Source organism: Pholcus phalangioides, unplaced genomic scaffold, assembly GCF_987345545.1.
Source record: "Pholcus phalangioides strain wild (caught in Gottingen) unplaced genomic scaffold, Ppha-v1.0 ptg000008l_1, whole genome shotgun sequence".
In the NCBI taxonomy this organism is placed as follows: domain Eukaryota; kingdom Metazoa; phylum Arthropoda; class Arachnida; order Araneae; family Pholcidae; genus Pholcus; species Pholcus phalangioides.
In genome coordinates, this window is record NW_028301601.1 from 63,382,707 (window position 1) to 63,454,795 (window position 72,089).

Consider the following 72,089-nt stretch of genomic DNA (forward strand, 5'->3'; position numbering starts at 1 on the left):
CTGTTGTGGCGTTGTATTTGTATATTTTCAATGTGTTCTCTCTTATATAGATGCTCCAAGACGAGAATTCTTTGGTGAAGGTACTCTTTTGGGTATGCACCTATGCTTTCTTTGGATTTTTCGAGATGAGCGCGAGGTTGTAATGTGTCTCATTAGGAGAAACATCGAAAATTAAAGTTTTGTATAGGTATTTTATGTTTTTCCACACTTAAGATGGTTTTTGGTCCAGCGATTGATTACCTAGGAAGCCGTTAAGCATGCGAAGTATCCAAGCATCTTTATTGGTCTTTGACTTTTTAGGAACTTATTTGCATTGCACATTCTTTACTGCAATCATAGTATTCCACATTCTTTGAAAAATTCTCGGAAAGTTCAAAGAAAGCATGGGTGCTTACCCGAAAGAGCACCTTCACCAAAGAATTCTCGTCTTGGAGCATCTATACAAGGAAGAACGCATCGAAAATATCACAGGGATTACTTTTCGGAGCTGAAACGTGAAGATGAAGTGTGTATGGGAATAAAAACTGGGAAGAAATCCCATTATTTTTCAAATTTAGCACATTATTTCAACTCAAATTCTGTTTTCCGTTAAATGTCCAGATGCGTGTGACACATTCTAAAACTTATTTACCGTTTTTAAAATTATTATCAGTGCCGAAAGCTCTTTTTTTTTTTTGCCATTTTCAATATTTCAGTCACCCAATTAGCTAATGTTAAGGGAGCGGACCGATCACAAATGCCTATCCCCTTGCCACAAAACCGGAGTTGCATTACAATTGCTGAATTCCGTTTTTTTTTCAATGGCTGTAAACCATTGGGAAATGTGGTCTGCTAACCAAGGACAAAAATCTTGTTACGTAGTGGTATTAGGGTTCTGTATTAGAAAGGCATCAGGGAAATCATTAGAATTTTCAGTCTTCAAAGAATCAAAGAAATTCTTTTTTATATTAATTTCGACAATATTGAGAGAGGCTTCCGATTCCTAATTCAAAAATCGAAAAGAGCGCAGTCACGGATTAAAACGGGAGAAATTTTCCTTTCCCTTTGTGTTGAAATCCTCTTTCTAATGAGCTGACTTAGGAGGAAAAACATTGCAAGCAAGTTCTGAAACGGAATTAAAAGCAATTGTAACAATAATTTTTTTTGTATTTCCAATTAAATGTTTCGTTGAGTTCATCTTTAGTTACACAAAGTTAATTTAGTTATTTCTTTGAATATTCTGGACTTTGAAATGTAGTGAATTCTCGTGAAACAGACGGAATTCCTTTAAATGGTTTTAATTTTAGTTGGGTAATTTTATAGAAAACAAACGCGCGCGTAATTCTTGTTATAGTGCTTCTTCATATACTTTCTTTTGTTGAGGGTGTGTGTGTATATTGTTTGATTGTTTCTTCCCATTTGATTTGATTATTTTCCTTTTTTTAGTCATGAGGGACAAATGGAATCGTTTTCTTCCGACCAAAGAATTGATTTTTCAGATGGAACTGAAACTTATGGTTTAGGTGAGTTATCCATTTTCATTTCGTCAAATGTTTTCTTTAGTATTGAATTGAGTTTTCAATCGAGTTCAAATACACGGTGAGCAAAAAGTCCGTAGAAACTTGAAAAATTCATAAAAACTGGAAAAATAACAGAAATATAAAAATGGTTTGCAGGGTTAGCGTCGCTAGGTCACGGGGATTTTTTTGACAGGAAACCACCCCATCAAAACAGCCGATAGGTGGCACTGACGTAGGAGCGCAAGTCCTTATAACCGTTTCATTTGCATATTTCTACCGAAGTCGCTCATACCAGCACCATCTATCGGCTGTTCTTTTTTAGTTTTTTTTTTTTTCCTATCAAAAAAATCCTTGTGACTTAGCGATGCTAACCCTGCAAACCGTTTTTTTATTTCAATCATTTTTCCGGTTTTTATTCAGTTTTAAAATTTCTACTGACTTTTTGCCCATCCTGTATAATTCATTAATTTTTTTAAAATTCTGTAATGAAATGTGTATGTATGTGTTGTGAACCTAACGAAGTTTTTTTTTTCAGTGTAATTATAGTGTAAACAGCTTGTTATAGTGCTGCCATCTGTTTTTCAAACTCTGAGTGAAATGTAATGATTTAATATTTATTTGTACTATTGTAGGCCTGTTACTCTTTGTGGCAAGACTTTTTAATTTTAATGCAAACATTCACGGGCCGATCTGGGAAAAACACACAAAAAACCAACTTCTGCTGTTCAGCAAAGTTGGGAACCACAGAAAATCAACTTCGGCTGTTCAGCTGACCACCACTGTGGTGGAGATCGAACCCGGGTTATTGCGTTTCAAGTCTGTCACTATGACCACCCGGCCACCACACAGCGGCAGCCCACATTACTGTCTATAGAGTCCTACAAATTCATATTAGACTCAGAGAGAATCACTTTCTATGCATTTCTCTGCCAGAAATCTTCTAAGCCGTTTCATGTAAAGTAAATAATTAAGCAAAGTCATAAATACATTAGAAAAGGAGTCTAGACTTTACAGTTTTCATTGCACATGTTCTTTCAGTGCAAGACTCTTAGCATTCAACGGTCTGTACATTCTAGGAGATTACCTTTTCCATGGATCTCAAATGTTGTATCTTCCATTGAACTCTTTTTTTCATCCAATTATGAAGCTGTTCATTTTAGCCTTTGGCCAGTTTGTCTTTATTTTTTGGACCACCCGATAGATGTCGACTTCATTCCCAATCCTATACGTTAATGGCAGTGAATTGCAAAATAGTGGCCGGAGTTGGTGTGTGGTGAAGTAGTTTGTCTTTTTTCATAGTGTTTTAAAAATCTTATCTTCAAACTTCGGGCTGTATCCGGAATGAATTAAACAATTTTCCTTAGAAAACTGGGAATCAAAATTTCGGCTAATGAATGTAATTCCGGAATGAAATCATCTTTGTTAGTTAAGGTATGACTGTACTGTTACTGCGTTTGCGTTTTTATGCAATGCAATGCACTTCAACATTCCTATTTTGTGTTCAAAAAACTGCTTTGAGGTACGAATAAATTTTAGGAATGAATGAAACTTGTCACTCCAGGTATCACCCTGTATTGTCCCAATTTGATTATATGTAGTGCGGATGCTATTGTGCTCCAGATACCATCAGTGCCATCTTAATGCATGGGCCCACCCGGGTACCTCAACAGAAGAGGTCCCCCCCCCACAAAAATGAGATATAGTTGAAATTTTCGAGGAGTATGTATGTAAATTTACCTAGTAGGGCCTCAGAAAAATCACTTGGCCTGGGGAGCCCATGGTGCTCTTAAGACGGCCCTCGATACCATTGGAATTTAATTTTTTTGCCTATTCTAGAAAGTCAGCAAAAGGTATGTAATGTGTTTTGAGTGTGAATTCCCTGTTCGAACAAATAATACAATCGACTTGAATCAGTCATCAGTTATGCCTATGGTGTGGTAGAATGAAGTTTCATCTATACTTCGGGGCAATTTTATTTGCAAATGCATGTCAACCGAGTATTGATATTTAGAAAGAGGCTTTGGTTGCTTTCGGATGGATAACAAGAGGGGACGGGAAACAGCACACTAGCCATATCAAGGTAACATGGGGGAGGATCACTGGAACTCTGTGTAAACAAACAAGATGCTTGGCATTGAAAATAATTAGTAGTACGTAAGAGGACCGTACATTTTAACCGAAATTCTGTACAAAATTTTCTAGAAAAAAATCTTTTTAGTTTTACTTTTGCTCTCAACAATCTACTTTTAACTATACAACATTGTAGGTGGAAAGAACGAGATAACCATCAATCACTACGCTGTTCAATTCTCTGGACGAGGCAACCTTTCCAAAATGATGACGAAGGAACTTCATTGCTGTATATCTCTGATACGCAGATTCCTTTCAGAGTTCTCCCAACAGTACTCTTATGAATATGAACAGATGGTACGTACAGGCATTTGATGATATTTCTTTAGACTTGACATCAAGTCAGAATTTATTTGAACGAAAGTTGTTGTAGTGAATATTTACGCACGAATACCCCTATTAGCTATCAACTTTTCTTCATCTGTGGCTTAATTTGATGAATTGTTGCTCTGAATCCCTTCAATTCAGATTAAGTGCACAAAAGATAAATTAGATCCTCAACCCTTCAATTTTTTCAACCTTCGTCGCGTGCAATATTTTGATCGCTGAGTTCGGTCTCAATGTGCTTGATGGGCACACATTCAAAAACATAATAAACACCTAATTAAGTTCATTTTTACAACTTCCTAGTGATGAACATCATTATTAGGGGTGTCAATAGAAGAAAACGCGCAAAAATTTCTGCCAAATACTCTATATTTGATATAAAATCAGTTGAATAAATTTTAATTCGGCAGAGCGAGGTGAAAAAAAAATTGCAGCACACTGTGCCTGTTAGATGAAATATGCTTGGTGGAAAGAAATTAGCGGGACCTTAGAAAATATTTTTCCTCTCACCTGTTGGTAAATGAGAGAAATACACATGCGTGGGTCTCACAGAGCCAACCAAAATTTCAAAATGTTGCATAATCAAGTGCAATGACCCTGGTAGTAGATTACTTTGGTCACCACTCCGTTCAATAAAATTTTGAGTGAACTGACTGTTACGCACTCTCTCAAACAGGATTAGATTTTGAGACAGTTACTCAATAGTACTGATACCAGTAACATCTAGAAAAGAAGAGAGAAAAGAGTAAATGTGAAGGCTGTGCCTTATTAGATCAGTTACACCCATAGACTTAAGATATAAATAGACCGCGCACGCTATTCATAAAACTTGTCGAACGTGAAGAAAAGATGAGCAGTATTGTCGGGGAAAGAACAGGTTCTGCGCTATTACATTTGGCGCGTTTTCGCAGAAGCTAGGATGTTGCTGTAACGAAATTTGACTCAATTCGATCAAGTTGATGAAAACTTTCCTTCATTTTTTCAATGAATTTCACTCATTTTTATGTGAAATATTTAGGGAGTATCAGATTTGAAAAAATAAATTCTATAAAATAAACAAATATTGGAAAACGGAACAACGTATATGTTGTAAAGCCTAATTCATTTATATTTTTAAATATTCTCTTCATTCACTTTGTCGCTTTTAATTTCGAAAATTTATTTATACGAGGGGTTATTAAAACAAAAATATATCTTTCCAGAACATCACAATTACTCTATATACTCATAATTAATGTATAATTAATTATAATGCATCATATTATGTTATGTGATGTAACACATTCACACTCATACCATATTCAGTCATGAAATAATATTCAAACAATAAGAAAAAGTTTCATTTCTAACATTCCTGAAAAACCTTTTATAACCTCATCACACAAAACTGTAAACACTTTCATAATATTTCAGGATTAAAATAGATTTTACTCAAGAAAATTACAGAATCTCATCATCAATTTCTCTAAATTATAAGAATTAAAATTCCATGTAGAGTATATATGTAATAATTTAAAGTGTGTATATATATATATATATATATAATATTTTAGGATATAATATTTCATATATATAATATAATATTTACACATGTCACATATATATATATGACACATGTAATCTCTTCGCTCCAAAAGTATGCATATGTTAATCTTAATTTAAGGTATTAAATCGTTTTTAGAATGATTCTTTTTCAAGATAACATCTGAGGTACACAATATATGACTTCAGGTCTTAGTACAGATATTGACTCAAAAAATCAATTGAATAATTAATTTTCTTGTTTGAAGCGGCAATTTCACATACAACAAACATAAATTAATGAATAAAAAAATTTCTTTTCTGTAATAGTTTTATCTCAGGTGTGAAGAGGGGTAAAAATACTATTATTTTTAGAGGTTGTTATGCACTTTTATGCAAAACTGCAATTGTCTAGAGGGGGGGGGGGAGTTTTCCTCACATTCTATTTAAATAGAATATTTTTCATAAATTTCTCCTCCTGAAAAGCATATTTTCTTCCAAGTTGAGCAAAAGTCGAATGAACTCACTAGCTCGCCAAATCTCGCCAAATCTTGCGGAGACGTATATTTCAGTTAAAACTTCATAAAACTCACAATTTCAATCATTTATTGCCAAAAATTCTATTAAAACATTTAATAATGATTCATGACATTTGAATTTTACCAAAACTTGGAACTTTAATTGAATTAAATCCAAAATGGAGTCGTTAAAAACTGAGATTACGTCAGAAATCCATTGCATCGTCAATTTAGTATTCCAATTTTTAATTTATAAGAAGGGGAATAAGCAAAAAAGTATTCCCTTGTGAAAGGATACTGGTCCCCCTTTCCTAAACCGCTCAGAACATCCGAAAGCTGCGCAAGTGTTGGCCATTCTAATCAAAAATAAGACAGCGCGTGTAGATCGTCATACGAGTAGCCATAAGGAAAGCATTGCCAGCGAGATTCCCTGACCAGCCTTTCGACTGGAGTCACGTGACTCCAGATCTTTGCTTCACATTGTAACCCCTCGCGCGCACTCTATAGTATTATTACTCTGTGGTTACACCTGACGCAGAGTCAAGGGTAACACTAATTCAACAATTTTTTTGCAAAAGTGATAACAATACCTGAATTATAACATTATCTGCGTTCCAATAAACGGCTTCTTTAGGAAAGTGAAAAACATGTTACCGCACTATTTAAATAATTTATTCATCTTCCGAGTATGAATTTACAGTAGACTTTCTATAATCCGGCCTTTCACTAGTCTGGCCCATCCAGTAGTCCGACGTTTTTTATGCAGTTTGCTTTAAAATCAGGGGCGTAGCCAGAAATTTCGTTCGGGGGGGGGGGGAAACTAAACTTGTAGAACAATAGATTTGGCCATCTTTGCCCCTTTTTTCGGTCATTTTCTCACATTTCGAAGGGGGGAGGGAAGACCAGATCCCCAAGTCCTCCCCCCCTCGCTACGCCCTTGTTTAAAATCATTTCAGAGTAAAAAATGTCTGCACGCAGAAGTTTATATTATTTAAATAGGGTTTTCAATAAACTTCCAGTAATCCGGCACACCGTGGTATAGGGGATATGTGCCGGATTAGAGAGCGTCTACTGTATTAAAGAAGACTTAATTTGCTCTATTGGGCAATTTAGTAATGACGACATGTGATTTCATCCCTTACTGCGATTATGTATTACCTGCTTATAGCATTTTCCGAACTTCAGATGACTGATACTGAGGACACGGTAGCAGGGCAATCTTATGAGCATTACAGGCCCCCAGGCCAAGTGAATTTTCTGAGGCCCTTCCAGGTGAATTATCGGAAATTTTAACCACATCTCATTTTTGTGAGGGCCCATTCCTTAAGACGGCACTTCAACGGCGGCCCTACTGTATTTTTGTTTCGGCAGTTTTTCAGGAGGGGGGCATTATCATCATTACACACCACAATGGAATTTCAATTGATACATTTCAAGGGAAGTCGGTGCTGGTTTTAAAAAACAAAAGAGTTTAACCCTTTATAAGCGCCATTGACGAGAGATATCTTGCCTCCCCCCATTTAAAGCTTCTTACTTTAGCATTGACAAACACAGATATTTTCTAAAAAGGATTTCTCAATGATTTTCAGCAGATGCAAACTAATGGGGTATAGGGAAAAGTATTAGCTTTTCCCCTATACCCCATTAGTTTACATCTGCTGAAAATTTGAAGAAAGCCTACTTCATTAAAAAAAGCATCATATTTTGAGGGGGGTTAGTGATTCTGCTGTGCCCACAAAGGGTTAATACGAGTTTTACAACTTCCAACTATATCTTTCTATGCTATCTTGCTTATCATTGGGTCAATTAAAAACAAAGAAATTTGTTTTGCCATTATTCGATTTTTCTCAATATATCATTTTCCCCCCCTCAGACAAGGAATTACAGGACTGCAGATATTTTGGATAACATCAAGAAGCATCTCAAATTTGCAGAGACCCTGTCTCACAGATTCAGTTTCTTTCCATTGCAGAAGCAGGAAGTTTCCACTCTTCTACACGAGGTAAGATTTCTTTGAATGCAGTGAAATATGATAAACTGTATTTAAAAAAAATTGGAAAATATTTCTGAGAATTCTTTGCTTAAAAAACATCAGCTTTGATTCAGTTGATGAGCCCGGATTACATGCTTTAAAAAAGTGTCCAAAAATGTGAAAATATGCACTTAAAAATGCCAAAATGTGCATAAAAAACACAAAATATGTGCTTAAAATCCCGAAAAGGTAAAGAAATTCCAAAATAGGTATAAATATATTTATAAAATTGTAAATAAAATTAAAAACATATTTAAAAAAAAAGTGACCGAGCTTTAATAAAACTTAAAAAATATGCACTTATTCTGAAAATTCTTTGATTTTATGCATTTACATGCATTAATGCTGAAAAAGGACAAAGTATGCAGATGTGCATTTGCATATAATCCTATCTCTAATGATACGCGTCTGCCATTTGACATTTTCATTTTGCCAGCTCTCATACACGAATTTGTCATTATTAAAAAAGAAAAAAGAAATTATGTGAGAGTATCTAAATGTGCCGCAAATCATGATCAAACTGTGTGTGACATTTCAATAACTTTTTAAATGCCACAAATGAGAACTATTATTATTTTAGTAGAATTTGTGGAACCCCCTTAAGAGGCAATGACAAGATATCTTGCCCCCATAAAAGCCTCTTATTTCAGCACTGACAAGCCCAGATGGTTTGTAAAGTTGATTTCTCAAAGTAAACCTTTTCCTTTTACCCCTTACTTTGCGCCTGCTGAAAATCGGAAAAAAAGCCTACTTGGTTAAAGAAGATATGGCATTTTGAAAATGGGCGGGTTTAATGATTTCTAATTGCAACTTAAAGGTTGATTTTAGTGATTAGATACAGTAGAACCTCGATAACTTGACACCCCAAAAATATGGATAAACATGTTGAGATTCAAGTTTATATCAAGTTAGCGAGGTTTCAGTTGGCCTCACCCCCACAATTTTTTAATACAGTGGATCCCACTTATACCATTGCAATTTAGAACGGTTTCCTGCTCAGTATGACTTATTTTGGTGGTTGTAACTCTTACAAATACTCATCAAGATTTCGAGTTTGAAGCGTTTTCTTGCTTACAACGTTTTTCCAAATAATCTCAAATTAAAATGAAAATAAAGCATACAGTGTGTTGAAATATCTGTTAATTGTGAACGAGCCATGCAATTTTTGAAAATAAGGAAAACTTTCATTATTTTTAATTAGAAAGATTCGATCTGGTCTACTCAACCATGACTCACTCAAAAATTGCAGATATCATTCACACTTTATCTGTGTTTTTTGTAGTCCTCAGGTAGAGTTTTTCTAGTTCCAAACGGATATATAGGAAGTGACCTCTATCCTAAGGTGTGAGGAAGAATCTTCGACCAGCGGAAAAATGTTGAAATACACCTCCTACTGAACAATGTGGTGAAAATTTATTATTTGGCCAACACCTGAGCAGTTTCGAAAAATTAGTTGTGATAACACAGTACAAATTGTGGTAGACATAATTTCAGACCTACAAACAGTACAAATGTAATTCAATCATAACACATCACTCATTTCACTTCTGAAATATAGATGGCGGCATAGAAAAATCAAACATAACACTACATACGCACTCAGACTGGTAGGTACGCACACAGTTACACTTCCGGCACAACTCACTAGGTAGTAAATCACCCATAGATGGTGACAGACCTGAGTTGTGCTCGGTTTGAAAGAAAGAAAGTAGACGTAATTTGAGTTTAGCTATCTTGTGTCGAGTTCGAGAGAATTCTTCTCGCTGAATTTAGTAATGTGCCAACCATGAGAATAATAAATGTCAAGAGTTACTGAGGTAGTCAAGTTATCCTCGTGTTGACTTATCAAGCTTATACTCTACTATGTATGAGTAGGGTGACCATATTCCATCAGGAAAATACAGGGTTTTGAACATTAAATGTGAGGAAAGACTATACATTTGTCAATTGTTCCTGTTACTAAACCGGTGAAACTATTAAATTTGAAATAACGAAGAGAGAAAATCTAAATTTGTTCAGAATATATCTAATTAAAAAAAAAGATAAATGCAGTGTATTTCGATTTGCATTTTTATGCGAATTGCTTATATCGATGATTAAAATGAAGACGAAATTAAGTAAGTTTTGCTTAAAAATTGAACATTTTTATCACTCACAAGCAAATAAGGAAATCTCGTAAAATACCGGGCACCTGGTAACGCTATTGAATGGACACATGAGGTTTGTTAAAAAATATTCGACTACATAATTTTCTGTGCGTAAACCAACGAAACTAGGGAAGAGTTTAGATGCATGCATGTTAGGCGATTCTAGTGCGCATGACTAAAGTTTTTTCCTCCTTGCAGAAGCTGTCAGTCTCTGACAGACCGCTGATGAATGAGAAAGTGTGAGTGCCGAAACATTTTTTTTGACAAAATGTCGGGGAAAAAAAAACTTGAATAATGCTACTGCATTGAGTTTTGTGAGAAGCTTGGTGATTCCAGAGTGGAAACAATTTGCAAGACTCAAAAGAGCTTCAGAGATGAAGAAATAAGCACCACACCGATAAAGGAGTGATAGCTGCAAGTCAATGGAGAGTAAAGCATGTTCTGGTAGGCCCTCACATCCATAATTGGGTCGTCATTGACTAAGTGAGGACCCTGGTGATGCGGAGGTCAACGAATTATGATCAGAGAACTTGCAGACAAGGCGACCATCAGCATTACATCTGTTCACTCCATTTTGACTGGCGATTTGGGTCTCAGGAGATTTGCTTGCAATGCTGGCTGTCTTTTTTGACTCCAGCGGCATGATTCATCACGACCACGCACAAACATTACAAAGAGGTTTTGCTTCGTAATTGGTAGCTCCACCATGATTAATGCAGTAGCGTTGTTCAAGTTTTTCTTGCCATTTTGTCGAAAACAAAATGTGACAGCGCTCACTTATGCTTCCTCACTCATTGGCGGTCTACTGGCTTCTGCAGCCAAGAGAAAATTAAAGCATGCTCACTATGGTTGCCTACATAAGACTAAAATCTCCCCACAGCCAATGCTAAGCGCAAAATTTTAAAGCAACCTCGTTCATGCATTGCGCTGTAGGGAGAAACTACTGTACAATAAGTGCTCCAAAACCACGTCTCCCTAGATGCATTGGTTCATGCATAAAAAATTATAGTTGGATACTTTTTGAACAGACCTTGTATATCTGACGTGTGTGTGCTAAATATTTTCTATGAGATGCATGAAATTTGAATAATTCACATACACTACTACCTTTCTTTTAAATATTTTTCTGAGAAAATTTCTTCGATGGATTTCTAATTTTGTGCTTACTTCAGGCTGAAGAAGCGAACTACGGACTGAAGAAATGCTTGACCGCTGTCGACCGGCAGGAGGAGTTTTACAAGAAGAGAATGGAAAAACTGAGGGTAACAGTTACTTCAATTAATGAAACGAACTAGAAATTTTTACTTAAAATTATGTTTCATCGTACGACAGACAGGAATTTTCTTTCGAAACACGATCGAGTACAAGTTGAATATTGTTAGTATGCCTTTCATGGGATTACCTTAAAAAAGTACAAAAGTAAGACTAAGTAAAATGAAAACTACCTGTAGTATGGAGTATAATCTATGTATGAGGAGGACAGAGGAAAATTTATGGTTTTGCAGCTTGGGGAGGCCTCATAAATTTTGCCACGCTTTTCGCATTCTTGTCTAATTTTCTTGACCACTCATTCTTCGAATTTGTTGCCATAGGCTAAAGCCCACTTAGACTTCCGCTCCCAGTCTCTAAGTCATTCTTATGATCATTTGTGCCCTTGCGTACTTTCTGGGTCAATCTTTTGGTCGCTCACTGACTTGGCTCTCTTGATCACTCTTTTGATCATTCCCATACTTGCACTATGTTTTGGTCACTTGCCACTTGTATACTCTAAATCGATGTTTCTCAACCAACTGCCCTGTCATCAGTGAAACCGGGCTGTAATTCATCTCATTTTTCATTTTCCCATTTATTTCCCCTTACTTATGTTTATATCCGGGCCCTTTCCACTTAAAAAAGAATTCAATGAGACAGCAGGATTCTAAAGGTTGAAAAACACTGCTCTAAATTGCTTTTTTGGTCACTCTTTTGGTGCTCACTAACAGGCTCCTCGCTTTATAGGTCACTCCCATGCTCAAACACTCTCTAGGTTTTTATTTCGGTTACTCACATGCCCGCACACTCTATTGGTTGCTCTTTTGACTGCTCAGTGACTTTTTCCTTCACACTCTAAGTCACTCCTTTGGTCCCTCACATGCTCACGAACTCTCTGTCTTTCTTTTGGTCGCTCACTGACCTAGTCCTTCACTCTCTAACATCAGTCTTTCCGTCACTCACATGCTTGCAAACGCTGCAGGTCACTCATTTTGTCACTCGCTGATCAAGTTCCTCAACTGACAGGTATCAATGGTTTAACCGCCTGTAGGCTATTGTAGAAATTTTGCCACCACTTCTATTCTACTCTAACTTCTCTTGACCACCTCTTCCTCAAATTTTTTCTGAACTTGCCACCCTGAGCTATAGTTCACTAAGTCCCCCCCCCCAATAAATACACCTGTGGAGGACGGGCATCCATAAACAGCAGGAATAATTTTTTCCTCAGGACTTTGCAGTGAATCTTACAATCGTACACAATTTTTGTTTCCTCAAATTCTCCCCAATATCAACGTACTTCAGACAGCATTTGGACAATCGTCTATGGAACATGGAGTGAGATATAAATTGGAGTGGTGGGGCAATGTTTTGGTCTAATCAGAACTGTCATACATATGCATCTTTGTGGCAAAATTTCAATAAATGTAAGTTGCTAATAGAAATACTGTGTATACTCATGTATAAGCTGACTCCCCACTACTCAAGGACCACTAAAACGCGGGGCCAAGTTTTTTCTCCTCAAAAACTGAACCGTATATAAACTGACCACACACAGATTTTAGAACAAAAATAAACTTGGCTAATACACGAGTGCACATGGTAACAACCAAGGATGAACCACACTGCTGATGAAAAACACTGCTGCCGTTCATGATGAAGGAATTCTCAAGCTAACTATGACTAACAGCACTTTTGACTTGTAAAAACAATACACCCGTGTACAATATTTCCACCCCAGTTAAATTTTGGTGCCCTGGAATTTACTCATTTTAAAGAATAAAAATTTGAGTTATGAAAATCAAGCTAATGCATAAATGGTTGTATTGCATCTTTTCAGAATTTTGAAGAGAAGGAGCGTGCGATTCGAGAAGAATTTGCCGAATGTGAGTTTAATTTATCTTTGAATAGTTTTCTTTATTGAAGCATCTTTAGAATCTCTATTCCTTTAAGATAATAGTTCATAAGATGTCTATATGACACCATAGATATATACTACTACGTTCAATAAATTCAGAGACTTATTTTATTATATGGAAGAATGAATACAGACAGATGTTTATTCGGTATTTCCTTCAAAGTAACTACCCTGTGCAATAATGCATTTTTTTGCTATTTTTCACAGAAAGATGCAAATGCTAATTGCAAAATTTTTTTGTGACATCCCAGTGCCTTCGTCACTGCTCACTGCACTTCTTCAGAAGCAGAGAATCGTTGCCCCATAAGCGAATTTTTCATCTGAGGAAAAAAAGGAAAAGTCACGTGGGGCGAGATCAGGGAAATAAGCTGGTAGCGGCTTCAAAGTATCAAAATGCGATGTGATAGGTAATACGACACCAGCAGGGACCCGTGAGTCCTTAAACGTCCGCATGATTTGTTGAAACGGAAGCGATCAGACTTTTGAATGGCCAAGTCGTGGGTGCTTCATTGTAACAATGAGCCAGCTCACAGGTCCCTCGTAGTATAAGATTTACCTGTTAAAATATCACATTCCAACACTTCTACAACCAGCTTATTCCCAAGATTTTGTCCCATATGAATTTTCCCCTTTTCCTTGGATGGAGAATTGCTTAAGAGACAACGACTCTCATGTTTCGAAGAAGTGCAGAGAGCAACAACGAAGGCACTGGAGGATGTGACAAAAAATGCTTGCAATCCGCATTTACATTGTATGAATGATGGCAAAAATGCATAATTGCACGGGGCAGTTACTTCGAAGGGAACACCAAATAAACAAGTTCTATCTGTATTCACTCTTTCATTGTAAAATAAGTCTCGGAACGTAGTAGTGGATGTGTAGATTGATATTTTCCAAACAGTCTGTTTTACGCGTGCAGTCAAATTAGGATATAATGACACCTCAGCTATAACATCAATAACTGAGCGGCTCCGACTGATTTCCCTAGAGAATAATGCTAATAAATGACATGAATGTCGTTCTTCACTTGTTAATACAAGATATACGGAAGACTGGATGTTGTGAAGATATTTTTGTTATTTGAGATGTTAATTTTTTTAAGGAAGGAAAAACTCATCTCTGCCTCTACCGGGAGTCGAACCCGGGTCCCTCGATCGTCGGACGAGTGCTCTGACCACTAACCTACAGAGGAGATAGAGATTTTCCCCTGAGCTATTGGCTGATCGGTTCACCGTCTATTGCATGGTTCACATAATTTCATATATATTTTAACATAATTTCATATATATTTTAACATAATTTCATATATATTTTAACATAATTTCATATATATTTTTAACATAATTTAATATATATTTTAACATAATTTAATATATATTTTAACATAATTTCATGTATATTTTAACATAATTTAATATATATTTTAACATAATTTCATGTATATTTTAACATAATTTAATATATATTTTAACATAATTTAATATATATTTTAACATAATTTAATATATATTTTTAACATAATTTAATATATATTTATAAGACATATATGATAGACATTTTATCAACGTTTGTTTCATTTTTCATTGAGGTTACAATCAAGGTTAGTTAACATTATTCACTATGGCAGCGTTTATCAAACTTTCTGAACTCAAGACCAGTGAAATGTCTGAAACAACTTGAACGGACCACTCACATGTGTCCCGTATTTTTGGTTGTTTCAATTTTTTTTTCATACATTTATCCCATTTTTTTAAAGATGCTCATTCGAACTTGTGACACATATTTACTGAAATCGGGAATAAAGAAAGTTTTTCATAACTTATAAATACGAATTTATAATTAATATTTTTGCATCTCACATATTTGTCAGGTTCAGTGTTTTTTCAGCATTTCAATTCCAGTGTAGCCTTTCATTTCTCCCTCCATTCATGGAGGGAAGAATAATTTACGTGTATTCATAGCTCCGTACCTTCCATGGGTAATTTTTCAGCAATTTTAACAATTAATGATTTTGCCGACTTATTTCAACGTTTTTGGAGCGATGCCCCGTATTTAATATCCCAGTTTTTTGAATTTTTCTCAATGAAATATGATCACCTAGTGATTTGAATTTTATTTTCTCGGGAAGTTGATTGTGATTTGTGTATGCAATTTGTAGCAGCAGCTCTTTATTAACTCCACCCTTTGTCGTAAATTTCACATTTTAAATATTTTGCATTTAGCATCGCAATTCCCTGCATTATTCTCGATGAGGTATGGCGAACCTTAGTAATATGAAATTATTATCTTTATAGTTTTTATTTCAACCCAGATGGATATTACTAATATCAATTACAATAACCAAATAGTTTTTCGCTCAGAATCAAATAATCGATTTCGTTTGCGGACTAATTCCAATCCATTCTTTCAAACCGATCACGCTCCATGCTCTATCACCCTTGGGCGATTTCAGCCATAAATATGGTTCGCGGATCATAGATTGAGAAACGCTGCTCTATGGGAATCACTCCGAACTGCAAATAGTTGACGTTATAGCAGAGGTGTTGATTATAATTAAGTTGGATTGCATATGCTGCGGTAAATGTGATAAATCGGTTATTATGCATACTTGCCAATCGCCTTGGTAAGTTTGATAAATTTATCATGTTTACCCGCGAATGTGTATATCCCAAGCGTCGTTGGTAAATTTGATTAATATTGAAAATATCACTTTTACCGGTGATTATGCATAATAACCGAGTGTCGTTGGTAAATTCGATAAATACTTGAAATTTATTGCCTTTGTCTGTGATTATACTCAAGTGTAATTGGTGAATTTGATAAATATGAAAAAATTCTAATTCTGGTATATGTGATAAATATATTCAAACCCCGAATTAATGATAACAGATTTTATGGTCGTATCCCGATACAATGACACAATACATGTATGAATTATTATGTGCAGTATATCATATAAGTACGATTATTGTTCTATGTATAATTACCGGTAAACGTAATAAATTCAGGGAAATTTATCAAACTTACCAAAATGCTCTGCAATTATGCATAATAACCGCATTTATCACATTTACCATACAACGTTTCGGTAATTGTCACCGTCAATCAGACAGGTTCCCATATGTCTTTTCTTCTTCGCCAGGGCTTCGCCAAACATCAGAGAGGTGGCTGAAAAAGTGACCGAAGTTTTGAGCCGACAGCAAAATTAATGTCTATGCCTGGCAATAACTCAGGGGATTGTGTTACGGAGAACGTTGGTCGAAATTACTCAAGTTGATCCATACAGTTCTTCATCGAATCAAATTATGTCCATCCAGTGAACTTTTTTTATGCAGAGAAAAAAAGAAAAAGATTGTATTGATTTTTTTCCCGTCAATTTTGGCAACAAAAGATACAATTAAAAATTTCCTTTTGAATTTGGCTCTACTTTTTCCTTAGGTTTTGTGAAATTTTTCTTTTGTGGTGTCTTCCGGTACGTCTGACAGCGGTGGCTGTACATGTTGATGGCAGCTCGATCGGTAGCTGTCATGGGAGACAGCCAAGCTTCTTACACTGTTTTGTTCTTAAGCATTGTTCTATGCAAGTGCCGCCCTTACCAGATGTAGGGCCCGGTGCAAAAATAATAGTGAAGGGGCTTAGCTCCGATTTTTTCTTCCGTGAGAAAGGGGGAATCGAAAATTCAGAAAATGAAAATCATAATATTTCAGAATAAATGCAAGAACTAATTTCAGAATTGGTGGATATTCAGAATGAAAAAAAATAGTTTCACAATTGTTGATGAAAGTTAAGGATAAATGAAAAAAAAAGTTTCAGAATTGATGAAAATTGAGAATTCCAGAATTTATGAAAGTTCAGAATTCTAAAAATTATGAAAGTTCAGAATTCTAAAAATTATGAAAGTTCAGAATTCGAAAAATTATGAAAGTTCAGAATTCTAAAAATTATGAAAGTTCAGAATTCGAAAAATTATGAAAGTTCAGAATTCTAAAAATTATGAAAGTTCAGAATTCTAAAAATTATGAAAGTTCAGAATTCTAAAAATTATGAAAGTTCAGAATTCGAAAAATTATGAAAGTTCAGAATTATAAAAATTATGAAAGTTCAGAATTCTAAAAATTATGAAAGTTCAGAATTCTAAAAATTATGAAAGTTCAGAATTCTAAAAATTATGAAAGTTCAGAATTCCAGAATTGATGAAAGTTCAGAATTCCAGAATTGATGAAAGTTCAGAATTCCAGAATTGATGAAAGTTCAGAATTCCAGAATTGATGAAAGTTCAGAATTCTAAAAATTATGAAAGTTCAGAATTCTAAAAATTATGAAAGTTCAGAATTCTAAAAATTATGAAAGTTCAGAATTCTAAAAATTATGAAAGTTCAGAATTCCAGAATTGATGAAAGTTCAGAATTCCAGAATTGATGAAAGTTCAGAATTCCAGAATTGATGAAAGTTCAGAATTCTAAAAATTATGAAAGTTCAGAATTCTAAAAATTATGAAAGTTCAGAATTCTAAAAATTATGAAAGTTCAGAATTCTAAAAATTATGAAAGTTCAGAATTCCAGAATTGATGAAAGTTCAGAATTCCAGAATTGATGAAAGTTCAGAATTCCAGAATTGATGAAAGTTCAGAATTCTAAAAATTATGAAAGTTCAGAATTCCCGAATTTTTTGGAAATTCAGAATTCCCGAATTTATGAAAATTCAGAATTCCAGAATTTATGAAAATTTTGAATTCTAGAATTGATGGAAATTCAGAATTCCAGAATTTATGAAAATTTTGAATTCTAGAATTGATGGAAATTCAGAATTCCAGAATTGATGAAAGTTCAGAATCCTAGAATTGATGGAAATTCAGAATTCCAGAATTGATGAAAGTTCAGAATTCTAGAATTGATGGAAATTCAGAATTCCAGAATTGATGAAAGTCCAGAATTCCAGAATTGATGGAAATTCAGAATTCCAGAATTGATGAAAGTCCAGAATTCTAGAATTGATGAAAGTTCAGAATTCCACAATTTATGAAAATTTTGAATTCTAGAATTGATGGAAATTCAGAATTCCAGAATTGATGGAAATTCAGAATTCCAGAATTGATGAAAGTTCAGAATTCCAGAATTGATGAAAGTTCAGAATTCCAGAATTGATGAAAGTTCAGAATTCCAGAATTGATGAAAGTTCAGAATTCCAGAATTGATGAAAGTTCAGAATTCCAGAATTGAGGAAAATTCAAAAATTCAGAATTTATTTCAAAAAAATTCCAGAATTATTCCCTTCTAGATGAGAATGCGGTAAATTCCCGAATAATTTAGTTCTAGATGAAAATGCAGATTTCCAGAATTGATGGAAAATTCAGAATTTATGGTAGATATTATTATTACAGTAAATGCGGGGCCCAGTGCTACCGCACCTGTCGCGTACCCCTAAGGACAGCTCTGGCCCCATGAGAATTTTTTAATGCTACACAGATGCGGTCCACACATAACATCAACCAAAGTCCAACGTACAAAACACAACATTCGACTTTCGCAAAATGTGCAGTACACTTTTTTCTCCTACAGCCCTCATCACCTCTCATGAGCCCGGGGCCTCAAGAGAAGAGAGGCCTCACAAAAATGACATTTTGTTGAAATTTTCTAGAATTTACCGGGTAGGGCCTCAAAAAAAAAAGAAGAAAACACTTGGCCCGGAGCCCACGACGTTCTTAAGACGGCCCTGGGCAAGGCAGCCAAAAAATGGCAGCACTGCATGGTTTGCTTTTTTTTCAGCTACAGCACAGCAACATGGTCAGTCAGAATGTCCGTTGAGTAGAGGTAGATGGCCAAGCAACAGTGCGCGGTACATCTTAAGCGAATTTCTTTGGTTTTACTAGTGTTTCCATGTTCAAAGTGAATTTTTTGTGCTAATAGAATTGTTGGAGTGGCTATTGTTCAGCGCCAAAATCAATGCCGCCGCAACTACCCCCCTCCCGAAATGTGAGAAAATAACTGATATACAGGGTGTCCTATAAATTCGCTGGTAGTATCAAAATTGATAAAGACCGAAGGAATGGGTGTAATTGAATGCGGTTTGGAAAAAATTTATTCTCCCGAAGAGGGATTATTTTTAGTGCAGAAGAAGTAGTTCAAGTTGTTGTCGATAGAGGGCTCAGCACGGAAGCAAATGCACTGGAACTATGCTATCTACTATAACTGGTGTTGGCGGATCAAAGTGTTATAAAATGTAGTGTGTACGAGATACGGCCGACTCAATACATTGAATTAAGTCGGCCGTGGTACGATTAACAGCTCATTTCTGAATTTTCCTCTTACTGGTGCATATATACACAAGGTTTTCATTGTTGACCATCGGTGGCCAAAGCACTAATTGGTGACGTTTTACCTCAGCCACGAACTGCCAAAGTTTTACGAACGTTTCGGAACACAGAGGAGATTCAAAAAGGTCTGAAAGAGAATTTCAGGCCCAGCATTTCTCGTGATTTTTCGTACGACGCTCTCTATCGACAAAAATTTGAATTAATTTTTTCCGCGCTTGAAAAAAATCCCCTTTAGTGAGAATAACTTTTTCGCACGACGCATTCAAATTTTCCAATTACTTCAATTTTTATGAAGTTTTAAGCTATTCACGCATTTATGAGACATCCTGTATCTGAAACCACATGGTCCAGTCCATGGTTCCTCTCCGAAAGAAATTTCTGGCTGCGGCCCTGTAAAACTGGCACCTGAAATTGTCTTTGACAATTCGTTGGCTTTAATTTTCAGGTACAATTTCTTTTTCGGCTTTGATTGGCAAAGTACAATTTTTTTGGCCGTGATTGGCATGTAAAATTTTTTTCGACTGTGATTAGCTGCTCTACTTGAATTGCAAAAAAAAAAAAAAAAAAAAAAAATGTTTGGGGCTATAATTGGCAACTTTATTTGCAGTTGCAATATCTTTCCCTGTAATTTTCGATATTTCAATTTCCCGTATTTTAATGTAGAAAATATGGTCAGCATACCTTATTATCGTGCATTGATATTTTCCTACGGGAACATCTTAGCTAGCCGCATTTGGCTTGCAGGCCGGAGGTTGTGCACCCCCCCCCCTCTTCCGCTGTATGCTTTCTAAGGGCTTCATACACGTTCCGGAAGTCCTCCGAGGAAAAAGTGATCAGGCCGGCCTGTCGAGATTTCCGGATTTGTCTTTAATACCCCCTTCCGCCACACACGCTTCGGAATACCTTTCAGTTCGTTGATAGGTAATGGACGCGACAGTTTGGTTCTCTTGTCGGTTTTGTATTGGCAAGACAGTGCATTCTTGATAGAAATCGTAAGAAAATGGTGTCAGAAAAATGTGGTTCAAAAAGGAAAAGAGAACATTTTTCCTACATAAACATGCTTTACGAATTCAAGGTTGTGCCTAGAGATTGGCCGAATAACTAGCACTGGTTTGACCAGCCGTTAAAAACCAAGATACGCTCTTTCAAATGGCTATCTTACCTGACGAGAGGCTTGCGGTGACATTTTCTGCATCAACCCCACGTACTAGAGCAGTGCTCCCAAGGATACTATTACTTTACGACACACCAAATCCGGTCATATATGGCCATAAAAGCAATTTAATACCGATTGAATTGAGTCGAAAATGAAGGCCATCTACTGGTGGTCACAGGTTGAGAAAGGAAAAGAACTTGTTATCTATTCACTATCCCCAATGTCGAACCCGCGGACCCTTTATGGGGGTGAACGAGAATCTTACCACTGCACCACTGGGACACAGGGACCCTACGCTGGTATATTTTTCGGGTCCCCAAGCTAAACTTTTCACGGGCCCTTCCACAGTGAATTTATAGCATTAAAAAAAATGACGTCAATTGCCCCGGATCCAGGGCTGTCTCAAGTGTATCATGGGCCTCCGGACCAAGTGATTTTTCTGAAGACTTCCCAGACTCGAAAATTCCAATCTCATTTTTGAGAGGCGCTCCCTTCTCTTGAGGCCATTGGGCCATGCCCGGGTGGGACCATGCGTTAAGACGGCACCACCATGGATTTCTGGCAACTGACAGAAGCTACGGTCTCAAGTTTATAACTATAAACTTTTCCAGACATACCTGGCTCATGTTGACTGAACCGTGGCCTCAATCAACGCGGTGGTATGTGAGGCTCTGCGTCACCATTGTGACGAAGCGCTGTATAGTTCGAGACTGCGCAGTTATTCGGGACCGTTTTATGATCAGACTGCCTGAACAGTCTGCGCAGTTTTCTACCACACGTGTTCTCCGTAAATAACGGAGGCCAGGACTGCACGGTTTTTCCTCAGAGGATGTCCGGAACACCCTTTACTCGACTTCTGGAGGAGACATCAGTTCGGTGAGAAATTTTTGCAGCAACAAGGGAATGAAAATATATCTCTCATGTTTATTTATAACTGGTGCGACATGTAAATGTGCTACACCGATTGAATGAAATAGAAATCAATCTTTTTTTTTGTGATCTCTTGTGAAAATTTGTAAAAGAGAATAATCGACAATATCGTGTTGCGTGCGTTAAAGCACGAGCCCCTCGTTATTGGAGACAATTTTTAAGACAATTCGTTTTCTTTGAGAATTTCGAGGAATTTCTTGGCCGTGTCCAGAGCCATTTCGTTGCGTTCGTGATCAGTGGGTTCCCTGTGATTAATTTTATCGAATTCTCTCAGCTTATCCCATACGACGTGAGTGACGTCGGCGTGGATCTTGGCGATCTCGTCGCACACGATATTCGCGTCGCACACGAATTCCTCCTCCTCCTCCCGCTCCAGCTGCTGGGCGATGTGCGACGAGAGGTCCTGGAAAGTCTTTTCTTTAACAGTCGATTCGTATCTTGTGGAGATCGGTCTGCGTTTCGTGCCGCTCCTGATCTGCATAATTTTACGGGATATGATCTCCAACGTTTGCTCTCCGATCTCGATCGCTTTGAATTTCTCGTTCATTAATTTCTTGGTGATCTTTTCAATTTCCTCCTCTATTTCCGACACTTCTTCCCTGATGTCAGTGATATCCTCAATTGCTGATAGTTCTTCAGTGACGTCAGCCGTGTCCTCGAGATCCCTCACTTCTTCTGTGATGTCAGTCGTATCCTCGAGATCTCTCACCTCCTCTGTGACGTCAGTCGTGTCCTCGAGATCTCTCACCTCTTCTGTGACGTCAGTCATGTCCTCGAGATCCCTCATCTCTTCTGTGACGTCAGTCATGTCCTCGAGATCTCTCACCTCTTCTACGATGTCAGTCGTGTCCTCGAGGTTTTTAATTTCTCCTCTGACATCAGTCCTGAGCTGGTGATCTATCATAGCTTCTTTCAAATTGATGAGGCCCTTGAAGTCTTTCTCTGCATCTCTGACAACAGACCTGACTTCGAGATCTCTCATTTTCTCAATGCTGTCAATAGCATCCTCGAGTACCTTCATTTCTTCACTGACCCCAGTCATGTCTCCGAGTTCTGTCACTTCCTCCCTGATAACAGTCTGATCCTCGAGGTCTCGCAGTACTTCTCTGATGACGGCCTGGTCCTCCAAGTCTTCTTGTACAGATTTACGGCTCTCATAGGACGTACCGGTTTCTGTTGTATCTGACTCTCTTCCGATCAAGGCTATCTCCCCCTGGATTTCTGCCAAATCCTGAGACGTCATGACGTCGGCTCCACTTTCCACTGGTTGCGGCACGTAACTGGCTTCGCCACTGGATATTCCTTCAGTCGTCGTGGAAGCCGTGAGTTCCTCGGATTTCAATTCTCCTCGTTCGAGGTCTTCGATTTTCCTTTCCATCTCTGCTATCTCTTCTTGGATCTCGGCCCAACCCTCCGAAGTCATCAAAGCACCGTCGTCTTTGTCTAGTGATTTCTCGAAGCCGTAATTGTCTGGGCTGTCTGCTCTGGTGCTTGTTGTCTCCGATTGGATTTCGATTTGAAAGCACGCTCGCATGTATTCCTCTATGGAGTTGATTAAATTGCACAGGACGTCCACAGCGGCGGGATCAGCAGTCATCGGACTGGTCGATGACGAGCGCACAAATCGCTTGGCAGACATCGTTTTCTGGATCAACTCTGTCCTAGTTTCGTCCCGCGATTTGGCTGTGATGGTTGATCTCGAACTGGTGGACAGCGTGTCAACCTGAAAAAGGAGAATAGGAAACTTTGAACCAAGTTGAAATTTGCCCATGCATTGATGCCAGCAGATGGATATTTCGATGCCAATGTGTAAGCAATTTGATGCAATGGATGAAGAATTTGATACCAATGAACAGGGGCAAAATTAGACGATCTGCTGCAGGCGGGGTAAGCACGCATATCAGCGCCTTTTTGTATTGTTGAAGAAGAGGTTAAGGGTTGAAATTTTCACCTTCTCTGGTCTGATACCCAGGGCACCAAACCAACCTGCCCCCCCCCCCCAAGTTGCGGCTCTGCCAATGGGGAATGAATTTTATGCAAAAGGATGAGGAATTTGATGCCACAGAGCAATCTCATCAGGAATATTGTTCTAAAGAAGTGTTTCCGAAACTTTTTATGCTTCAAGTACCCTTGGAAATGAGTCCGAGGCTTGTGTGTACCCTTTGCAGGTTTATGCGTACTCCCAGGGCCACAGGTAGATGCATGATCACGCTGCCCAAGTGTACATTTCGGCGTCCCCTTGTAATCGTGGGGGGGGGGGAGATACGGGGGAGGGAGCATGGAGCGCATTGCTCCCCCTCCCCCCAACGTCAAAGATAAAGCCGATTGATCTAATGTATTTGCTTATACAGGGTGGGCAAGAAGTCTGTAGAGAAACTTAAAAATGAATAAAAACCGGAAAAATAACCGAAATAGAAAACCGTTTGCAGGGTTAGTATCGCTAGGTCAAGGGAATTTGTTTGAAAGGAAAAATGAAAAACTCAAAAAACAGCCGATAGGTTGCGCTGGTAAGGGCGACTTCGGTATAAATATGCAAATGAGACAGTTATAAGAACTTGAGCACCTAATCCACAACCAGTTCAACGTTGTAAACCGTGTATGTGAACCTGCTGCACTCTGCCGTTGATGAATTTGTGACTCGCCTGCAATGTGTTATACCCTGTGGTTGTGGTCATGTGGAACACATACTGCTGTAATAAACGATTTGGAGGCATTCTGTTCGTTATTTGCGTATCTTTTCTTTGACTTGTATACGTCAGCACCACCTATCGGCTGTTTTTGAATTTTTTTTCATCGTAAAAAATTCCCGTGACCTAGCGATGCTAACCCCGCAAACCGTTTTATATTTCGGTTATTTTTCCGGTTTTTAGGAATTTTTAAAGTTTCTACGGACTTTTTGGCCACCCTGCATACGAATTGACATCATCATCATCCTCATGCCCTTCTCTCCAGAATTTCAAGTCTATCTCCGCCTTTCCTTGCAATTTTGAAGTTAAAGGGTGAAATTTGCTTCCCACACTGGTCTACTGCAAGCGGCATCAGACCCACCTGCCCCCCACCAGCTGTGACTCTGCGTACCCCACTCAAAGGCTTATAAGGAGTCATGGGCGGAGATACGGGGGGGGGGCGTGGGGGACATTGCCCCTCCCCAGCATCAAAGGTGAAGTTGACTGATCTAATGTATATATGCATATATGAATTGACATCATCATCATCGTGTCCCCCCCAGACTTCCAAGTCTATCTCCGCCTATGTAAGGAGTGCGCACCTCTTGAAATGCTTAGGAAACTTACATGCACCCAGAACACTCTCCTCTTTTAATAATTTGCGCGGAATTCTCCTTTTCGTGACTGTTGGCGTTCTTCGACCAATGTGTGGCCAGACGGATTGGAAGATCAGGAAAGAAGAAGGCTCCTCTTTTTTTACTTGGGGAGAAGGGGGGGGGGCTGGAAGTTCTTGGTCGTTCCATTCAACCAGCCTCGCACATTTAAAGAAATCAAAAAACAAAAACAACTAAAGAAATCCCAGCTCAAGGCTCAACCGAGCTATGTAGAGCCCACCACCCAAGGACTGATTGACTGGCCTCAGGGCCGGCTGGCAAGGTAGCAAGGACTCAATCGAGTTTTGGGGCTTATCTAGGAACCTACCGGAATCCGGTACGTTTCGTTCCTGGTACATTTCACCCTTGACCGTAAGAGTGACCAAGTAAGTGACTGACTTTGTAAGCGACCAAGTGATTGGGTGAGTGACCGTATGAGTAACCATATAAGTAGATGAGTAACCATATAAGTAGATGAGTAACCATATAAGTAGATGAGTGATCATGAAAGTGACCATATCAGTGATCAAGTTAGTGACTAAATACTACACTCACTTGGTCTTCATATGGTCACTCAACCACACACTTGGTCACTCATACAGTCACTTAGTTAGTCACTCCCCCACTCACTTCGAAACGGTCAGGGCAGGCGAAATGAACCGAGGAAGAAAGGCCGCGGGCGAAATTTCCGTAAACCGAGCCTATCACCCAAAGACCCCTGGCAGGTTTCATGGCGGGCAGCCAACAATGGTAAGGCAACGAGGGCTCAACTGAATACTGGGGGGGGGGGGGGGCTCATTTAGGAGCTCATCATCCAAACACCCATTGGCTTCAAGAATTTTACTCTTGTGAAGGGAAGAGCTGCGCTGTATAGGCACTTGTCATTAGGCAGCGCCCTGAAAAAAGGCGCAAATTAGGCAACTTCTCACAAGGTGGTTGAACTTTAAAAGCTGGGCCACGGGGCAGCTGTGTGTATTTGCATATATTTTTTATGTGTCTATTTATATACTTTGTATTTAATCGTTTCCGTGGCCCCGCCCAGTGATTTCGGGTTCCGAGAGATCTGGGGGAACAAAAAGAATTCGGAGGGACTCACTTCCGGCACAACTCAAATGATAGTAAATTACCTATGGCGATAAACCAGAGTTGTGCTCGGTTTGAAGGAATGGAAATGAAGGAGCCTCGAACATATGACGATCATTGTCAATAGTGGAGCTACCACACTAGTCGCTCATGATCAAATTTGTGACGTATTGGACCCAGCTATGGCCTCGGCTAAAGAGTGCACATGCTCACCCCTGATTGGCCCTTTCGGGATCCAGTTTCAGTGATGGAAATCGAAGTGCTGTCCGGTCTCCATATTCCAGCTTCAGATCTGTAGGTTTCATGCTCGTCCGATTCGTCTCCCGAAGATTCTCCGCTGTCCCTCTTTTCTGCAGCTGCTTTGATCTCGTCCAATGAAAAATATTTCGACGGCGTCGAATCGATTTCCGATCCCCTTCTCCGTCTTCCTGTGGGGGAATTTATGGCAACATTATATTATCATTATGCATAACATTGTATATGTGCACAGTCAAGTCGAATTATTATGACCAAATTGTACTTTCGACACACCAAATGCGGGTTCACGGAAAATTCACCGGCAGCAATTCACCACCATGAAAATTCACAGATCATCAAAGAAGGATTATCTGTGGCGTCGGTGCGCCATTTTTGTTTTTCTTCGTTCTCCTGAGTTTTATTTAGCGTGTTTATTTTTTTTGGACCAAGCACTGCGGCGTTTTCTTTATTTGTTCTAGATTGTGAGTCTATTATCTTTAGTTTGATTTCGTCACTGGATTTTTTAGGACTTCCATTTGCTATGGCGTCGATAGCCATCGCTATCATATGAAGCGGGAGAGTTCCAATTTCCTGCCCAATATATAATAATAATAAGAGAAAAGGAAAAGGGGCCTTTACAGGGGCGTAGCCAGAAATTTCGTTCGGGGGGGGGGGGGACCAAAGTGACAGAACAATGGAGTTAGCCATCTTTTTCCCTTTTTTCGGTCATTTTCTCACATTTCGGGGTGGGGGGAACCAGACCCCCAAGTCCCCCCTCCCGCTACGCCCTTGGGCCTTTAGCCATTTAAATGTACAAAACATGCCCCTTTGCTTCCATCATCAACACTCCTTAATTTTATGGCCACCCCTTCAAAGATTGCGTAATAGCCGCTCCGTATTCTTCTTTTCTCTCTCTCCCCCTAACTAATATAACTACTCCCCCTAATACCGAAACCTATCTCTTGACCATTGTATTGCCACCTGCAGGCAATCGACTTTATGACTTTATTTCATCTATTTACGCATCCCTTCCATGGGAAAATGTGTTGCTTCCCGTCTCTTCTTTTTTTTCCTTCTCCTTTTTGTGCAACCCCCCCCCCCACAGAGAAAAACGTCTTTCTCCCATATGCTTCGAAAGGTCGTAGGGAGTGAACCTGACCAATGATGTTAATTTTAATACTAATTTGTACCTACGTAATCCTCATCACCCAATAGAAGGATCTTTCTTTGAAACCGGACTCCCAATGGGAGAAAGTGGTACCCTTCAAACTTTACTTTTTGGAATTTTTGAAAAATTGAAGACAGATTGATGCAAGTTAAGAAAAAGGTCAAACATGAGCTTTTGAGCGATTGTTTTTGCAGACATCGAATGTAACTACCATCGGACGATGAGGATGGAGAAAAAGGTAGGAAAGAAGTTCTTACCACATTTTAAATTGTAATATGGGGATATGGGAAACATAAAATTAGCAAACTATTTAGGGCGATAAGGTAATTTAGCATTTAATGAGATTTTTCTCCTCTTTAACGTCAATAAATTCTAGCATCAAATTTCGGATTTATTACACCTGAGATTTAAATTTATACAATATATAATATTGTTTCTCACTATACTACTTGAAATTTTCATCAATAATTATTTGAATAATTGGATATTTGTGTGTAATGGAAATTGTTTCATGATTTTTTTTTTGTTTGATTAAATAATATTTAAATTTAACAGTAACATGATTCTTTCTTTCGTGAGTCATCATTTTTTTCTAAATGTGTATTGGACTGCTAAGAACCTGGGTTAAATCCACATAATTGCATACATATATATTCTTCCAGTGGTCCGATATAACACTTTGCTGGATTTGCAAGATTTTTTCTTATTGCTCTCAACTTCGTCGTGTATCTTTGGTCGACTTAAAATTTCATTTTCTCGCTCTCATTTCATTTTCATTGTACTTTCGCCAGGTTTGTGACCGTTGTTTTTTTTGATAATCAATTCCTTTGCCCACGTGCTCGTATAACAGAGAATAATTGGCTCTTTGTTTCCCGCCATTTTTCGTGTTTTTCCTGTTTCTTTGATATTAATTTCGTGAGTCTTTTGGGCATTAGCGTTAGCGAACTTTTTCCCCGGGTATTCTGAGTTTTTTTTTTCCATTTTGGGTCCTATTGTTTTAGTGTTAGTGGATAGTTAGCCAATACTAGTAAGTATAAATTTTACTTTGTACCTTAATACTTTTTTAGGGGTGTGTTTTATTCTTTACATACATATATATTTCTTCCCCGTAAATTTAGTGTTGAGTATTTTATTTTACTTAATTCTTTCGTTCGTTTACGTATATTTTGCACCGTAATGTAATTTACGTTATTTTAATTTCCTGTTAACGTTTTCTATTTTCCTATTTTTTAAATGTTATTATCTAGTTTTTAGAATAGTGATAGTACCTCGATTAGTGCTGTGTAGGGCTTGCGACGGGAGCTTTCCCTGATCTTGGGGATAGTAGCTGATAGTTTCAACTGTAAAGGGTGTTCGGGTAGGGCAAGGTTGGAACTTGAGGTCGAAGCGTTACGAAAGAGAGTTAGGGTTTTAGAGGGCCCGGTTATTTCGGAGCTACCTGTCGATGAAGAAGCAATCTCTACGAACAACGACAGTTTAGAGGGTGAATGGGTGGTCGTAGATGAGGTAGAGGTGGGGGGGGGGAATAGAGATAGGAGTTTAATCATCGGCGATTCTATGGTTAGGGAACTAGGGAGCAGAGTGTGTAGAGATTTTCGGGGTTTCGAGCGCTGTTGTCTTCCTGGGGGTGGGGGGGGGGGATTAGCAAACTAGTGAGTGAGCGAGTGAGAGAATAACCGGCGTAGCGATAGAGTAAGTCACCTAGTGAATGAGTGTGATAGTGAGCGACCCAGTGGTATACTGAGTGATTTAGTGCGTGACACAGAGTGGGCGACCTAGTCAGTAAGTAAACGACCTGGTGATTGAGTGTGTGTGACAGAGGGAGTGACTTGGTGAGTAAGTGAGTAAAGGAGTGAGCGACCTGGTGAGTAAGTGAGTAAAGGAGTGAGCGACCTGGTGAGAAAGTGATAAAATGAGTGTGATTTGGTTAAGGCCAGAAATATAGGGGGAATTAAAAATGGCGAATACCAAGGGCAGCAATCTTGGAGGGAAAATGACAAATTTTAGGAACAAAAATTGGAAACATGATTCTAATTCTAATTAATAATAAAGAAAACACTGTTATAGAGAGCTCATTCGATCATTCACTGACTTATTTGTTCAATCAACAACTCATCAGCTCACTTACTGGCTCATCAGCTCACTTACTGGCTCATCAGCTCACTTACTGGCTCATCAGCTCACTCACTGACTTATTTGCTCACTCATTTGTTCATTCGCTTGCGGACTGACACATTAGCTCACTCGCTGACTCGTTTTTCACTCAGTGACTCAATTACTTTTTCATTCACTCACTCGTTCACTTGCGCACCTATGTCGAACTGTTGCCGGTGAATCTTCCATTCGGTGAATTTTCCTAGCGGCTGAATTGCATGGAGGTGAATTGTTCTCAGTGAATTTTTCGGACGCGGGATAGATGAGGGTAATATTTGCTGGATTTGCTAATTTTAGACTAATTTTAGTCCCAGGGAAGGTCAGGTATGAAGGTGAGTAAGTTCACTGATGGGTTGTGTTCTGTTGCAATGGGCAGGTATTAATAGCCTCTCCTATAGGTCACCAAAATACTCAGCATTACTTACAGACACAAGAGGATAATTAATTACTAGTTGGTGAACTCCTAGCTGTTCCCGGTGGGAGTGGAGTTTCGGCAAGATGAAGCATCCTTACACGCGGCATGTCATAGTAATGGTGGTAGCCTTACATGCGGCAGATCAAACAAAAGCCTGATTTAATGCATAAAATACAGAAGTTCTTCATTGGCCAGTACACAGCCCCGATCTCAACCTTACTATCAATCTTTAGGGTATTGCGTTGAGAAGTTTATACAAATAATCGGCGATATTCTTCGGTAGAAGGTCCTTAGAGCTTCCATTGGGAGTTTTTGGTAAAATTTTGAGCCGCGGACAATGCAACACTCAATTTTTTCAGTGAAAACTGAACCAATAACGACCTTATTAGCAAAAATGAGCACAACTGACTAGCTTTCAAATATTAATTTGATGCAAATTTGACTTTGCCTAAACTTTTGCGTTGTATTTTTTTAATGCTATTTTTGTACATTTTGTCGTTATGTTGTCTATAAAGTGCATACAGTAGAACCTATCGATAACGGATACACATGGGACCAAAAATTTTGTCCGCTAACAGGGAGGTACTATATACAGCGGAACCTCGTTTATAAGAATTTCGGATTTATACGTTGTTTGTATTTGGTCGCAATTGGTTCCTATAAATTTTGATGTTAAAATGTGCGTATATGCTACTGTAAAGGTGGTACTCTGGCGGTTAAGCATAATCATTAATCGTCTCGATAAATATAAATTTGATTAAATTTATGTACATTCATCATTTTCACCGTCGATTTTGCATAATTCCCAAATAAAGTTGGAAAATCCGATTAATATGGAAAATTTTACAATCCTTTTCTTCTGTCTTCATTAAACCAATTCATTGTGTTTACCTGCCCATGATACTACCGGCATGTTTTGCAATAAAGATTAAATCAAATTAAAATAATGTGAAGGGGAGATAACATTCATAACAACATTATCAGTCTTGTAATGTTGGCTTTCTTCACACGTATTAACAAACAAAACCAACTTTGCCCTTTGAATTCCTAGACCATAGTTATGTTCAGTCAGATAAGTGATTAATCGACGATTCGTCATATTCACCAACATTTGTTTGGGATTAAACTTGATTTTAGTTGAATATGATAAATTCTCGATTAATGAATAAAAATTAATAAATTAATTTGGAAAAAAAAATTAGAGTATGCATGATTTTACTGTCCGCTATCGAAAGTGCCCGTTAACGGGGAGTGAAATACATTAAATTCCTATTTCATTTGACCGGGGATCAGAAAAGTGTCAGTTAACGAAAGCCGCCCGTTGGTAGCACACACTGAATAAACACTTTTCTTTTCAGGCATAATTGCATGTGACTCTCCAGAATTACACAGCTTTTGCCAAAAGTGCTCCATCCAATCTTGATCCTTCTGTTTATTTCATTAATGATTCCGTTGTCCATGGTAATTTCTTGCTCCAGGTATACATAGCTTGCTACTTCTGGTTGTGTGAGCAAGATTGTCCTCTTCAACGCAAAGGAGTTGAACATAACTTTAATCTTCTGAAAATTCATTTTCAAGCCCAATTTTCAATATATAAATTCAAAATATACTGACGTAAATCCTGGTAAATCTTACTTAAGTTCCCGATTGGCGGAAAAAAAAAAATGTGCTCTCCTCAGAAAGAATTCCAACTTCATAGATTAATAAATTATTCATATACAATCAACTCTCAAACTTTCGAACAATCGACACATTTTTCGAGTTAACATAACCGGCCAAGCTCTGTCGCTTACGCGGGTTACGAGCAGAAACATTCAGCGCTATTTGCTGAATGCTAGGTCAACTTTGGCAAAATTCGGCAAAAATGTTTTGAGCAAATTCTTCTTGCTCTCACCATCTTAGTTCTAGAATTATACGTGTTCAAGGAATGTACACTGCATGGAATTTACTCATGCACCATTATCAATAATGGTTCTTAACCTGGAGATCTGAGATACTTTGAGGTAAAAGCCAAGTGAAAGAAAAATCCAAGGAATTAAATCCATTTAATTAGTAGGAAAAGAGTTGTTCTTGTGGATGGGACAAATTGAGGGTCTTTAGACCAAAATCTTTAGTGGGCTCTCCCTCTCTCAATGCATGAAAGTTATTTGCAAATAGAAAATACTCAAAAACTACAAAACGATTTTAATGGCGTTTGTGGAAGACAGAAAATATCGATGGAAAACTCGCGAAACCAGTGAACTCATCGCCAAATTGGCGAACTTTAAATAAGCCCGAGTTAAGGATGATGATAGGAACGGAACCTGTTTTTAAGTCGGGGTATGACTGCATACAATGGAGCGACTTTTTTTTTTGTATCGTTTGCAATTAGGGGAAAAAACAGATATAAGGAAAAAAATCATAATGTAACCCGGAAGTAAGAGGGGAAAAAATATTCCCCCACACGGGCGTAAGCCCCGTTTACATGGGAAATGAAAAATCCAGTTTCCTTCCATCCGAAATAAGGAAAAATTGCAAAGGATTATGGGAAAGGTGGTATGCCTCCTCATGTGGTAAAGGTGGTCATGTACAAAAGGTGGTAAAATCCTCATAAGCCCCGTTCACATGTGCAAGATTAGGGGTCGCTTTGGTGATAATTACCGGCATGACATTTTTTCCCCCTCGTAGAAAAAGCCCATCTTTCTTGTGGTGGATTGGAGGTCGCCACCATCCTTCTTTCCCATAATCCTTTGCGCCGCGAAAACTACTATAAGCTCCATCGTCAGCCATCTTGAATCAATCACTTCCGTTCAACCTACGTAACCAGTGACAACTTCCTGAAAGAAGAGGAGGATTACCTTCATAAACTAAACGTCATGCGAATGGTTTGTAGCGAAAATCCCCGTTACCGGGAACTTCCCGGGATGTTTTATTGCACATGTGAACGGGGCTATAGATGTGACGGTGTAAATACTATTTCCTCCTTCTCTTTCCCTACGAGGGATAAAAGTCTCCAAACGGGTGCCAGGACTTCCAGTTTCTTGGTCCGCAATTCCCTGTGACCGAAGAGAAAAACTTTCCCTGTCCCTTCTCATGATGTGAGCAAGGCTACCATATTTTGGCGACTTCTGAATTCTTTTTGTTCCGTATTCGGGCTGATGCACGTATTTCCTAAGTAAACGGGTTGCGACCCTGGATTCCGTTAGAGAAATTGTTTGTCTTGAGGTGTACTATCACCCTTGTCATTTTAGAGATGAAGCGGCAACCTGCATAATTCTTACAGAAGAACAACGAGTGGGGTAATACAGCTAAAGCCCCTAGTCGTTAGTTTGAAATCAAGACTGGCGAGTACCAAATTCCAAAGACAATAGATTGATTACTTTTGAGCATCGATGCAATGTTCCGGATTGTATCCTTGATGTCCCAGTGGCTTTCGACGTTCCCGAAGGGTATGTCTTCTTCCAAATCTTCCACTAATAAGGAAAATAAAAAATAGATAAGATCGACTCGATTAACAAACACATCGCATAAATGTGATAAATCGCTTATTATACATACTAACTGGTTATTATGTATACTTACCACTCATCTTGGTAAATACCATAAATTTATCACTTTTACTGGTGAATATGCATAATACCCAATTATAGTTGGTAAATTTGATAAACATTAAAAAATTATTACTTTTACCAGTGATTATGCACAATACCCAAGCGTCGTTGGTAAATTTGATAAATACGATAAACATTATCACTGTTTTACCGGTGATTATTCATAACAACCAAGTGTTGTTGGTAAATTTGATAAGTACTTAAAATTTATCATCTTTATCTGTGATTTTGCGTAATAACCTAGTGTAATTCATGAGTTTAATGAATATGAAAACAATCCCAAACGAGTCTAGTATGTGTGATGAATATGATTGGACCCCGATATAATGACAACAGGTTTCAAGATAGTACCCCTATATAATGATAAAATACATGTATGAATTATCATGCACGTATAATATTTCGGTATCATATAAGTGCGATTTATCACTTTTACCAACGACGCAACGCTTGGGCACTGCATAATCGTTGGTAAAAGTGATTAATTTAGCACATTTTCTGGACCACTCATTTCTCAAACTCGCCACCCTGAGCAAAACTCTTCTCTTTCCCGCTTAGCCTCTACCCTTGTCTTCAAGTCACTCACCTGCTTGTAGATGTTCTTGAAGACGCTTTGGACCCCCCCCCCCCCGACCTGGTCCATCCTCTAGGCCACTCTGTTGATTAATCAATCCCATGCTTGCCCATTGTTTCGATCACTCACATGCTCTAGGTCACTCTTTCGGTCGCTCCCATGTTTGCAAACACTCTATGTCATTCTTTTGGTGCTGCATTGACCTGGTCCGTCGTTCTCTAGGTCACGCTTTTGCTCATCCACGCACTTGCACACTGTTTTGATCACACATTCACATTATTACACACGCTCTAGGTCGCTGTTTAGGGTTAGGTCACTCACATGCCTGCAAACTCTCTAGGTCACTTTCAATCACTCACATGCTTGCAAATGCGCGAATTCTAACTCAATTGACAAGTTGAAAAAATACGATAAACATATTGGAATTAATTCATCGAGAAGGTATCTATCCATACTTAGATGAGGCAACTATAATTTCTTTTATGGGCAGTGTATTTAGTGCTCTTCTTGGGTTGCCGTATTGTTGATATAGTTTGGATTAGTGGTTCCTAAACGGGAAAGGACGGGTGCATGGAGCCCCAGGGATCCACGGCATTTTTACTGGGAGTCCAAGGCCGAATTGTAGAATTATAAAATAAATTAGTGCTAAGTTGAAAAAAAAATAATTTAAATAAATTACTTAAAAAGAAAAATTTTAATTAAATTTAATCGCAAAAGCACAGCTGTATCGTTGGTAGACTGCAGAGTAGTGATGTTGTTGCGATTTGACGAAAATTGTACTTGTGGCGACACCTCTCGGTAGGGGGTATGAAACGCTCCTTCAGTTCTTTTGCAGATAAAATGCCCTCCATTTGTCGAGGATATTCTCGCTGAAGATGGCTGTAGTTTTTGCTGCTATAATGGGGGGGGGGGGGCATGACAGGCACCAAGATTTCTGGGGTCCACGACTAAATGTATTTGGAAACCATTGGTTTGGATGTATTTGACATCCATATCTCTTATCGGCTACCCCGTTGGACTCACTGCCCTTTCCTCTCCAGGTCAATCACAGACTTGAAAACTCTCTGGACCACTCCTTTGGTTACTCACTGAGCTGCTCCCTCGCTCTCTAGATCACTAACTGGCGTGGTCTCCTCTACCTACGAATTTTGCCACCGTGCTCCCGTTCTACTGATTGGCCAATAATTCCTCAAATTTGCCGCCCTGGGACACAGCCCGTTAAGCCCCCCCCCTTTTAAATACACTTCTGGACACCACTTGAAGCTACATGTAGCTCGATCTAACTGCCGAAATTGCAAGAAACCCCTTATGTGAACTGATTAACAAATCTTGGATTCTAACGCATAAGCTGAAAGCAAAACTTTTGCGATCACTTAAGTGACGGGCACCAAGCTCACATAGACCGGCTGGGAAACTCTGGAATGGAAGATTTATTCCCCACGCCCGAGTTGTCAGATGCTCGTCCACCACCATTAAGGCTACCGTCGGGTCCAAGGGTTCGATCTTGGGGAAGGACATGGATAACAAGATCTTTCCCTACCGAATATGAAGCGACCAAACCCGATTGGTAGTAAATTGATGTATTGTGATGTATGACCGGTGTTGGTGTGGGGTAAAGTTACCGCATGACTAACGCATTATTGTGTATGACTGAATTTTTTCCTTAAATTTATAAACTGAATTTGCCGTCTTTGTCACCAATATAGCCAAGAACCATTTAATGCATACATACTCAACTATGACCATGTATGGCCCTCGGAATCATCTGATGTGGCCAGTGACCTCAAATCTAATTTTGCAAGTATAAACTAAGCGACACATTACCAGATCACTTAAGTGACCCGCGCCTCATTTCTAGATCACTTTAGTGACCCGTGGTGCAGTTCCAAATCACTGAAGCGGCATATTTTCCAGATCATTAAAGTAACCCTTGGTGTAGTTCACCATCACTTAGTAACCCTTGGTGTAGTTTACCATCACTTAGTAACCCTTAGTTTTGTTCCACATCACTTAGTAACCATTGGTTTTGTTCCACATCACTTAGTAACCATTGGTTTTGTTCCACATCACTTAGTAACCATTGGTTTTGTTCCACATCACTTAGTAACCATTGGTTTTGTTCCACATCACTTAGTGGCCCGTGGCATATTTACAGATAACTTGTGATCCGCGGACCTGTTTCGGAGCACTTGAGTGGCCTGCGGCACGTTTACAGATCAATTGAGTGACTCTCGGCAAAGTTCGAGATTTCCCATGCGGCACGTGGCACATTTCCTTTTCACTTAAGGCACTTGCGACGGTGCTATTCCAGGTCACTCAAGTGACCCGCGACATTTTTTGAAATCAATGAATTGGCCCGAATTCTTTAAAAGCTTAATCACCCTCGATTTAATGGCCCTCAACTGCTTTAATGCAAATTTTCTGCTGCGTATATGAATAACATCGTGATTGGATATGACGTGGTTGAAGAATTTAACCTATCATTGAGGCACCCGGAAAAGAGGGCGGACTCAAACTTCTACATCTTTGAACAAGAAACTGGTTTTGCCCCTCCAAGTGACGTGTAATCGTTATAAAACCAGTACAGGTTGATGATTGGCTATAGCGATATTACTGACGACACACTTGAGGTCAAATATGACGGCTGAGTCAGCCTAGGGTTTCAAGGAGCCCTATGTTATGAAGGGCATGATGATCATCATCATCATTACTCACATCGTCTATCGCGGAACCTCTTGACGATTGCTGCGGCTTTCCCCACTTCTTCCTGTACTTTACTCCTCCTCTTCAAGCTGTTTTCGGCCATTTGACCTGAAAAAAAGAGAAACTTCCTTACAGTCTCATACATGCCAAATTCTTGCGAGACTTAAAAATAACCTCGGTCTGTCGCCAAGAGCGATTTGATGCCGTTATGAGACAGATTTTGAAGACATTTGACAGTTTAAGGCAAGTGTATGGCGAACTGGTGTATTTAGGGGGTGGTTTGATGGCAATGGAAGAGTTGAGCAATCTGATACCAATGGATGAACATTTCGATTCTAGTGGATGAACAGTTTGATGCTAATAGAGGAGCATTTTGATTCCAAGAGGATGAGCAATTTCATGCCAATAGACAGATATTTCGATGCCAATGGGGGAATAAATTTGATGCCAATGGAGGAGAAATTTGATGTCAATGAAGGAGCAATTTGATACCAACGGATAGACATTTCATATCAACATTTCGATGCCAATGGATGGGATATTTGGTGCCAATGGATGAACACTTTGATGCCAATTGATGAGCAATTCGATGCCGATGAATGAGCAATTTGATGCCAATGGATGCACACTTTGATGCAAATGGATAAACATGTCGATGCGATGCCAATAGAAGGGTATTCTTGTCTGGAAAATTGTTTAAAGCAGTGATTCGCTACATTCCATGATTCAAGAACTCTTTGGAAATGTACACGAGAGTACCCCCTCCTCTTCCCTGCAGAAGCGTACCCTTACTAATGCTTAGAAGGCGTGTGGCAACTCTTGCGTAGGGAACTTAAAGATGCCCAGAAATGCGTCGGAGGCTTGCGCAATTGCGCATCCTTTGAAATGTTTGGGAAGCTGCCTGCTCCTATGCATACGTAGGTGTCTTTCACACCTCCAGAAACACACAAGAAGTGTTTATACCCCGTGGAAATTAGTAGAACGATGTCCACAAACTTCATTATATACTATTCCCATTACAAATAAATGAATTTAAATATTTTTTCAATACTTTTCCGTTATTGCTGATCAATGTTGAGCGCCCCACCTAAACTACCTGGCCTTTCGAAATACGCGTACCACAGGTTAAAGACCACTGTCCTAAAAGCTGGCTAAAATTTTATATTCCCTGCTTACCCTTACCAAAACATCCACATACAAAATACTCAAAATTAGCATCAATTTGGCATAAAATTGCTCATCCACAAACAAGTGCCACAATACCCAAACGGCCTTACTGGGTCACTCACGCAAGCGGCCTCATATGAATAGACAAGACGAGTTGGGGGTTCAATCAATCAACGATTGGCTCTTGGATGCTACGCTATTTACAAAGGATGCGATAGTAGCTTAGTAGTAGTATACCCATTAAATGATCACAATAACAATTAATATTGTGACGGGACTTCGTGCCCGTTAAATTAACTGAAAAGCAAATTCATTGCCAGTAAAATTCACCGAAAAAAAAACCCATTGACAGGGAATTGACTGGAAAGAAAATTCACGGACAGGAAAATACCTCGGTTGGGAAATTCACCAAAAAAGAAAAGTCACTGACGGGAAAATTCACGGACGGGAAAATTCATTGGCAGAGAAATCCACCGAAAAGAAAAAAAATCGACAGGCAAATTCACAAAAAAAAAAAAAAAAAAAAAATCACCGACAGGAAAATTCACCGACAACAGTTCGTAACCGAAAGATCAAGTTAGCGAGCAAATGGAAAAAGCAGTAATGGGAGCGGGTGACTTAATGAAAACAAGCGAGCGAGCAAATGACCGAGTTAGTGAGTCAGTCAGCCAGTCAGAAAGCTCATTCATTGAATTGTAAACTCATCTGCTCACTTATATTTACTCGCTCAGTAACTTGCTCAAGTATCTACTTACTCACTCACTTGCTCACTCAATTTTTCCTTCGTGCAATTCAGGGCAGTAACTATAAATTGTGAGGGATGGGATAATTGTGAAACGTGATTTTGCCAACCCCCTCCCCCAGACTGTGAAATGCATTGATTTTATAATGATATTTAAGTTACCTCATAAAATTTGCAGCCCACCGAAGTGTTTGCTACCTGCGGCAATTGCCCACTTTGTTTCCCCCCCCCCTCCAGTACGACCCTGGTTTGATTGCTCGTTCAATTTCTCACTCGATTGCTCGCCTATTTGTTCGATTAGTCACTATACTAAGTTGCTTATTCACTTGAAGCTCAATTTCTCAATTACTTGCTCACTCCAAGCTCAATTTCTTACTCACATGCTGGCTCACCCTTACTCAATTTCTTACATACATGCTCGCTCATTCTTGCTCTTCTTCTCGCTTACTTGCTCGCTCAATTATTTAATATGTCTCACCTACGTGCACTCTCACTTCACTCAATTTCTCGCTCGCTTGCTCGCTCATTGCTCATTTCCTCACTTACTTGCTCGCTCACTCAAATTCTTGGCTCGCACTCAAAAACTCTCGGTTACCCACTCACTTAACCATTCTCTCACTCACTCGCTGGATCTTTCGGTGACGAACTGGTGTCGGTGAATTTTCCGTCAGAAGTGACACATTGATTATGAAAGCGTCACACTCATGGAATTCCATATTCTTCGGTACAGTGGAAAGAGAAACAAAAGAAAATAACGCTCACGGTAGTCCCTGTCCCAAAGCTTCTGGTACTGAAGGAACCTCTTCTCAGCGAGCCTACGCCTGGTGTTCCGCTCTTCCTCGCGGATCCTCTTCTCTTCCTCTATAAACATCTGGTTCTGTCTCCGCAGGTTGTACCAGAAATTCGCTATCTGCGTTATGTAAGGAAGAAAGCCTCAAATGAGATTCTACTTCAGTAAGCACCAAGGGCTCAAAAAGAATTTTGAATGCATAGGCAGTGCCTGTTCCTCGTAAGAGGTCATTCAAGCATTACGTCAGCATCGGGGGGGGGGGGGGGGTTCGGATTTGCTGACTTTTGATAACAAGGGGGGAGGGGGGGTTTGAAGGTTGCTTACGTCATCAACCACCCCTTTTTGAAGATATGAAATATTCTAAGCTGCTGACGAAATTTTGCTGACGGGAGGGGGAGGGGGGGGGGGTCAAAAATGGCTGAAAATCTGCTTACGTAATACTTAAATGGCCCCTAATTTCGGGTCTTGGGAAAATATGGGTTTTTGGCATACACCGAGGGAGACCACTATACCAGCTATACCCGTATTTCCCGACATGCCGGGAAATTTTAGTCACCGATTCTTAAATATTTTTATTCTAAACATCTATTGAATTGGTCGAATGCATTCCGTGATCTTTGTCGAATCCCGCTTTTCCCGGCATGCTGGGAAAGGACCAGACCCCAACATTCAAAATGCTGGTGTCAGTCGAGTCCCATAAATTCGTAAATAGTCTAAAAATTCATAAAACTAAAAGGAATTGATACATTTTAATGTGATTTGAGGAAAAGTTATTCTTGCGCAAGGGATTTTTTATTATTTTTTTTAAAAACAGAAAAAAGTGTAGTTCAATTTTTTGTCGATAGGGGACACTAAACGAAAGCAAATCAGCGGAAATATGCAAATCAGAATCCTATAAAATGCAGGGCGTACGATTAACAGTTAATTTCTAAATTTTCATTGCTCTAAATCCCGCTTATAACGTTCCAAGGATTTGTAAATTCCTTGTAGCAATTCGAAAACGTGGATTTTCTTTCTTTGACTATTTTTCGAGGAAAATTTCCCAAGTATTTTTCTATACTTACCTTATTTTTATTTCCACACCAATTATTATAATCTGCCATCACCGAAACAGTGGATTCAGTGAGTGCGGCCAATTTTCAGCCAGTTTTCGGACACCTAATATCGTAACACTTAGTAACATATTATTTTCTCCATTTAATTAATTTAATTATGAATGTCTTTATAATGAATATTTTATTCATTTTTAATGCTTTTTTGCCCGTCTATTTCGACCATTTTTAGTGCCCGAACTTCCGGGCTCTACTGATAACGGTAACGGAAGCTCTGTCTTTTTTCCAACAAGAACCAGAGTGGCGCGGCGCGGTAAGGTGATGAAAAGTCTACCTCCGTAAAAGATGTCATCAGGTCCCAGGTTCGAATCGGGGAGAAGAATGTAGATAACCAGAAATTTTCCCTAACGAACTTGAGGCAATCAGACTGCAGAGGCCTTCTATCTCTAGGTGGTGATGCCTGGAATCCGCCTACCTCCGCTGCATTCGCAGCTGATGTCTGCATTCGAGAAGAGGATGTCTACGTCGGATTCAGGCGCAGCTGAAGATATCTGCCTTCACTCCATTCTAATATGAATTTTTCTGGCTCTGCTCCATTCGCAGCAGGTGTCTACCTTCGTTCTAAGTCAGCTGAACATGTCTGCCTCCACTCTATTTTAATCTGAAGATGCCAAACTCCACTCCATTCGAATATGAAGGTTTCTATCTCTGATCCATTCGGAGTTGAAGGTGTCTGCCTTCGCTCCGGCGCGGATCCAGAGGAAGCGACAGCCCTCCCAAGAGCCGAATAATATGGGAAAATTTGTCTGTCCCGTTAATTGGGGCGACAAACGAGAAATTACACACTTATCCCATAACGGCACACTATCCTGGATCCACTCTCTCCCATTCATAATAATTCTTGGCAGGATTTGCTCAGCACGACCCAACCCACACGGGTTGGGTAACGCTTACATCCCGGAAGGGACAGAGTCGTGTCTGGTCTGACAGGATTTTCTCAGAATGTACTTTCAGAAAACTACTTACCCTTCTCTGATGCTCTTGGTATTTGCCTATTTTTCTGTTCATCAGGTTTCTGTGGTCTTTGGAGGTCCCGTCAAGCCAATCCGATACATCCCGATAGTTGAATGGATGACTCTGGACGCGAAACAGAAGGAGATGTATTAGAAGAATAAGGAGTGTGCGTGTGTGTATGATATATATATATATATATATATATATATATATATATATATATATATATATATATATGAGTGTTTTTTTTTGGCGATTCTGCGTAACCATGTGTCTGTGGAGCATTGCACGAAACGCTCTATCACTATTGCACAATTTACTAGCATTTCAAAGTCCGTATTGCAGACTCGCAACAGAATGTTACGGAGGTTGCGGTTTGGGATAAAGGTTCGTTCGAAAGAACGCGTGGGTTAGTAGATGCTGCCATCTGTTATCCAAATTCACCATTGTTAAATGTGATGTGAGTCATCTGATGTGGTTCGCGACCGCAAACCTTTTTTTGGAAAAGTATACCAAACGGCACATTTACATATCACTTGCGTGTGACCCACAGCACATTGAAATATCACTTAAGTGACTTGCGGCGCTGATCCAGATCAACTGAGTGGCTCGTGGAACATTTGAAGATCACCAAAGCATCCCGCATCATATTTCCGGATCATTTGAATGACCCACGGCAAATTTACAGAGCATTTAAGTGACACACGCCCCACCACACATTTAGATCACTTAAGTGACACACGCCCCGACACACATTTAGATCACTTAAGTGGCCCGCGGCAAATTTACAGATCTCTTAATTGACCTGCAGAAGTGTTCCACATCAATTAAGTAAAATGAATCGCTGTTCCAGAACACTTAAGTGATCCTTGGCAGAGCTCCGAGCATTTAAGGACCCCCTAGCACATTTACAGATCAGTCAAGTTACCCACGGCACATTTACAGATAATTCAAGTGGCCTGCGGCACATTTACAGATCACTTAAGAGACCTGCAGAAGTGTCATCATCACTTAAGTGACCTCTATCGCTGTTATAGATCACTCAATTAAGTGGCCCACGACTCGTTTTCAAACTATTGAAGTGGCCCACAGGGGTGCTAAAGATTGAGCACCCCTGCCGTAGGTGTTTTATCGCTAATGCCGCCATACTACTAGCGTCCGTTCGTCAATGTTACCAAACTTGGAGAATACGTATCTATTCAAAATGTCGCCAATCTAAATTCGGGTGATTGTTCCTATGATTTGGGTTCAAAAACGAAATTGTTTTTTTTCCCCCTCAAATAGACCGAATTGCATAAATAATGAAAAACCAGTGATAACTCGTTGACCATTGTCAGTCTGACCACGATTTCTTCCAGCATGGCCCGGTCTTCACCTGCTTATATCTCTTCATTTAAGACAAAGCAGCGGGGCGTGATCTGGTTAGGAGGAGGCCTGACCTTATAATGTTAATGTAAATACCATATTAAGACCATGATAACTATATAATAAAGACTTATCGTGATAAGCGATACTTCCGTGTACTGTCGCCATTGAGACGATAAACTACATGAAGAGGTGATTCACGCATCCGGATATTTTGCTAAAGAGAGGTGCGAAGCCAGAGCGATTAATTGTGAAGGTTCGTACGATTAACGCGTAAAATGTACAGAGTAGTCACAAACTACCTTTGCCGATACAGAGCCGATAGCTTTGCCCGAGCCATTCATAGATTTTTGCGGCCAGTTGGGGGGCTCGGCTATATCGGGAAAGTTATTTTATGACCACCCTGTACGTGTCCTAAACAGGTAAGCTCTCATCATGTCATGCCATCTATTATCCGAATCGGAAGTGAATGGACGCGTTCGTGTGTTGTAAGTTGATTAGGCACAGGAGAGACACTCACTTCGAACACACTCCGCTGATGTAAGAGCCACCTGATGTCGGAATCCTCGAGTACTCGCTCGCGTTCGGGTGGCAAACGACCATACTGGTCTTTTTCCATCTCTTCGGCCAACTTCACTTTCATCCTGAGAGTCTCTTCATAGATCTAACAACAGACAGAAGAATCACAGAGTTCAATGCTTATACAATACTAAATCGCACGTGCACATGTATGGTGTGCATCAGGGGCGTCTCGAGCTTACCAGCCGCCCAGGGGCAAAGTTTCGCGTGCCGCCCCTGCAAACGACCTGGTGGGAGACTGACAAGACTTCAGCTTTGGGGACCTTGAAATAAACATAATTTTTCTAGAAAAAAGCCGCACACTATTGTTTACCGAGAAAATGTTCGTGACCGTACGCCCCGCTTTTGAAGAAAATGGCCCGTTTTTTAAGGAGGCTGTTCTGCTTTTTGGCACAGAATTATTTCACCGCTCTCGCTCATTGCCAGACAATTCAATCCACAAAACAACATTGATTGGTAAACCATCATTACTTATACTTCCAGGGCCTTGTCTGTTCCCTCAAGTTTTTTCAACAATTGTCAGACTATGGCTCAAAAGCGTGATGTAAGGTGAATTTTTACTATTAAAAATGTATTAAAAAAGTTCATGTCCGACGAAAATTCAAGCTGCCACCCGGGTGCACCGCATCCCTTGCACTCTCGCTCAAGCCGCCCCTGGTATGCGTGACGGGAGCACGGAACCAAAAACAAAACTGACCTGATTCCCCTTGAGCCTGTCGACTTCGATGCCCCAATAGCGGTACAGGCTCCGCCTGAACTTGTTGTAGTCGGCCAGGTTGCAACGGACTCGGCCGTCGCGACTCACGAGTCCCTTGCGTACGAGATCTTTGAACCTCGGCATGTGAGAGAAGAACCTGCGCAGGCTCGGATCCGTCAGAGCGTTGTACTCGCGCTGCAGTGGTTCGCAGTACAGGTTCTCGTCCGTCCGGTTGAAATCGTTGATGCGATAGCGGTTACTGGGCTGAATTCACAAAAAAAAAAAGAAAGAAAAACAGACGCATTAGTAGAGCCAGGATATTATGCAAATGCATAACTGCATATATAATTGTATGTTCTAGCACTTTTTACAGTTACTGCCAAATAAATGAATAAAAATCACCAAAATTTTACACTGGTGAAATAAATTAAGAGAATTTGCATATTTTATCGAATTTCATGAAAAGAACTGAACTGAATGTAAAACCACTGCTTCTAGACAAAAATGAAAATCTTGTACGTCAAATACGTAAGCGTACACGTGTGTGTAGGTGGAGCCAGTAGAGAAACAGGCTTTATAAGCGCGCGTAAGTTAACACGCATTTCGTTCGCTTGCACACCTCGGCGAATTTCTTGGTGTTAATTTCAAATTGTAACAGTAAAAATGAGTAACCACCAACGTTTAAATGATGGAATGAGGTGGCGAATTGTGGGGAGGCTAGAAGCAGGCCAATCTCAAGTCCAGATTTGTAGAGAGTTCAATTTGACGCCCAGCGTCGTGTGTAACTTATGGAAACAGTTCCAGGATACCGGATCCATCGATAGAAAACCTGGGCAAGGTCGTCCAAGAGCCACGACGGCCAGAGAAGATCGCCATTTGTCGATTATAGCGAGGCGTAACAGGAGTGCTACAGCTTCTCAGCTCTCTCGTGACTTGTATGCAGCCACAGGAACCCGTGTATCAGGGGTGACTGTTTTCAAAAAGACTTCATGAGAGAGGGTTGTTTGCAAGAAGAACTGCTGTTTGCGTCCCGCTCACTTCTACGGACAGGAGAATCCGTTTATCATGGTGCATAGAGATTGGAGTATGGATCAATGGGCGACCGTTCTCTTCACTGATGAGTCCCGGTTCAGCCTGAGCACCGATTCTCGCCGTACGTTCATATGGAGAGAACCAGGAACCCGCTACCTACCCTCCAATGTCCGCGAAATCGACCATTATGTCGGAGCAGGAGGTTTAATGGTCTGGGCAGGCATCATGTTGGATGGCCGCACACCTCTCCATGTCTTTGAAAGAGGCACTGTGACTGGTGTGAGGTAAAGGGATGAGGTCTTGGAGCCCTATGTTCGCCTTTTCAGGGGTGCAGTTGGCCCTGAGTTCATTTTAATGGACGATAACGTGAGGCCTCATAGAGCTCTTCTGCTCGATGATTTTTTAGACACTGAGGATATTCGCCGGATGGATTGGCCAGCCAGATCTCCAGACCTTAACCCTATAGAGCATGTCTGGGACGCTCTGGGGAGGGCAATTGCAACTCCCCTCCGGGAACCATCCAGGGAATGAAAACAGCGTTGCTGAACGAGTGGGACCAATTGCCACAGGAAATGATAAACTGCCTTATTTCAAGTATGAAATCACGCTGCGAGACCTGTATATCTGTAAGAGGGGACCATACCCCCTATTAACCCATTTTTTTGTTTATTCTGCAACCGCTGTTTCATACCTTCCGACTCCAACAGTGCTACGCACGATCATGCGTGTGTATTACAATTATTGAATGATTATTTGTTTTGTATTGTATCAATGTATGTACACATCAAATTTCATTAAAATCGGCACAGTAGTTCTAGAGATAATCGACCAAGTCTGCAAATTCTCTTAATTTCTTACACCAGTGTAGAATAAGTGTATGTTTTTAGCATTTTCGGCATTTTTTCCATTAATCGCGTTGTACTAATGTGTTTGCAAGATTATATATATTTCTATCTTTTCATTCTTCAAATTAAATTAAATATTTCTTTATTTTTTTTAATAATAATATTTCAACATTGAGTTCAATAGCAAGTTCATTTTATCACAAGACATACGTTTAGACATTTTAAAATACATATTTTTGCATTTCTAATTGCAAGTTTTCTTCATTTTTTGCGTATATTTTTCAGTTTTACTACTCATTTTTCTTTTCTCTTAGGGAATACTTCAGTGCTTTTAACATGCATTTCTTTTTCATTTTTGTGCACATTTTTTTATGAATATTTTTCTTTTTGTACATACATTTCTTTCTTGTATATAAATATTTTTCATTTTTACATTATATTTCTACATTTTTAAATGCACGTTTTTTTTCATTTTTTATAGCATGTTTCGTTATTTTTAAAAGCATATTTCGACATATTTAAATGCATATTTTTCCATTTTTTGGTTCTTTCAAATGCATATTTTCTTTCATTTTTAGTGCCATACCAATTATTAGATTGATTTGTTTTCGCGCATATTTTGTGATTTCTTGCCATATCTCGGCATTTTAAAATACAGATTTCATCTTATTTTTTTGGTGTTATTTTTCAGCGTTTTTATAGTGCATATTTTCTACTTTTTTTAGCGCATATAATCCGGGTTCTACTAGCACCTCTTAGAGATAGAATGCCTCTGCACGGGTTGCCATAAACGTCATTCAGACTACCTAGCAAGTTTGCCACATTTTGAAACACAGCATCCTATTTCGTTTCTTCTTATTTTGGCGTAGAATCTTTCTGATTGGCTAACAAATACCGCATAGTGATTGGATGTGGGGAATAGAAATCGCCAATTCTGAGCCAGATCATTTCTTTTCCTCGCAACGATGATACTGGCACGAGCAGGGAATTTTTTTTCCCTGAATATTCTGAGGGGAAATGGACTACTTACTGACACCACAAGCAGACTGCGGAGGCCTTCTATCTCTAGGAGGTGCTGGTTCTGCACATCAGATTACCGCTTGGGCAGGCAAATGTATGATCAAGGACACAACACGGTTCGCAAGAATTTATGTATATCAAGGGATGCTCAACCTTTTCAAGGGCGGGCCACTTCATTGGTAAGAAAAACGAGTCACGGGCCAAATAATTAAGTGATTTGGGAGAGTGATGCAGTTCCCTTAAGTGATTTGTAAATGCGGGCCGCTTGAATGATCTGTAAATGTTCTGCGAGCCACTCAAAGTGATTGATGAATATGTTGCAGAACAATTTTATGTGATCCGTAAATATATCTCGGGGTCACTTGAGTGATATGGAACAACGTCGTAGAGCACTTAAGTAATCTGTAAATGTGTGACAGGTCACTCAAATGATTCGTAAATATATCTCGGGTTATTTGAGTACCATATAATAGCGTCGCAGGGCAATGAAGTGATTTATAAATGTGCCGCGGATCACTCAAGTGATCTGTCAATATGCCGCAAGTCACTTAACAGGTCAGATTAAATCTAATCTAGGTTGAATTTGATAAATTCTTGGTTTATGACAAAACGAAATAATAAATTAGAATTTGCCTGATTTTACCGTCCGCTTTCGGGGACAGTAAAACCAGGACCCCTCTGATTCAGCTCCCGGAATACCAAACCCGCATATAACCCGCCTTTTGGCTTGTGGGTCTAACAGGGTTCCATGTCTTGGACAGCATTTTAAGCCATCGATTTGTTAAGTCAAAAAATTGACTCAATATAATTATAGTATTTTTATTTCGTTTTGCGGACCCTAAAATGTTGCAGCCCGGAGCGGCTGCACTCTTAGCACCTGCTCAAGTCTGGCCCTAGATGTAGCCTCCAACATCGATTCAATCTATAAGCATGGTTCGACATAAAAAAACAAACCGAACTGCTCTATGGTACTACACCAATATACTGTAACGTAACTTGTGGCCATTTGGTTACTGATTATCAAAATACACATCAATTGACATTTCCGTTGCATATGGAGGTAATAAGAAAGTTTGCTGCTCACCCTGTGTCCTAGACGCGATATCGTCAGTTCGATCTCTCCTTTCGGAAACGTGCGCATGGGCAGCTTCGTGTCATCGTGCATGCGGGACCAGAACGGCAGCCCGTGATCCGGGACGTTCCTATTCGGTAGCTTGACCGGTATCTGCGTCGGATAAGGTTTCTTCGGCAGAGTCAGTCCGCTCCAAGCCATGATTACCTATCAGGAAGAGATGCTTTTTTAAGGGAAATAGATTTCTCAGTTATAGATGCCCAATAAAAGGCACGTTCTACGTCATTAATCTAGTTAGGCAAGAACGGGTATTGACATTCCATCACCCACAGATGGTCAGCGTAATGACCTGCTCAATCATCTTGTGATGACCTGGATTTTTTTCTCTTTTCAGCTGGAGGAAAGAAACGACAGAAAACGAAAAGAAGTTTTTTTTATAGATATCACCAAGAAGCGCGAGAGGTGATGAGTAGCCGACTGCTATTTTAATACTGTTTTGTGGTTTGATAATTGCATTCTGTCGCTAATTCTTTTGTTTTTATGTGTTTATGGGTGAAATGAATGTACTTTCACATTTGAATGAATTTTTTCATGACTGTTTGAAGACATACCACCTTGGCACACACCAATCCTTTCTTTGTTAGATTGGTTTCGCGTGTATTTGCAACGTATAAGTTTGAGTGCCATCTATCTTTCACAAAAGACAACTGAGAAAAGGGTAAATTTTTTTACACTGTTTCGAGAGAGGCATTTTGCCGACTATTCCCGCAGTCTAAGTTTAGGCAACGGAGGGCCTTATGGTATTTCAGTATTACTCGATGGATATTACAGTCAAACGCGGTTAATAACGGTATGGAAGAAAAAAAGAAATTTTGTTGTTATAACTGAGTTATCGTTACAACCGTTAGGGCCGTATTCACCGACATGGTTTAAACTGTAGTCACAATTTTTGGATAAGAGATCAACATAGATTGGTTGAAAACCTAAGTTTAACCAATCCATGTCGATCTCTTATCAAAAAATTGTGACTATAGTTTAAGCCATGTCTGTGAATGCGGCCCTGAGTCAGTATTTGATCTGATTATATTTTTCAAGTATGAAAAAATAATCAGATGCAATCATATACTGTACATGAAGTTGTTCTTTCATCATGATTCAGATGACCATATTTTATGGAGAAAAATCCGGGAAAAACCGAGATCATAGATATATGATATACATATATAATAATATAGGGACATTTCCGATTCTCACCAGTAGAATATTACCAATTGCAGTAAATTACAGCGTACAAATAATCCTTGTCGGAACTACAGTAATTACGCAGTGACATGAAATGCATTTTTGAGAGAGGTAGCCCAGGGTGATAAGATACTCGACCAAAGTGCCAAAAGATGTTTAGAGGTATCACGAGTTCGATACCTGGTTCGTCCTGGTCAGAAATTTTCCTAAAACTCAGGGGTGCAGCAGAAACGACGACACGACCACAGAAAAAGATTGGTAAAACAGGGAATCTCGCACCCCCGAGCTGTTAGCGCGCCAACCTCTCGGTGAGTGTAAGAAACAGGCTGCCGTTCGGAATCGGCAATAAATTGTAGGTTCCGGCCTAATTAGCCATCGGGTGCAGAAAATGACCATGATGCGAGAAAAATGATCAATGATCAATGGAATGTATTTCACGAAAGACAGATTGAAAGGGCAGACAAGTTGGATTGGACATGACAAATAAGAGAAATTGATATTTATAGCCATATCCATTATAATATAATTCATTAATTATGCAACTTAATCTCCATCCCATATTTTAGTAAAGATTGTGAGCCAAAGATTTATTTTAAAAAAAACGGGACACTTTTATATAGAAGATTAGGCAAAATTACGGGAACTACAGGAATGTCCAGTATAGGGGGTCATGAAAATATGAAAGTCAAACAATTAATAGATTTACTTCCATCGTTAGTAACAATAGAACAAAAGATAAACATTTTCGCAATGCTGAACTAATTCAATTAATCTCTTTGGAAAATTAAAAGCAAAACCCATCGAAAAGTGTCGGTATAACCGAGGTAGTCACGTTTCATCGACGTTATAAGCAAGACCGATTACTATTATACTCCTTGGGAATCAGTTGAGATCGTCAATTTCTGATGTTATAGCCGAATTGTCGTCACAACCGAGTTTCGACTGTAGCCAGTTTCGGCCATCTACATAAACGAGAAAATTTTCAATTTGAATGCCCCGTGAACGTAATTCGTTTAAAAATATTCAAGGAACCTATACTCACCCTCTTTTAAAACGTCAAGCACACTCTAGTCAAACTGCCTGGGAATGTTCTAGCCGGTCTTGACTGCATTTAAGAAAACCAAAACAAAAAAAAAAAAGCTCTCGCTGTTCCCAACGTGCTGAAACGGACAATGAGATCTCGTGCAGAGTTTTACGCTTGCATTTCAGTGGCGCTGAACTCTTTAGGACGGATATAAAGACTTTGGAACGATTAACACGCCGTCGCATATTCAAAAAAGTTGCCAGTTAGGAAACCATTGTCCATCGGATGGGCCCCCAACCAACACCTTCTGTAGCAGAAAGCGCCTCCGCACGAAGCTTTGACGTCACTGAGGTCGTCCATTTCGCCTGTATCCACTGGATATAGCAGCATTCCGACTTTTTTGCAGTATATCCAATGACTATATGTGAAATGGACGACTTCAGTGACGCCACGAGCTTCGCGCGGAGGCTTTCTACCATAGAAGGTGTTGCCCCCAACTGAATGGTGTGAACGGGTTTGAGGAAACGTAGTCACCGACAATTCGCCCCTGACATTTCATCCGCAAGCATTTCGCTGTGGACAGGACCAAGTGAGTGGGTAAGTGATCATATGAGTTACCTATTGAGTGGGTGAGCAACCGTATCAATGAGTGAGTGATCGTTCGAGTGACAAGGTGAGTGTGTGAGTGATCGTTCGAGTGACCGTACGAATGACCAAGCGAGTAGGTGACTTACCGACTTACGGCCATGCTCACCAACACAGTTTAAACTGGGGCGCGGTAGCCCAGGTCGACAAAATACTCGCCTAAAGTACCGAAGGATGTTTAGAGGTGTCGGTTAGTGAGTTCGATACCCAGTTCGTCCTTGTCAGAAAACTTTCCTGACACAGGGATACAACAAAAACGGCGTCATGACCGCAGCAAAAAATTGCTACCGCAGGGAGTTCCCCATCGAGGGGTTAGCGCACCAACCTCTCGATGAGTATAAAAAACAAGCCCGCCGTTCGGAATCGGCAATAAATTGTAGGTCCCGGTATAATTAGCCCTCGTGTGCAGAAAATGACCGAGGTGCGACAAAAATGATCAATGAACAGTTTAAACTGCAATTGCGGGTGAAAGGATTGAAGATCCAAACGGATTGATTAAATTAATGATTTTAACCAATCCGTGTCGATCGCTAATCGTTTAACCTGCGATTGTAGTTTAAACTGTGTTGGTGAATACGGACATAAGTGAACAGTAAGCAACCTTTGAATCCATGCCTTCATCTTCGCAGGCATCTTCAGCCACCGCTGTGGTGACAGGAGTGGTCATAATAACGGATTCGCGTTGCGAGGTTCCCGGGTTCGAACCCCACTGCCGCTACAGTGGTGGTCGGCTGAAGTTGTTTTCAGTGGTTCCCAATTTCGAGAAGCGAATGCGAGCCGATCTTCCCCCGTTAAAAAGTCTCGCCACAGAGAACAACAAGCCTACACACGATACAATTATTCAATCATTACACTTCTGAAGTATAGATGGCAGCACTGCAAAAAAGACACAACTCTATATACACACCCAGACTGTTAGGTACACAGACTTCTGGCACAACTCACAAGGTAGTAAATTGTCCACGAGCCAAATGGGGCCCATCAAGGGGGTCCGCAAAACGTTTTTCGGTGAAAAGTATCAATGCACGCAGCACGATAAATACCTAGGCTGACCATATTTCCTTCGTAAAAAAAACAAAATTGTCGAATACAAGAAAAATGCCAATTACAGCCGAAAAATTGTGGAAATAATAATTGTTGCCAAAACTATCATTAAAATTGGTAAAAATGGCCGATAGTGAGAATTAGAGGGCTATTGCAAGTCGCAATAAATTAAAATTCAATCCATCAAGAAAAAAGTATATGGTATATCAGCCAAATATATATATATATATATATATATATATATGTCTGATTAATATATTTATATGACTATAATTATGATGTCATAATTATCGAAACATAATTCATAAGTCATGAAAGCAATTTCAATTCTTTATTTCAAAAATTCAAGCAAGCCTCGTTGAAAATAGAAAAAAAAATTTTTTATAAAAAAATGTTCGGATGACCAAAATTACGGGAGCGTTCCGCAAAATACGGGTTATATGGTCATTACAAACACATAAGTTTCTGGCCCGCGGACTGAAAGAAAGATTGTGCATCCCCCGATGCAAAGATTCCACAAGCAGTTTTTTGTCTCTTAAATTCCATCTGCAACTGCGTCAAGTCTTTATTGTTCAAGTACAACACGTTTTCGGATGAAAAATGCTATCCTTATATGAACTACAAGGAATGTGTGTATACTGTTTCCCAAAAACTCTTTCCATTAATTGCAAAAAAATGTGTAATTTAGCATAAAAAACTGCTTTAAATTGATCAGAAAGTTCATAAATAGTTCAAACACGTTCCTCATATTTTAAAAAAAATGAAATCTAGTCCTGAGACATGCTCAATTGTGTACATTGAAGTTTTTAGCTTCATAAGTTGAGAAATACCGTCGAGTTCGCTAATATATAACATATTCCCTTGTTGATCTGCAGTGCATGTTTTTAGCAGGGTCTTGAAATTAGTTTTTATAGCAGTTGAATGTATGATAAATTGCATTATTGCCGTCGACAAAATAAGCTTATGCAGCGCGTAATTAAATTTAGTATAATATAGAGCGAATATCGTGTTTTCGGTGATCTCCTAAGGAATTATGAAAATTGATTGGATTTGTGAAGTACATACAGGGCATACATACCTGCAGTACATACGGGATATATAGCACACCTGCATACATTTCTTTTTAATTTTACTTCACTCATAATACAACCTCTGACAATAAAGTTCGGTGAATGAAGTCAGAACGGCCGATCTGGCAACACTGGCGAAGCAAAACGCTGCACATGCGTCGCGATCACATCATTGGTTAATCACTACCATCTACAAATAAGTGACCCAAAAGTTATAGGAAATAGGGAATAAACATTCAGTAATTTTTTAAGAGCATATTCAATGCGTCGCTGCACATTGTCAACCGTTGTTCAGTTGAGCGTCGTTTGTGTTTCGTGAAAGACTTGTTTTACAAAGTGCTTGTTTAGTGCGTTGATTCTTAACCGAGAACAGGAAAATGAACGAACAAAAGATCAATTTAAAGTTTTGTTTTAAGCTTGGCAAGACACCGAAAGAAACTCACGCGATGCTGGTACGTGTTTATGAAGATCAAGCACTGTCCATGAACTGTGTGTAGGAGTGGTTCGCCCGTTTTCTGGGAAGGCCGGGAAAGTGTTTCTGACAACCCCCGTAGCGAAAGACCGGCGACCTCCGATAGTGACGAAAACATTGAGAAAATTTTGACCCGTTTCATGAAACGTCTACGCAGGGTACGACCTCAGTACGCACAACAAGGTTCATGGTTTCTTGTTCACGACAATGCTCGCCCTCATACAGCCAATATCGTCAAACAGTTCCTGGCAAAAAGGGGGTGGTGCAAATTGAACATCCACCATACTCGCCAGATCTCAATCCTCCAGACTTCTTCCTATTCCCACGACTCAAACTCGACTTGAAAGGAAAGAGATTTTTCGATATTCCTGACTTCCAAAGAAACGTGACGAGGCTTTTGAACTCCATCCCAAAAGAAGACTTCTTGCAAAGCTTCCAGGACATGTATGGGAGATCTCAGCGGTGCATAGTAATGGGAGGTGACTATTTCGAAGGACAGTAATGTAACTTTCGTTAACATTTCATCTACGCTAATATTACAGGACTATTCACCGAACTTTATTGTCAGAGGTTGTATTTGAGTTTATGCTAATGCATTTATTCAGCATTAATATACAAATACAACGCCACAACAGGCAAAATGCCCAATTAATATTTTTAACCCCAGAAGATTTTGGAAAGTCTCTCAATAGGTAGAGATGTCTGATGCTATTAATACAGTATGAATTTCTGCTTTAATCGATTACATCATTGGTTAATCACTACCATCTACAAATAAGTGACCCAAAAGTTATAGGAAATAGGGAATAAACATTCAGTAATTTTTTAAGAGCATATTCAATGCAGTTTTCGCAGAAATGCGCAGAAAGGCATGAAACCTCTTTAATACAAATAAAAGGTCACAACAGGCAAAATGTCCAACGAGGTGGCCGGAAAAAGATGCCCATAATAAGTATGGATGTCATACATTTCTAAAATACAGGAACCCAATTAAAAGTGCAATTATATAATTTAAAAAAACTATGTACGTACATGCATGATAAAATAGAATGCAATGCCCATAAAAATATTTACGGTTTGTTATTTAAGTATGGATAGCTTCGCGATTCACTCCAGTATGTTTATCGTACTAATAATAAAAATCACTTTGCCCGAAACTATAGAAAATATTCACAATGTGATGAGAACAAATGACATTTTATAACACACCGACATATGTTTCGGCACTCATGGGTGCCGTTATCAAGGTGGAAAAACACCCGAAATCTGAAAAATGTAGTGTCACTTTTGCAAAATGGAAATGTAGCGAGGTGTATGGTCCTTGATTTTCGTATACAGGGTGATTAAGAAAGAATCGTCTGATTTCAAAATGATTCTACACTTGAAATCGACCATTAGGAAAAACTGTTCATAAAACGTAGACACATCACTCCCCCCCCTCCCTTCCGTATATTCACGTATCACTTATCATTCTATTCTGCGTTATTAAGAAATATACAGTTTTGAAATCGAGTGATTCTCTCTAATTCACGCTGTAAAAGTACTAACTTGATATCGCCCTCCGCATGCGAGAAGCACGAATGTATAAATTTTCTTTTTTTTTTTATCAGCTGTGTGGATACCTTGTTTTGTTACCTAAGTTGTGCCTGAAACGCGAATGTTAAACACGTGTGTTTCAATATAATGCCCTATTGAAGCACACGTTACAAAACATTTTGGGAAAATAATTTGCATAGAACAATAAGGGTAGAGTAAACATTCAAACTTCACATTTTCCACGTTCTTTTTTTTTTTCTGCAAGGACACTGCACATTCGTGATTCTGGCATGACGGAGCCGATAATATTGGTTGTTGTACAAGTAGAAGTTGTTGAAATTACATTGTCTCACACATAGTAATTAGCTCAGCTGAATGAAGGCATTCTTTAGTTTTGACATATTCTCAAATAAAAAGGATTTTCTTATTCGGAAATTTTCATTTTGAAGAATCTCTCGCGACCCCTCTAGTTTATTGACGTGACAACCCCTCCCCTCCCCCCGCTGGGGTCGCGACCCATGGTTTGCGCACCACTGTTCTAGAGAAGGGTTTTAACTATTTAAAAATTACCTTAAAGGCTCAGTATCTATTATTTGTTATTTTGTAGCATAAGATCAACCAAAAAGTTCATAAAAAAGTGAGACAAAACAACCCGTATATTTACGGTAGATTTTCAAAGGGACCGATATGATAGGTCTTGAAATATTGTTTGACTGCCATTCGAATTCTTCGACTCTGGGAAACCCGTTTCGGTTTGCAAAGGACAGTTCCAGAATGTGTTGTGTCGAGTTTTTTTTTGGGTTGTGACTGCATGGAATCACTTACTTTCGATTGTCGTGAATTCCCCCTACTATAGACACGGCGCGAGAAGAAATATGATAAGCTTGGTGGGGATAATCGAGAAGCTATTCATACTTAAATGAATGATAACTATTCTTTTATTTCTAACGCATTGCACCTTTAGTTATTTTAGTTTGTTTTTTGAATAACTTTTAACTTTGGGTTGCTGTTGACGTGTTTGTTCCAGCCACCTTATTGGGCGATTGAGTTGTTGTAGATTATGATTTTTTATTTGTATTCGTGTTAATTGAAATATGCAGATTTTGCAATTTCTTGCTTTGGGGCCATTCAAGTATTACGTAAGCAGATTTTTAGTCCTTTTGACCCCCCCCCCCTGTCAGCAAAATTTCGTCAGCAGCTTAGAATATTTCATATCTTCAAAAAGGGTGGTTGATGACGTAAGCATCCTTCAAACCCCCCCCCCCGATGCTGACGTAATACTTAAATGACTCCTTTTCAAGTCATTTTAAAATAAATCCATATATTTTTGCTTACTTTTGATGCGATACTTTTTATTACTACTTTTTTCTTGGTGATTTCTATCTGTAAGACGTATCACGTTTTCTCCATCAGTTATGTTTGAAATAAAATGTTTTCAGTGACACTTGGTAGGAAAAAAAATAATTTTCTGTTTAGAAAGCCTAAAAAGCCTAAAGGCCTAATAGATGGCCTCGAATCTCTGGATGCTGATCGCAGACCAATTTGAAAGTTTGAACAGCCATATGTAACGCTTACGGAGTAAGACCTGCTATACTATTTTTTAGTATTATTTTCGACGTCAAACATTGTATAAGAGAGATGGCAGTTATAGGTTTCTAGCTTCCTAATGTTAGAATGATACTATTCTAAAAGAACATTGGATTTTTGCAAGCATTCCTTATGTTTATTTCCTTGTTTTTATCGAGCAATATTTTAAAATCAGATTTGTTTGTAATTTTATTATAGTCGAATGTGAGTCGGAACCAACAAGACCAAGCCCACCAGAAGGATTTGATGTGAACGTAAGTTTTATGATGCCATCAACTGGTACTTTAGTTTACGCGAGTGAATTTTCTATGTACTGGAATATTCTATGTACTATTTACGTAATTCCTGGCAATCAAGCAGAGGTTTAGTTAGTTTCAAAATGTAATCTATATATCTGCCCTTGTGTCTAAGTAAAAAACTTGCTGTATTTACTATATACTTCGATACTTCATTATGCGTACCGAAAAGTATTGGATTCAGAAGTGTCTTTCCTTATTATATATATACAGGGTGATTATAAAAAAACTATCCCGACATATGGGCCCCTAACTATCATACCATTCACAGAAACTGAATGAAATTTTGGCATAAGGTATTTTGAGGTATGCGCTCAAGAATGATATGGAAAACAACAGTGTCACTCTAACAGTTACGGTTACAGTGAGAAAATTTCGAAAATATCAAATGGCAACACCAAGTTTTTTGTATTGGAATGTGATCTCCATTGTGAAAAACCCTAAATAGCGTTCGAACGGCAACTGTAGCATGAAAATCACCGGTGGTAGATAGGCTAAAAGTGAGGACAACCAATAAGGACAGAGAAGCAGCATAAAATAAAGCATTTTATTGTGTTTCACAAATTTTCCACATGACCTTGTGGAGGACTAATCAGGCTGGGATCTCAGCCGAAGAAACGGTGTGACGAATGAAACGAACATTAATGCTCTGGTACACGGCAAAGTCCTTTTTACTTTTTCCTTGCCTAGCTCCGGGCATTTTCGTGCTACAGGTGCCATTCCAACGCTATTTAGTGTTTTTCAGTATGGAGATCACATTCCAATACAAAAAACTTGGTGTTGCCATTTGATATTTTCGAAATTTTCCTCACTGTAACCGTAAACTGTTAGAGTGACACTGTTGTTTTCCATATCATTCTTGAGCGCATACCTCAAAATAACTTATGCCAAAATTTCATTCAGTTTCTGTGAATGGTATGATAGTTAGGGGCCCGCCCATATGTCGGGATAGTTTTTTTATAATCACCCCGTATATATATACATGTATTTTGTTTCATAATTTCTGTGTGTTTTAATAGAAATACATATTGTCATATTATTGCACCACACATGTAACATTTTTTTTAATTGGCTTAGTCAGTCATTTTTGCACAATATACTTTTTCGCTCTACCCACGCTTTTTATCTCACTCTTGGCTTAATTATTCTTTTTTCTATCTGTATTCACCTTTGTGATTTTTTCTCTCTTCGATGTTGAATTAAGCTATGTATTTATTTGTAATGTAATTTTTTGTACAATTTCTGGAGCTCCAGCCTAAACAAATAAATAAATAATATAACTTATGATAATTTTGGGTATAAATACAAATATTCATCTTTATATCACCTATAGTGAGTTGTTGTCATCGCGTCAAAGTTGTCATTGCGTTAAGAAGATTTTATGTGGTTCATTTTCCATCAAATACGCCGCCTTTGACATCTAAATGCATTGAGAGATGACAATCTTATTCCCTGTAATAATTCACAGGAGTAAAAAAATCGTATACTAAGTATTTACAAACAAAAAATACAGGAATCTCTAAGGCCGGTATTCACCGACATGGTTTAAGCTATAGTCATAATTTTTTGATAACAGATCGACACGGATTGGTTAAATTCAGTCAAGTTAAACTACTTTAAATCAATTTTTCAGCGATTTTAACTACAATTCGGGATTTTGTTGACTTATGCCGACGTTTTTAAAGGCAATTGGCAGCGTCCATTATTTTACAGTAATCGGGTCTTTAAATGTTTTTTCCCGTCAAATTTTTGTTTACTGTGATTTGTAGCAATCTTTTATTTCCCCCCCCCTTCACCCCTTTTTGCATTAATTAGTAAATTTGTCATAAATTGAATTTTTGGGCTGCAAATTAGTTATGTCCCGTACTTAGGATCGCACTTTCGCGTTTTTCTTGATGAGGTGTAATGGACCTAAGTATAAAGGTACGATATTTATTTTTGAATCCATATGGGTATTACTATAATATCAATTACAACAACTGAATAATTTTCCATCCAGTTAGAATTGAATTATCAAGTCTGCCTGTGGACCACCTCCGCCATCGTCGCGTATCATAGGTTGAGAAACGCTGTATTAGTCTGATACTTTTTACGCGCCATCTACACTATATTTTTTCAACTTATGAAACAAGAACTTGCTGCACATTAATTCAGATATATGAGTTCATAAACGTGTTTTATAATTTTTGAAGTTTGCTTTGAAAATAAAAAACTAAAAAAATTACATTACCCACATTTAAACTTCTGGAAAAGTAAATTTTTATATATAAAATGTATCACTTTAAATTAATACTTCTCCAATGCCAGTTCATAATAGAATCACAAAGTTGCAGCTACTCGCGGCAATTTAGTCAGGTAACAGCTGCTTTTTAGGACGTGAGAAAATATAACGACCATATATCATCATCAACCATTTTCAATCCACTGCTGTGGATGGTCTCCTCTAAATTTTTCCATTTTGCTCTGTCTGATGCTTTTCAGTTGACTCCTGCCACTTTCTTGATCTCGTCAATCCATCTTGCTTGGGGACGCCTTCTCGGACGTTTAACACCACGGGGGCACCAATCTAGAATACTTGTGGTCCATCTGTTCTGTCTTCTTGCAATATGTCCAGCCCATATATTTCCATTTCAAACGTTTAATTCTTTCCATGATGTATACCTTTGTGAGGTTCCTTATCCAAGTGATTAGTTTTCTATCTCTCCTTGTGATGCCTAGCATAAATCTTTCCATGTTCCTTTGTGTTGTCTGTAGTCTTTGTATCGTCTTGCTTGTGAGTGTCCGTGTTTCAGCTCCATAAGTCAGTGCTGGTAGCACACACTGGTTAAAAACTTTTCTTTTCAGGCATAATGGCATGTGACTCTTTAGAATTACACAGTTTTTGCCAAAAGTGCTCCATCCAATCCTGATTCTTCTGTTTATTTCATTAATTATTCCGTTGTCCATGGTAATTTCTTGTCCCAGGTATACATAGCTTTCTATTTCTTTTATCTCTGTGTGGTTGAGCAAGATTGCCCTCTTCAACGCAAAGGGGTTGAACATTACTTTAGCCTTTTGCAGATTCATTTTCAAGCCCACCTCAACGCTTGTCTTCGCCAGTTCTTGTATCATTTCTTCTAGTTCGTCTGGATTATTGCTAATAACAAAAATGTTGTCAGCAAAACGCAAATGGTTGAGAAATTCTCCATTTATTTTAATTCGCTTATTATCCCAATCCAATTTTCTGAGTACTTGTTCTAAAACAGCGGTAAAGAGTTTTGGTGAGATAGTATCACCCTGTCTGACTCCTTTTCCAAGTTTAATCTTTGCTTCTCCTTTATCCAAACGAATCGTTGCAGTTGCTTTCATATATTTTCTTGATGATATTGATGTAAGTCTTCTCTATCCCAATGATATTTAGAGCTTCAACAACAGCAGATGTGAAGACAGAGTCAAACGCTTTCTCAAAATCAATGAAGGCCATACACAATGGTAATTCGTATTCCTTGTGTCTCTTTATAAGTCCCCTGATCCATTGTACCAAGTCCACTTCGAAATCCTGCCTGTTCTTTTGGTTGAATCCAATTTGGATTCAAGCCTATATGTCAGCACTTTGGCGAAGATTTTATAAATTACTGATAGGAGACTGATTGGTCGATAGTTCTTGATATCCTCCTTTTCCCCCGTTTTGTAAAGAAGAACCATCATTGCATTATTCCAATCTTCAGGCACATCCGATTTTGTAAGACAATTTGTGAACAAAGTAGCTAGCATACTGGCAAATTCTTCTTCTGCTTCTTTAATAATGTCTATTGAAATCCCATCTTCACCTGGGCATTTCCCTTTTTCCCTACATCTTATAGCTTTGTATTCTTCCTCTTTCAGCACAGGTACTACGTGTACGAATTCTTTTCTTCCCGTTCCCTTTCCTTTGTTCCGATCCTGTTCTTCATGTTTCAGGATCTATGTTTTGTATCTCCTTTTCTCCCAATTGGATTTGCACTGCCACTTCACTTGTACGCTACTACCTGTTTGCCTTTTTTCTTATTTGATACATGCCGACATGAGGTGCTAAAAGAATTTAATACCCCTGTCAACTATATCTGCATTGCTGAAGCTTCCTGTTCATTCTTCGTTTCACAAAAATCAACAAATAAATCTCTTAGTTTCTTGAATTCTTTACTATAATTACATTTAGAATTTATCATAATACCCTTTTTCATGAAATAAACTGGTCACCGCGAATACATTCTGAAGAGAGAGCATCCCAAAAAACCCTCCCGCCTTCCGAAAAGGGAACATTAAATTTACTTAGCATTTCTATTTGGTGACGAACTATTACCGTTGAAATCAAACTAAGTCATCTATTTAGGGATAGCGTTTCGCAATTCCTTCATGCGCATGTTCAGCCGGCGTCATTCGATATAAACGCCGTCATTCGAACTTCAGAAATGTGACAATTTCCGATCCCTATCTTTTACCCACAACAAATAATTGCATACCCTGCGCTGCTTCAAAACTGATATGATTGGGTCTAATACCATGCCAGTGGACATAAGCTACCGGGATGTTGCGGATGGCATCAGGCGACGATGCAGACATACGCAAGTTTTACTAATTAAGATTAAGCTATACCTGTGACGCTCCAACCTGCGATGGCCAATACGAATCCGCCTTTTCAATGAGAAGTCCTCTAAAATCACTTACTTTTAATTCCTCTATGTTACCTTCTCAAGAAGCCCGAATGAAGGAGACGTACCAACACTTCCGGAATCGGCATGTGTTCAGCATTCTTATTATAGTATTTCGGTATCATATTATTGTGAAAATGGTTAGATCTCTTACTTACGCTACTTAGTGTTAACTACATTCACTGCATCAAAAACTTCTGTTGTCAAGCCTTGTATCTGTTGAGATATCTTTTACCTCGTCTGCCATTGTTGAAAATATAATCCTGTTGTCAATTTTTTCCGTCTACCATTTTTGAACCACAAGGAATCCGAGAGAACTTCTGGACACACCATAACAGTATTATACCGACATCTTATAGTTTTACTTTGCTTTCGAAAATCCTGCTAAGAAAGCCGGTGGTAACAAAACAGTGAACGAGCAACACGAGAAAAGGTTATTGTAGGAAACAGTTCTATGGCCACCGTTGTTACTGTTACTAAGGAAACAGTTCTACCACAACGGTGGTAACGTGATTACCACCGGCAGATACACGACGGATTGGTCGCGTATCTGCCTTAAATAAAGCACTGTTACCTTGTCCACCACGATCCCCGGATCTCACCCCGTGCGAACTTTTTTGGAGGGGTTCGTAAAGAATCGCGTGTATGTGCCCACAGGTCCAACGACTGTGACTGATTTGAAAGCCCATATCACAGCTGCTATCGCCAGCATCGATACAGACATGCTACACAAGGTTTGGAAAAGAATTGCATCACAGACTTGATGTATGCCGTGTAACAAAAGGAGTGCATATTGAACATTTATGAGGACTACATTCAAAACTTGATTATAATACCTCTACATTGTGTGTACGTATCTTTCGAATAAATACATTAATTGCATTTTGCGTAGTAAAGCTTTGAAATTCGGGCATTCATTTTGACTTACCCTATAGTATACTTTATCTTAATTCATTTGCGTGTTTTTGAAAAGTTTAAAGCTGGATATTATTATTGAAATCTAAAAAAGGGTTATTATTATTGAATATTATACTGGATGGGATAATTTTTGGATGGGATATATAACTGCATATTATTATTGAAACCTAAAGGGTTTCGGCCTCTCTGAAACGTTTCCAACAAGCAATTGACTGGTTAGGTGAGAGGGAAAAAATTTTCCCATTATCTAAAACCCTGCTTTTTAAAATATGAATATTTCAGGCATAGTAATGCACAAAACAGGGCGTCCCAAGAAAAACCATTATTAAATTTTTATAAAAGTTCAAACAAGTTCCAAAAACTATTTATTTGGTTCTAAACTACAATAAATATTCAAAATAACAGAACTTTTAAGCACGCATAAACAGGCTTCATCAAGTTCATAAAGACTTGTTTCTAATTGAATTGATCGCGCCTGTTGGGCCATTTGGTTGATTGTTGAATCGGCCAGCGCACGCTGTGCAACTAACTTCATAGACACGTCTTACTTCTTTGAACGATTTATTGTTCGGGAAAAAACTCGATAATACAGCAACACTGTTCTGGGAAAACGCCATATTTGCCAGGAGCGGCTCGTGCAGGAGGCGAGACGGCAAGCCCAATTTCGAAATTTTCCGGAAACATTTTTACTACTTAGCTCTTGTCGAGTAATAATATATTGTAATTTATAACATATCTTGAACTGGAATAAAATTGGAAATGATAAAATATATATATATGTACATATTTCCGGTAGGCGGTTCCGAAAAAAGGCGTCCCGTAAAGTAAAGGTCATATGGTCAAGCTTCACCGGAGCTTTTGATAGAGCACTGAGCTGTAAGTAAACCTTTCCTTATAGCTTAGTGCCATATTCCTCTTTAGGCACTTTCCGTCCTGCGGCCAAACGAGATATTACTATTGCTGAGAAACGCGAGAGAATGGAGAAAGGGAGATAGAGTAAACACAAGTTATTACCATCGAGCTTATGTTACTAGAGGGAGCATTCATTATATATTCTAGAAACCCTGCATTCAGCCGCCGCGACGACATCAAATGCAAACGAAATGCGTGACTCGGTGAAAACAAAGTTCGTTTGCCCATAGAAATGTAGGTTCGGTCTTTAAATATTGCGTTTTAAAGCCAAAAAAAGGATAGAGGTGAAAAAAAGATTAAATTATTTATTATTGGAATAATTTCTTTCATTAATTCTGGAATAATTTATTTCGTTAGTGCTGAAAAATTTCCTTCATCAATTCTTGAATTTTCCTTCATTATTTCTGAAATAATTATTATTTCTTTCATTACTTCTGGAATAATTGCTTTCATCAATCCTGGATTTGTTTCTTTCATTAATGCTGAAATTATTTCGTTCATTGATTCTGAAATTATTTCGTTCATTGATTCTGAAATTATTTCGTTCATTGATTCTGAAATTATTTCGTTCATTGATTCTGAAATTATTTCTTTCATTAATGCTGAAATTATTTCTTTCATTAATGCTGAAATTATTTCTTTTATTAATACTAATTATTAATACCCCAGGTTACATTTGCATGCATGATGTTGTTTTTCTTCCGATAAATTTCAACAGGAATGCCATTTAAACGTTTGCGGAGCAGTTGTTTCGAAACGCGCAAGCGCATTTGTGCTCCATGTTAGACCATGCATTCTTTGATGACAATTGTTTGTGTATTATCACCTTTAAAAAACTTTACAATTTTTCTGAATCATCCTGTATATACAGGTTGCGCAAAAAGTCCGCGAAGGAACTTAAAAAATTCATAAAAACCGGAAAAGTAACCGAAATAAAAAACGGTTTGCAGGGTTAACATCGCTAGGTAACGGGTATTTTTTTTGACAGGAAAAAAATCCTCAAAAAGCAGCCAATAGGTGGCGCTGACGTACACAACTCTAAAGAAGAGATACGCAAATAACGAACAGAATGCGTCCAAATCGTTTATTACAGCAGTATGCGTTCCACATGACCACCACAGGGGATAACACATTGTAGGCGAGTCACAAATGCAGCAACGGCAGAGTGCAGCGGGTCCATATACACGGTTTACAACGGTGAACTGGTGGATTACGAGCGCAAGTTCTTATAACCGTCTCATTTGCATATTTCCACCGAAGTCGCTCGTACCAGCGCCACCTATCGGCTGTTTTTTAGTTATTTTTCTTTTCCCCTGAAAAAAATTCCCGTGACCTAGCGATGCTAACCCTGAGAGAAAAACGTTTTTTATTTCGATTACTTTTCCGGTTTTTATGAATTTTTAAAGTTTCTACTGACTTTTTGCCCACCCTGTATATATATTAGTGTGCATTGTGTATGTACAATATATTTTTATTTATTCATTTAATTATTAATAAAAAATTACTTGATTTTAAACATTTTATGGTTTATTTTTGATGTGCAGTGAAATCTCGATATAGCGTTACTCTGCAGATCAAAAAAAATATCGTTGTGGAACACAATTCCTTAAACTTTTCGTTCTATCTGCCCCTTCATCAGAGAATTTATTTCCCCCCCCCCCACACAATTCCAGCCACTCAACAGGATGGTATGTCATACCCGTGGAATCTATTCCTCAGTCCATATTCTTCGGTCTCGGGGCGATATTGAACCGGAACCACTGGGGGGCTTGAGTCTATTTGAGCCCCCCAATAAATTTTGTGCGGTGGGTTGAGGCCCTTCCCTATAATCACTGAATGTACAATGCAAAGCACTCTTCTTAAGTACCATTGCCTACGGACTTGTCTCGTATATAGGGAGGTGGGACTGACAACTTTCAGCTCCTCCCCCTTCAATGTTTACTTCATGTTGCGCCTATGATTCTATAGCTGTTCAATCTCATGTTGTTAGAAAAAATGAAGATTAGGAAATTGGGAAAAACGCTGCTTCATCATTTCGCGAAAAATGAGCCGGTATAAGAGTAAAAACATTTATTTTTCTACAGTGGGCGTGCACTTACCCAAAAATGTTATCAAGGTCGAATTATCTGACGTATGGTGGATCACGCGCGTAGCACCTGCCATACAACGAGGCCACGAGCATGGGCTTGTCACTGTCACTTTCGTAAGTCAATCGTCGGAAATAATTACCGTCGATTCCATGTTCGACGTCGAAACTCCATTCGTCGACGGGTGATATCCGATATCCACGTTTCACGACAGACGGATAAACGAAGCTCGTCGTGAAGTTCGATTTCAGTTCGAGCTTCCTGAAGACGGTCTCTGAATGCGACGGGAATGTATTGCATTCGGAGCCGTTGAAACGATCGCACCGAATGACGAAGCATTTCTCTTCGCACCAATAATAGCGGTTGAATGAGTTGTAAGTGCCGTTGAACACCCCCAAGTAGAAAGACTCGTCCATCGAATCCGCTTCGTACGTCACGGTGCAGCAGAGGCCGTTATTGCAGGCTTCGACGGTCCCTTCCGTCTGGGTCAGCTTCCGGAACGTGTAGGTCGCTGTCGATGCTTGAAGGCACCTGTAATCTTTTGTCACGTCGACTGGTTTGCTCAAGACTTTGGAATAGCAAACGTCTGGGATATTTTTACCTTCGTCTTCCAAATCGACTTCGTACGGTTCAGACCCGTTTCCCGATATAATAGTAATGCTACTGGCATTATTGTCGAAAGGATACTCCTGGTAACGGTTTTTAGGAACCCTCGATACGATTAGTTTCGATAAACCATCCGGATTATAAGTGTACTTCAATGCTCCCATTTTAGCGGTGAATATTCCACTTCCAACGGACTTCAATCCCGGAAGGTGAGTGTTCGCGACTATGTAATTCGCCCCATTGCCCACGGCCCACGAGGCCCAATAGTGAATGGCAGTCAACAATGGACGCATTTCTATCTTCATAGCTGTCAAGACAACGGCATCGATGCTCGCATTACGACCGAAAGTGGCGATGCGCTCGAAAATGCTGTCGAAGCATATGAACATGGCGAAAGTGCCGAAGTCTGTTGTGAAAGTTGGATCTTGGACAGTCGGCGGAAGATCCATTGCTTTCTCGAAGAATAGACGTTCTTTTCTGTAGACACCAATCAATGTCCCGTCGCGGTCGAAGGCCACGTTTGCGTTGTGGTGCCAGAAACCGTCGTCTGGACACTTGCTGTGCTGTTCCTTGGTGCACGGCTGTATGTCACCCATGGAAGAAACAACCACGATCTGGTTCTCCCTGGCCATGCAGCTGAATCTACGCAAAATCGGACGTTGGGAAAACTCTTCTGTCTGTTGGCAAGGGTTCCACTTCGCAAGCTTTGGATTGGGTATCGTCTCGAGGTAAGGTCTTACCTTCTCACGTTCACCCATTGGTGGGAAAAATCCATATTCTGGAAATACAATCAGGTCAGCTTCCTACAAAGAAAACAGAAATAATTTGGAACATCCGAAGCAGACAGAAGTTTTCTATCAGAAGTATGGGCAGAGCGAAATATATGCACTAATGTAATAATTATTCTTTACACTAGAAAGACGTGTCAGGGGACTATGTGACCCCATAGGCTTTTCTGTCAATTTTTTAACATCTTAATATTTTAACCCTTTATATCATGACGGTACTTGAAAGTACAGTTTTAATCAAACGCTTATAGCTTCGTAATATGACCACTTTTACTGACGGAATCTACAAGGACAGGATGAGTGTAGTTCCGACAGCAGGGAGTGAATAGAAACTAAAGGCAGAAATCCCTTTTTTATTGCTGTGAGCATTTTAGCTTTGCCATGTAGCAACATTAGGAAGAAGTTTGGCAGTAGAGTTGATTTGCGTGTTGTTTATTTCAGTGAATTTAGTGACTAGCTACCAGTTTGTATTGGTGCTATTATTTTTCATTCCCTTTTATACTGTACAGGTAAGCATACCCTACATTTAATTTGGAAATTACTATTTTATTTTCTATCATAGGGTCAAAAATGTAAGCCAGTACTGTAAAGTACCGCCAGGAAATATTATACATATACATATACATATACATATATATTGTTTGTAATTTGTGTTAATTGCATTTTTAATTGGGTTGCTGTATTTTTGAAACATATGACAACCATATTTTTATGGGCATCTTTTTATCAGCCACCTCGTTGGGCATTTTGCCTGTTGTGGCGTTGTATTTGTATTTGTATTTGAAACGTGAGAGTGATTTTTTTCATTTACAATATAAAAACTACTTTAACGTGGGAAATAAAATAATGGGGATGTGTTTTTTCCCGATGCAACTACATTGAGTCGTCGAGAACGAGATGGGTCGAAAAATGACGTAGCACCTGTGATATTCATCAATGGGTGGAGTGGACAAGGCAGACATGCTGCATTCATTATACGACAGAAAATAAAAGAAATGATAGCAGAGACTGTTCTTCGCAATGATTGAAAAGGAATATGTCAATGCCTATGTGATTTATAAGGAACTATTGGAGTTTCGAAGAAACTTAGCAATGGGACTCATAGCCCAAGGAAGTAGCCTAGTAAAGAAGAGAGTCAGCACCACACCAGAACAGCTAAAGAAGAGTAACTTTTCTGTGATCAAAGACATCAGTAAACAGAATCTAGGAGTTCATTGGCCTACATTTGTTAAGTAGAGGGGAAGATGTGAGATGTGCTCCATTCGAAAGATACTGTCTAAAACTCACTCAAAAATCGTTCAATTCGCAATTTATTTCTCTGTCGGAATGAAAACAAGAATTGTTTTCAGAAGTATCAGCTCGAGTAGTGTAAATAAAAATGTGTCAGTTTGAATTTTGTTTCTTACATATTCCTGTCGGTACTTACAAGTACCAGCTGCATAATTAATCACTAAAGCACTAAAAAAGTATTTTACTCGTTTTCCCTTGGGTTATTCTGCACCAAACATTATCTAATGATGCAAAAACACAATTGAAACGTCACTTAATTCAGGATTATAAAGGATTAAAGCGTGGTATAATATCTTTATGATAGAATACAGTTATAACAGAAAGAATTAGTTTGCGAAATCATCGATTCGTTAATATATTTTCATTATTATTTTGTTTTTAAAGTATTCTGAGCAAACGAACTCTCGATGTGCGTCAGTGTTGAGGAAACTCGAGACTTAGGGGTTTGTATTATCTATATTGCCGATAGGATTTCAGTGTTTCATCGCTCCCGGGTTTTGAATAAGATCAACGAGTGCAATCTTGCTTTAAGTTTTGAACGTCGAAGCACCTGACGACGATCTTTCAGAAGGGTTTCCAACCAAGCTTGTCGATTTAGATTTGAAAAAATTCACACAATTCCAGTGATGTGAGATCAGTAAGCGATGAGTTTCTCGTAAAATTTTTGTTAAATCCTTGACGTCCTATTGACGAGGAAGATCTCGCGATATTTCACGCATTTCAATCTGCAGCAGTTTCTTTGCAACCGATTAGATAGCATATTATTGAAATCTCGATTTTTTAGGGAAATCAGTTGAAGTTTGGGTTGTAGCGCAAGGTTTTCATTGATGACTTCAATGTGGTTTGTGTTATCTATCATATACAAGACAAGATTATTGTGCGATTATCTACATAAGGACAATGGTATGATTGTAACCGATCGTTGTGATCACAATTTTTATTCCTGATTCCATACGTGAAATACCGTTGTTTGTTATTTTCACATAAATAAATAAATTTCTGGATACACCCATCCTCCGGGTGTTCGATATCTCTCTGAGATGGGAAGCGGGGAGCGTCCGGCCCTTCAATGTTCAACGTGTTTACTGTTTCTAGTAGCATTTCATTTTGCATCGACTGGGGAGTTTACCATTTGTGATATAATTTCATTCTGATTCACTCATAAATCCTCTGTATTGTTGCTTACTTAACAAAGGTTATACCCGGGGTAGTTTCCATTACCCTCTGAGTTCTCATCACCAGCACCACTGCTTTGCAAAATTCTGAAGAGTTTTCTCCTCGGTAAATCTGCGCCTTTTTGCCATTTTTACAGCAAATCATAAGCACGTTTGTACCTTGCAGAACAAACAATTTATCGGGCAATTACTTGACAACCAAATCTGAGATTCCTGCTGACCGACATCTGCACCGTCTCTTCCGAGGACCCCTCTTACTGCTTACGGTTGCATGAGGACGCTTCAACGGCTCTACAGTGGTCTAGGATCTTCAAAGGAACTTTCCTGCCGATAACGCGTCTCTCCATCAGGAATCCCCTAATATAATTTCATCGTCTCAACTGCGACGGACGGGGACGCTCATGGTCCCTATTCGAAGGTATACAGGACTCTTACGAGAACAACCGTGAGTGTTGATTTTCTTTTGATAGAACCACCGACCACCGCGCTCGCAATTTTGCCAGTTCTGTTGATCTGTATGTATTTGTATGTATTGAGAAATTTGTCTTCATCCACGATCTATTCAGCCCCCCCCCCACCCTTAACGAAGTAATTTGAATGTCTTAATTAAATGCAATCATAATAATTTAAAAATGTCTTTGGTTTTTGACTCATTGTGTCGGATATTATTTAATACGTTCTTGTAATATAGTTTCCAGTTTTTGAATTGAATCTATCCCCCCCCCCCCATTTTCATCACGGTCAACCCACCTCTGATGTTGAGTAATTACCATTAAATTACCATTTAAATGGTAATTTTGTTAATCCAAATAACCTTTTAACGACAGCATGAACCTGACCTTCCCCATCTGCCACATTTTTGCTCTTTGAAATTATTGGGGGTCTGCGTAGCATTGGTCGGTTGCAATTTCGAGGCGTCATTTTGAATTGACATCCACCTCGGAAAAGTTTCTTCACTGTGAGCAGAACTCCAAACATGCATTCAGCTTCAGAAGCCACAAACGCAATTTGTCCAATGAGGGCTTTGGGGGGGGGGGGGGCTCTACAAATTGCTTGCTGGGGGGGGGCAAGGAAAATTGTCCCATGGGGGTCCCCAATGCATGGAATTCAATTTAAGGGGTCCACTTTATCAAAATGGTTGAGTAAACACTGATTTATACCATCGTCGCGGACCATTACGTTATTTTAACGATACATAAAGTTACGCGTGTATGTTAGTAAGCAATGCCCGTAAATTAATTGTATGTTTGAGACAAAAATTCGGTTAAAAATTCAAATTTTATCCAGGTTTGGTTGGAGATGATTGTGGTACTCGGCCGAGTATGTCTATTATCGACTATTTTGAAAATTAAATAAACGAGCATGAAATTTTTTTGGAAAATACCTTTGAACTCGCCACTTCTGCCGCCCTGCTGTAATAAGCGAGATTATTGGCGACCATCTCAGTCGGCTTGTCGGTGTTCCAATTGCCAAGCCTAACGTGCTCGTAAACAGCTGCCGTGAAGTAATTTTTTTCCGTCGACATAGTCACAAGCTGTGGTGTGATCGCCGCAAGCGATGTTCCGGCCACAAACAAAACCTGCGACACGAACATCGTGACCAAAACCATCATCTTACGTCTGCCACAAAAATGAACATAGGATTTAAGGTTATTGCATGATAACAAATCGATATTCATTCATCAAAAGATATTATTGAAATATAATCACAATATATATATATAACATAAATTTTGATAATAGAAGAATAGTTCGAAGAGCCAACTTTGATCTTTTGAGACAAAGGTTAGTCGGAGTTTTCAAAGACTGATTGGAATCAGTTGGTGGGGTACGTCAATGGGAAGAATTTAGGACAAAACTATCCTCGGTTTTGCACGTCATACCTTTTGTTCGTAAAAAGTAATTGGGATAGGCTGTGTGATAGACACGGCCGCAAGTTCTGACGTGAATACGTTTTTTGTGCCATGAATCACGTATTAGGTACTGACATAATGGAACTACGTCATTATCATAGGCTTTTTCTTTGGCCCCAGTGTGTTAACCTTTGCTTCAGAAATGGGTTCGTGACATTATGTTTATGAAGTTTCATTCTATTTCTCTATTTAGAGACACCATCTTTCAAGTCTATAGAAGCAGTTAGTGCTGACTCAGGGCGCTTTATCTTTTTCTTCATTCATACCTCAGTTGGTAGAGTCAATGCAAATAGGTACAGGGTTAGTGTAAATTGCATTGGGTTCCAATTTCCCCAGCACAAGGATAACGTGGGCTGAAAGTGTCACCACTCTTTTTTAATTCCCGCTTTGTCTATAGAGATATTGTAATCATATTAAAATGACAGATAAAAAAAGGGAAGAAATTTCACAAAAAAAA

General features: G+C 39.0%; 2 protein-coding genes across 2 annotated transcripts in view; both read right to left on the minus strand.

The window, feature by feature from the left end:
• Positions 1-21,715: 21,715 nt before the first annotated feature.
• LOC149084742 (uncharacterized) lies at positions 21,716-48,559 on the minus strand. The gene is made up of 9 exons (XM_089235524.1): positions 48,371-48,559; positions 44,390-44,653; positions 43,634-43,777; positions 41,761-41,871; positions 39,655-39,802; positions 36,996-37,091; positions 33,476-33,568; positions 26,356-26,570; positions 21,716-23,463 (listed from the first exon to the last, which is right to left on the minus strand). Exons 1-9 carry the CDS (start codon positions 48,557-48,559, stop codon positions 21,898-21,900), a joined length of 2,826 nt encoding a protein of 941 aa, XP_089091650.1. The 3' UTR covers positions 21,716-21,897.
• A 17,270-nt stretch (positions 48,560-65,829) lies between these two features.
• LOC149084743 (pantetheine hydrolase VNN2-like) overlaps positions 65,830-72,089 on the minus strand; it is a 10,018-nt gene continuing 3,758 nt past the window's right edge. Inside the window, exons 2-3 of the mRNA XM_089235176.1 lie at positions 71,105-71,339; positions 65,830-67,270 (exon numbers count right to left, since the gene is read on the minus strand). Coding sequence (XP_089091302.1) covers positions 65,897-67,270; positions 71,105-71,332 — 1,602 coding nt within the window. The 5' untranslated portion in view covers positions 71,333-71,339 and the 3' untranslated portion in view covers positions 65,830-65,896. The remainder of the gene's footprint in view (positions 67,271-71,104; positions 71,340-72,089) is intronic.

Excerpts from the sequence above, each read along its gene's own strand:
- LOC149084742 (XM_089235524.1), bottom strand. The coding sequence starts at position 48,559 with ATGGCTTGGAGCGGACTGACTCTGCCGAAGAAACCTTATCCGACGCAG. Across the intron at positions 44,654-48,370 it reads TATCGCGTCTAGGACACAGG|CCCAGTAACCGCTATCGCAT; the intron begins GTGAGCAGCAAA and ends TTGTGAATTCAG. Across the intron at positions 33,569-36,995 it reads GAGGTTCCGCGATAGACGAT|TGGAAGATTTGGAAGAAGAC; the intron begins GTGAGTAATGAT and ends TTTCCTTATTAG.